At 31.8% G+C, this 72,089-nt stretch overlaps 6 protein-coding genes, 2 long non-coding RNA genes and 1 pseudogene across 9 annotated transcripts in view; 5 read left to right on the forward strand and 4 right to left on the reverse strand.

Annotated features, from left to right (window-relative positions):
- Positions 1–14,144: 14,144 nt before the first annotated feature.
- LOC107897343 (uncharacterized) lies at positions 14,145–15,370 on the forward strand (annotated as a pseudogene).
- Positions 15,371–20,854: 5,484 nt separating this feature from the next.
- Positions 20,855–22,000, forward strand: LOC121222012 (probable disease resistance protein At4g27220). Its single transcript, XM_041101894.1, has one exon. It carries the CDS (start codon positions 20,855–20,857, stop codon positions 21,998–22,000), a length of 1,146 nt encoding a protein of 381 aa, XP_040957828.1.
- A 42-nt stretch (positions 22,001–22,042) lies between these two features.
- LOC107929730 (probable disease resistance protein At4g27220) lies at positions 22,043–23,104 on the forward strand. The gene has a single exon (XM_016861241.2). It carries the CDS (start codon positions 22,043–22,045, stop codon positions 23,102–23,104), a length of 1,062 nt encoding a protein of 353 aa, XP_016716730.2.
- Positions 23,105–24,910: 1,806 nt separating this feature from the next.
- Positions 24,911–26,613, reverse strand: LOC107913890 (uncharacterized). Its single transcript, XR_001688655.2, has 2 exons — positions 26,531–26,613; positions 24,911–26,226 (listed from the first exon to the last, which is right to left on the reverse strand). It is a non-coding gene; the product is annotated as an uncharacterized lncRNA (long non-coding RNA).
- A 127-nt stretch (positions 26,614–26,740) lies between these two features.
- On the reverse strand, positions 26,741–28,446 carry LOC107913891 (uncharacterized). Its single transcript, XR_001688656.2, has 2 exons — positions 28,073–28,446; positions 26,741–27,365 (listed from the first exon to the last, which is right to left on the reverse strand). It is a non-coding gene; the product is annotated as an uncharacterized lncRNA (long non-coding RNA).
- An 11,246-nt stretch (positions 28,447–39,692) lies between these two features.
- LOC107914358 (GATA transcription factor 12) lies at positions 39,693–41,398 on the forward strand. The gene is made up of 2 exons (XM_016843258.2): positions 39,693–40,222; positions 40,355–41,398. Exons 1-2 carry the CDS (start codon positions 39,923–39,925, stop codon positions 41,021–41,023), a joined length of 969 nt encoding a protein of 322 aa, XP_016698747.1. The 5' UTR covers positions 39,693–39,922; the 3' UTR covers positions 41,024–41,398.
- Positions 41,399–47,805: 6,407 nt separating this feature from the next.
- LOC107913892 (nuclear pore complex protein NUP35) lies at positions 47,806–50,882 on the forward strand. 2 transcript variants are annotated; one of them, XM_041102987.1, is made up of 5 exons: positions 47,806–47,886; positions 48,083–48,126; positions 48,620–49,176; positions 49,734–49,845; positions 50,256–50,882. In XM_041102987.1, exons 3-5 carry the CDS (start codon positions 48,656–48,658, stop codon positions 50,556–50,558), a joined length of 936 nt encoding a protein of 311 aa, XP_040958921.1. In that variant the 5' UTR covers positions 47,806–47,886; positions 48,083–48,126; positions 48,620–48,655; the 3' UTR covers positions 50,559–50,882. The 2 variants fall into 2 exon arrangements, with proteins under 2 accessions (XP_040958921.1, XP_016698048.1); XM_016842559.2 differs by having other exon boundaries at positions 47,845–48,126.
- Positions 50,883–66,361: 15,479 nt separating this feature from the next.
- LOC107913894 (putative methylesterase 14, chloroplastic) lies at positions 66,362–69,421 on the reverse strand. The gene is made up of 5 exons (XM_016842560.2): positions 68,601–69,421; positions 67,827–68,066; positions 67,603–67,746; positions 67,380–67,514; positions 66,362–66,821 (listed from the first exon to the last, which is right to left on the reverse strand). The coding sequence occupies exons 1-5, from the start codon at positions 68,844–68,846 to the stop codon at positions 66,549–66,551; spliced, it is 1,038 nt and encodes a 345-aa protein (XP_016698049.1). The 5' UTR covers positions 68,847–69,421; the 3' UTR covers positions 66,362–66,548.
- Positions 69,422–71,017: 1,596 nt separating this feature from the next.
- LOC107913895 (tRNase Z TRZ3, mitochondrial) overlaps positions 71,018–72,089 on the reverse strand; it is a 5,870-nt gene continuing 4,798 nt past the window's right edge. The window contains exons 11-13 of the mRNA XM_016842561.2: positions 72,075–72,089; positions 71,431–71,735; positions 71,018–71,304 (exon numbers count right to left, since the gene is read on the reverse strand). The exon at positions 72,075–72,089 is cut by the window's right edge and continues 649 nt beyond it. Coding sequence (XP_016698050.1) covers positions 71,298–71,304; positions 71,431–71,735; positions 72,075–72,089 — 327 coding nt within the window. The 3' untranslated portion in view covers positions 71,018–71,297. The remainder of the gene's footprint in view (positions 71,305–71,430; positions 71,736–72,074) is intronic.

A 72,089-nucleotide genomic window follows, 5' to 3' on the forward strand; every position in this document is an offset into this window, starting at 1 on the left:
AATGATGGATTTTCTGTAATTTTCTTTTTTTTTCTATTCGATCATTATTGGCTATATAAGGCCATTGGAGAATTTGTAAGTTTTTTGGACACATTCAATATACAAAAAACCGAGAATACAAAAATAAAAAACAGAGAGAAAGGTGATTTTTTCTGGGTTTTTATTCCTTTCTATTTCGCTTGTTGCTGGATTCCTTTTTTTTTTCTTTCAAGTTTTATTTTCATCAATCGTTGTTCGAAAAAGAAAAAAAGAGAGAAGGGTGAGGAGCGTACTTGGTGACGAGATCTTGGCCCTCTCCGTCGTCATCGGAGCGTGGGCTAGGTTCAGAAACCGTTCAAATGCCCTCCGTACAAAGCGGCGCATGGGGGAGGGCCTCTCTGCCTTAGGTTTTCTTTCAAAATTAAAGAGGGCTGCTGATACTTTAGGTTTTTTCTGGTTTTTAAGCAACATAAGACGATGTCGTTTGATGCCAAGGCTATGGTTTCAAAACGGCGTCGATAAGGGCCTGCAACCCGCGTGTGTGACCCGACCCGAGGAAGGATCCGCGCGTTTTGCGACCATTGGGCATATTGCGCAAAAGGTCCTTCTGCTCTTGTAGGATCTTTAAATCGGTTCTCTTTTACTTTTTAATTTTTTCCCCACATTTTGAATTTGTCTCATTTTAGTCTGCGTCAATGCGTTGCGTTTTGGGGAATGGAATAATTTCCAATCTGGCCCCCTCGTAATTCGCGAATTGCAGCTTAGACCCTCCGTGTTTTTTAAATTATATTCGTGGCCCTTTAATTCCGTTTTGACTGTTGTTTACTCCCTCTTGCATTTTTTAACCATTTAATTATTTTTATTATTATTGCTATTATTATTTTTATCACTATTTATTATTGCTCTTATTATTATATTTGATTATATTTCTATTTACCTATATGTATATATGTTACTTTATTATTTATTATGATTTCTAGACCATTTTTATTATATATATGTACATAGGTAATATATTATTCAATTTTAAACGATATATATCTTTTTACATATATAACTTTCATTAAAATTATTTTTTACCTCACATGATGTTGTCGGTTTTATATTATTATTTTTATTTAGTACGTAATACTCTTTTAGGTTAAGTATATACTATTTCGTATGTTATATTTCATATGTTTTTTAACTCTATGTTTAGATTTCTTTTTTGAAACTTTCATACATATGTATTATTTGCTTTAGATTTATTTTCGCATACGGTTTATCAATGATTATTCTCATTCTTTCACGCTATTTATTTCTTAAGTTACTTTTAAATTTGTATGTTCTATTTATGTTTATGTAAATTTGCTTGGTTTCAATTAGTTTTCTATTGCTTGCCAATGTTGGTAGTATGATATGTGGTTGAGATAATTATTGCTATGCTTGTTTAAATTTATTTTATTCATTATTCATTAGTGTATTTTTTTTTAATTTCGAATTATCCTTTTGCATTATACGTTGTCACTATATCACACTTTATTCGTTTAAAAGGTCACGTCTAGTATCGTTTAAATATCAAATTTATTTTATTCAAAAACTTTCAAGATAATGCAAAGTTCGGTATTTGGAATCTTCGAAAGAATGGAGCCCTAACGTATTGGGTTTCAATTTTCCTCGTTGAATCTAAATAATCGGGAATATCCCTTTTAATGAAGACATAAATAAAAAGCTTATTCTCGGGAATTCGACACGTTGTGTCCTAGCGTATTGGATATGACATGTTGTTCTCTCGAGACGAGAATTTTTCTAAATAAAAATAAAGGCAATATTTGAGGTTTAAGAATTTCGAGAAATTGAACCCTAACTTATTGGATTTTGATTTCTCGATTGACTTAAACAATCAAGTAACCTTCTTTAAACTCATGATTTTCATAAAAAAAGGTACACATTTAATTTCGAAGATAGAATTGTAACACCCTAACTCACTGGGTGTGATAATTTATTTCTTCGAGATAAGTGCGTCTCATCATTCAATCTAGTTTGTTCAAGTTTTTTTATCAAGGAACGTATTTAAAATATTTTCAAGGTTTCGACATTAAGACATTAAACAATCAATTCGGTACCAATTTTGGGCGCCACGAGGGTGCTAACCCTTCCTCGTGCGTAATCGACTCCTGAATCTATTTTCTCAAAATTTCGCAAACCAAAAATTATTTTCAAGGTGATCCGATCACACCTTAATAAAAGATCGGTGGTGACTCCCATTTTTATTTTTAAAAGTCGATCCGTATTTTTCAAATAAAAAGTGGTTTCGACAAGGATTTTACTTTTTCTCCCTATAAATAGATGACACCAATAGGGTTAAATACAAAACTTAAAGATATTGTTACTCTACTCGAAAATAATAAGAGTTTATTCTCTAAGTATTAATCTATTTTCCATAATAACAATTCTACTAGTTTCTATTAATAAGAGATTTTGCTTTCATACTAAAAGTAAAGAAAACTATTTCTGGTTTTGTGTTTAATTCGAATTGTTCGAGCCCAAACTCAAAGTAGTTCGTGGTATGAGAATAGCGGATAAAGGATTGAAAGCTAGGAATGAAAAGGATCTGTCTAGCCAGAAAGACAAGTACGATTTTGGTAAAAGGTTTATTGTTATAAATATCACAACCCGGCTCGATTTTCAAAATTTGTATTTTCCACTTTGCAAGAAAACCATTTTCAAACCAATTTTTTTCCAACATTTAACACATTTAAAAGCTTCATGGCTCGTGTAGAAAATGAGAAAGGAAAAATCATTTAGGCTTTCCAAACTGATCGTGGTGATGAATATTTCTCTAAGGCGTTTGAAGATTTTTGTGGCATTTGTGGCATCTGAAGAGAGCTCGCAACTGCTTATAAACCACAACAAAATGGTGTATCAAAGAGGAAAAATAGAACCAATCTCAACATGGTTCAAAGCTTGCTAGCAAGAAGGAATATTTCAAAGGTGTTTTGGCCAGAAGCTGTAAATTGGGGCATCCACATATTTAATAGGAGTCCCACTCATGCTCTTCGAGATGTGACTCTGGAGGAGGCCTGGAGTGCAAGGAGACCAGTTGTAGATCACTTCATAATTTTTGGGTGCATTGCTTATACACATGTCTCAGAGGAGAAAAGGAAGAAGCTTGATGATAAATGTGAGAAGTGCGTCTTTCTTGGTATTAGCAAAACATTAAAGGCATACAAATTGTTCAATCCTGTGACAAAGAAGGTAGTGATTAGCCAAGATGTTGTATTTGATGAAGAGAACACTCGAGATTAGGATGAAGTGCAACCTACTCAAGTCTTTTGTGTTAATGAAGTAGAAGAAATGCCCGAGAATACTTATCCACCAGCCACTGAAGTGTATTGCCTACACATGGAGAAAAAATTAGTGCAGCAGCTAAAGCATTTGTTCGTGTTCGAAGAAGACTCGCATAGATACAATATTTTGAGGTAACTAAAAATGGACAAAATGATTAAGCAATTGCTCATTTTGCATTATTTGCATATTGTGGTCCAACAAGTTTTGAAAGTGTTGTTAACGAGGCAAAATGGAAAGAGGCAATGGATGATGAAATTGAAGTTATTGAAAGGAATGATACTTGGCTTCATCGACAGTGATTATGCTGGGATAGAATGAGCACTTTAGGCTATGTTTTTATGCTTGGTACAGGGGTTATTTCGTGGTCATTTAAAAAGCAACCCATTGTCACATTATCAACTACAGAAGTTGAATTTGTTGCTGCTACAACTTGTGCTTGTCAAGTTATTTAGCTTTGGAGAATCCTTGAACAACTACAATTCAAGTCAGAATGAGCCACGACAATTTTCTATAATAACAACTCAATCATCAAGTTGTCAAAGAATCCTGTATTGCATGGAAAAAGTAAGCATAATGAAGTAAAATATTACTTTCTGCGAGATCTTAGCAATGAATGAGCAATTGAGCTAGAATATTGCAGAAGTGAGGATCAAGTTGCTGATGTATTTACCAAGCCTCTCAAGTTGGCATTTGTCAAGTTCAGGAAAATACTTGGCCTCTAATGTTAAGTAGTATGTATTAAACTGAATGTGTACTTTCAATTTAAGGGAGAGATTGTTGAGATATTTTTATAGATGATAAATAAATCGTCCCTAAAAATTAGAGATTACAAAATATGGTTGACTATTTTTCTCATATTTACTTTTGCTATTTTTAGTTTTGAGCTTACTAATTTTAGCTATTGTAAAACCAATAAAATGACAGAACCATTTGGAGTTATTTATCAATTCAATAAAAACATCTTTTCGGTTTTGAGTTAAAATTCCGATTCTCTCTCTTTCTTAAAAGATTAAAATATTTTGCCCCATAATTACATGTTGTAATGCAATTGGTCATGAACGATGGTAAAATAGTAATCCCATAAATTGTAAAGCTCACATAATGAAGAAAAAGAAATAAGATGAGTAAATAGTAACTTCAAATTGTAAATAGTTACTTATCTAGAACAGTTAATATCTCATCATAAAAAAATATAATTTTTACAAATTAATCGTAAAAAGCTACATAAAATAATATTTATTTGAAAATTTCTTTCAAAATAATTTTTGTGGATCATCTTCGAATGTTAACATATTTTAGTAAATTAAACCTTGTGCAATTTGCCAAAAAGTAGATACCAATAATATTAATGATTGACCTAACTTTACATTAAAATAATTTTTTTTACTTAGAGACAATATACACTTTCCTCTTGAGAAAAATAGAGTTAATGATATGAGAAATAGATTAATTTAAAAATGAGGATAGAAATCAAAATAACTACTTGAGATATATTTCATATTTACAATAATGTCCAATTTCACCATAACAAAAATGAATATTATAAAATATAAATTCTATTATACCGATTTATTTGTTAGAAACTAAAAATATATATTAAAATAAACTAAAAAGTCATTTATACTCCTATAACTCTCTTAGGAGCTAATTTTGTATAATATATATTTTTATACAATATTAAAGGTGCTTTACCCACCGCTTTATACAATTGTATATATCATCGATATATTTATTTAATAACTGCATTCATAAATTTATAATTTTGTTTTAGGTTGTCATAAAATTATACATATATTGCCACAAAGAGAAAGTGTTGGCACATTAAAGTCCCATACTCAAATCTCTTTCACCATAAGTGAGTTTGGTTTACATTTATTTTAATCAACTATTTCATTAGATTAGATTATAAATTTGAATTGAAATAGTTATTGAAAAAAAATAACCTAATGATACAATTAACAAAAAGATGAAATAATTTCCTAAAATAACATGTTCTCATTTCTTCTTTTTCCTCATTGCAATCCAAGAACAATGATAGTAGGGGATGAGAGTGTTTCGTGTGTGTGAGATGCTTGATCTAATAATAGGGCTTTCACCCTGCCTTTAGTAGGTGGGGATTTTATGCGGCCTTCATGTTTTCAGAGCCCAGTTTCTTATTATCTTGGTCCTTAGAGGCTTTTCTATTTACTTTTATAACTATCCATTCTTACTAACAACTAAGTCTATACCTTCCTTTTATCAAGTGTGATTAAATAAAATTATTTATATTATTTTCAAATTATTTTTCTTTTTCAATCCACAATACGTATAATTTAAAAAAATTAATTTAAATAAATACATTATACTATGAAAACTAATTATTATTGTCACGCCTTAAAATACAGGGAGTTAATCGTAATAAATAAACCAGAAGTAAAACATAGGTTGAAAAGTTAAGTGATAATACATCTATCTTAGAAGTCTTGGGATCAAACTTCATTCCTCCCATTTTTTCCCCTTTTATTTCAGCAACTTAGAAAAAAAACCACACTAAAATAAATACTATTGGGGTAAAAATTAAATGAGAAATAGGTTTAAACCTAATGGTTAAAATGCTAGCTTCATTCCCTTAAGATCCCAACTTCAAGCCACACCTTTCCCTTTCTTCTTTTTAATTTCACCCAAATTTTGGGTAAATTACTCTCGCCGCTTTTAGAGTTTACCAACCCTAGTTATTTAGTCCTTTAGAATAATTATCTCTTTTAGAATTTATGTAAAATTCTTCTTCATCCTCTATTTATTTTCTTCCTCTTTTCTTTTCCTCCTCATTTCTCTCATAATTGCAACATATTTCTATCACTGAACTATTGATTATTTTCTTTCTCATGTCAAATCAATCCCATTTCTTAATTTCTTAATGGTGTAAGAATTATCATCACCTAACATCCTTAATTTTTGCCAAATTTTGGTAAGTACATCTCGACCCCTATGATTAAATCCCAAATTTTTGTAGTATTCCTATCTGGCGATAACCTTTCAATTCAATTATTCAATCCTTTATGGTTCTTGCCAAAATTTTTGATAATCTTGAAAAATCTTAAAATCAACCGTTAACTCGTGAATAAATGTCATTTGAAGGAACAAAATTAGGTGAATCAGATCAGATTTGATCGTGAGGAACATCGATTGGACCCCCGGTGAAAGGTGTGTTCTTTTACAAGTGAATCGGGGCAAACCGTGTCTGTAACAACCCATTTTAGTGTAATCAAAATAGTGGTTTCGGGACAACAAATCTGAAGTCAAAAAATTTATTTTGTTATTATTTTATTTCCTACAGCATGATAGCACTATCGTATAAAAATTTCGTTAAGAAATTTTACCATTTACATGCTCAATTTGATAAAAAAGACTAAATCGCGTAAAGTGCAAAAGTTGAGTTCTAGTAGAATCATAAAGTAAGAGTCCTTATATGGTAATTAGACCATAATTATGATAGTGGAATATGATAGGCTTGGCATTTTTGTAAATTTGATTAATTTTAAAGGTTAAATAAGTAAATAGGTAATTAAATGATAAAATAATAAAACAAAATTAAGCTTTCATCTTTCATTTCTATCTTCAACCGAAATTAGAAGAGAAAGAAGCCATTGTTGAAGCTTAAAATTCAGCCACCTTATTTGCTTGATTAGGTATGCGTTTTTGTCCCGTTTTTAATGATTTCTATGTTTTCGGGATCGTTGTAGCTTAATCTAGCTAGCCCGAGGACTAATTTGTGAAATTGTTAAACTATTAGGGTTTTACCATTAATTAATATACATGAGTTTTGATGTTTGATGATAGAAAATGGATGGTTGTTGTTAGATAAACAACTTTTGTAAAGAGATTTTTGATGAATTTGTCAAATAGGGACTAAATTAAAAAATAGAAATTATTACATGGTGAAATTGTGAAATAAATGAAATATAGGGCATGATAGGGACCTAATTGATATTTGGCCATGGTAGGTTATGGTAATTTTTATGAGCTAGGGACTAAATTACAAAAAATTAAAAGTATAGTGGCAAAATGGTAATTTTTCAAAATATGATTTTGGGCTAAATTGAATAAATTATATATTAAATTGAGTTAAATTTATCCGTATAGATCAAGATAGACCTCGTACAACTTTAGATCGAGGTAAAGAGAAAGTCTCAGATTAATCGCCTCCGTATCTACGTAAACTCGTCAAGGTAAGTTCGTGTGATTAAATTATGTTTATATGTTTTACATTGAATTATTCATGAATTTTGAATTATTATAAATATTCATGGTTGCATATCTAACGAAGTTCGACAAATACCGAGTCTCATTTGAACCTTAGGAATTTGTAAGATACAAATGTTTACATGATTTGCGTATTGGTCCTGAACATCCTACCGATGGCTGAGGTCCTGCATGTGTTGCCGATACTCCACAGCTCATGTGAGTAGCATCGTGTAGCTACGTTCCGACCCACAGAGCATACCGATTTATAGCTCGTAAGAGCATACTGATCTACAGCTCGAGTGAGCATACCGATTCACAGCTCGTATGAGCGTACATGTACATGAATTGATAGATTACTGTTATATGAGCTAGCACACTATGTGTGAGCTATCCCGGGTGTCCAATGGTGTTCTAAACGATTCAACAGGAAATATTCTGATACAAAATGGTAATAGTTTGATACGGATTATTACAGGAACACATATGATTTTACATGAAAAATGTGGTTACATGATATATAGAAAAATGAAATGGATGATACATGTATATAAAACTTGATCAATGATTATGTTCATCTATGTTTATTGGCTTATATATGTAATTACATGGCTAACATGGTTGGTGTATATGTGCTTAGGCATTTGGCCAAATTGTATTGGGATATACTTGTTTACTTACCTATTATATGACTAAATGGTAGGTTAAATTCTACATTATACGAACTTACTAAGCTTAAATGCTTACTCTGTGTTATTTTCTGTGTTTTATAGTGAATTGGAAGCTCGTTCAGGTTGGAAGTTTGTCGGAGCTATATCACACTATCCATCAGCTTTTTTGGCACATTCGGTCGTTTAATTTTGGTTATAATGACATGTATAGGTATTTTGGCTAATGTTGGTCTATATGTTTTGTTGTGAATATGACCATTTGATTTGGCTTGTGTTTTGACATATTTTGGTATGTATATAAGTAACATTAACATGGTTGATGTGTGGCTTGTTTTGTTATTGAATAATGAAAGGTAAAATGATAGTTAAATATGTTTTGTGATATGATGAATTTGTGGTGAATTGGTACTATAGTATACATGACTTATATGTGATTTGGTGCTATTCTATAATGGCATATTTGGTACCAATTGAGAAGTTTTGGTAAGTAAACTAAATGGCATGAATTGATGTAAATCTAGTTGAAAGTTAGTTGATCATTTTGACCAAAATGAGTACATGATTATACATGTTTGCATATTGTCATTTGAGGTGCCTAAGGGCATATTGGTTGTATGATATTATACCATATGTATATGACTTGTTTATGCTTGATTTGGATGCCTTATTGTGGCTTGTAAGTATGTGCAATATTGTATATAGATACATGCCAAATTGGGTGAGAAAAATGGCTTGTAAAATGACCTATTTTCGTCCACATGGGTAGAGACACGGGTGTGTGTCTCAGCCGTGTGTGAGAAGGGTTGCAAGTCAAGCTATTACACGGCCTAGCACACGGGCGTGTGAGGTTATTTCGAAGGGTACACAGCCTGGCACACAGGCGTGTGGCTTGGCTGTGTAACCCAATTCAGTAAGTTACATGGGCTGGAACACGGTCGTACGTCCCTACTTTGAATGTCCACACGGCCGTGTGACCCCTGCAATGTTGAAAATTTTTAATGTTTTCTGAAAAATTCTCTGAGTTTCTAATTTGGTCCTGACTTGTTTCTAACGCATATTAGGGTCTTGAGGGCTCGTATAAGGGACAATATGTATGATTTGACTTGGATTTAATATGTTTATTAATATGTTATGAAATGTTTGAAATTTTTGTCCATTTGAATTGTAAACTCTGGTAATGCTCCGTAACACTGTTCCGACGACGGATATGGCTTAGGGGTGTTACAGTGTCTATGAATAGGGCCACACGGTCTCTTACATGGGCGTGTGGACTGCATGACTATGTGAATGGCCCCTCACACGGCCATGTACCTTGGAAACCTTAGGTTAGTTTGTGAACCACATGATCGAGAACACTCTACACAGTTGTATCTCCCCTATAGGTTAACTTTTGCATTTGCCACATGGCCACAATCTATTACACGACCTGGCCACATTGTCGTGTGACCCCTGATTTATAGTTTTGCCCAAAATTTTGTGAATTGTTCAGTTTAGTCCCTGAATAGTCCTCAAACTATTTTTAGTGTTTTTCTCATTCAATTAAGTCCCTGATAATATGAATAATATTGGACTCTATGATCTGGTTGACTAAATTATTACTGTATATGTATGTTATGAAAATAATACAGGTTTACTGTCACTATAATTTTGATGATCTAACAATGTTTTCCATACCATGGTGTTGCTAATTGCATGACATACATGTCTACTATTACCATTAAATCAAATACATGTTAAGCAAGTTTATTGCAATTATCATGATTCGTTATAAGCATGATAATTACTACTATATATATTTGTTATAAGCATGTTATTGCTTTCATATTGACCTATTATAGCACGTCATGTTGCATTGTATAGGGTGAAACGATTTGAACGGAGGAAGTAGTCAACAATTTATCTGCTCGACTAGTAGTTATCCACAACGTATTTTAGTCGGCAGTCATCTACTCGACTAGTAGTTTATCCGCAATATATTTTAGTCGGTAGTCATCTGCTGACTAGTGGTTCATCCACAACATATTAGCAGTTGTTATCTGCACAAACAGATGGTTCATCCACCAATATTTTATCGTTACTGTCATTTGCGACGATCAGTGGTCTATCCACAACGTGGTGTCAAGGTAGAGGAGTTCTTACTGTGGTGTGTAGCGGCGAGGTAGGACATTTTTTGATAAATTAAAATTGCACTGCATTTATAAGCAATTGCATAGACGTGAATATTGAGATATCATGGTGATGAATTTATTCGAAATACCAAAATTTTGAATTGCTATTCAATTGTGATCATTCTATGAGTTGATATTTTGTACAATTTGTCTATTGTTTGCACTGGTTTTCTTGTGATTGAACTCACACTGAGCTCCATAAACGCACTCCCCCTCTTATTTCCATCTTTACAGATAACTCACTAGGTTAGGACGAGGACTCGGTATACAGAGGTGAATATTGAGATATTATGATGACGAGTTGATTTGAAATACCAAAATTTTGAATTTCTATTCAATTGTGATCATTCTATAAGTTGATATTTTGTATGATTTGTCTAATGTTTGCACTGGTTTTCTTGTGATTGAACTCATACTAAGCTCCATAAGTGCACTCCTCCTCTTATTTCCATCTTTACAGATAACCCATTAGGTTAGGATGCAGACTCAGTATACAGAGGACTCGACTCAAATTGATCTTTTTATTAAAAAGTATTTTAGATTTACTTTTTAAAATTTCAATTATTTTGAGAATTATATTATTTTATTTCAATTGTGGCATGGTACTTCGATTTTGGGCTTGTTTAGCATGTATGGTAGTTATTTTGAATTTAGGATATTGAAACATGAATCTACAATTAATTATGCATAAAATTATCCTGATTTTACTTAATTAAAACTAAGTTGAATATCACTATCCCGCTGCTAAATTATATAAAAAAAAGAGTATTGAATGAATTGAAAATTAACCAAAATTTCTTTTAAAATGATTGTTTTATAAACTCTGTTAGTTTACCGAACCATTTCAGTAGCTAATGTAGTCACCCAAATTCAAACCTAACATTTAAATCGAATTGGAGAGGTTACAATTATTCAATCTCATATATTAATATGACTCCTGTAGAATTGTATATCTAATGTTTTAATGTTGACCATAAAAAAAACCAATTTTTGTTGGTTTACTTTTCTAATAATTACATTCTTAGATATCTTAAACTCTCACAAATAGGGGTGAGCAAAACTCGATTCGACTCGAAAAAATAAAAAAAAATTCGAATTTCGAGTTAAACGAATCGAATTATTCGAGTTAATCGAGTTATTCGAATCAACTCAAATTTTTTTTTTGGAATTTCGAGTTCGAATCGAGTTGAGTTTTCGAATTCGAATAACTCGAATAATTCGAATAATTCGAATATCAAACTATAATATTTTACATTTTTACCCCCAACTCCCAAACCTTTTTACTTTTCCCTCAAAACTTTTACTCCTTCTCACTTTCCCCCCAAAACTTTTACTCCCCTCCCCTCCCAACCCCCCAATCTACCCAAAATTCGTTTCCCACCAAAATTTTACTCTCACATTTATTTTTTCTCAAAATCCCAAAAACCCTCAAAACCTTTTATTTTCCCCCAAAATTTTTACTCCCTCCCACTTTTCCCTTAAAACGTTTATTCCCTTCCCATCCCACCTCTCATCTATCCCAAACCCTCCCCCCTCCAATTTTTTTTTAATATTTTCTCTCCAAAATTTTACTCCCCCCTATTTACTTTCCCTCAAACTTTTATTCCCCAAAACTTTTTATTTTTCCCCTAAACTTTTACTTCTCACCCTTTACTCTCAAATAAAAAATCAAAATTATCCCCAAAAAAATCACTAAACATAAATAGTAATAATTTTATTTATATCTACTATTTATATTATTAAATTAAATTTCACATTTTATATTATTTATATTATTGAATTGTTTAGTCATATTGAATATTTATATTAAAATTGAATTATTAATTATGCCATAAAATATTCGTGTTAAAATTTTATATTGGTATCAATTTCACATTTTATTTTTAAAATAACTTTTATTAAAAAAATATATTTTTACATTTAATATATTTTTTAATTCTAAAATAAATAGTGACAAGAATCTGAAGATAATTGAAACAACTAAGCAAGCAAAGAAGCTAACCAATATATAAAAAATTAATAAATAAATTATGAAGTGATGAAAGTTAATAAAAAATTTGATTAATGTGGATAAATTTTATTACGATGGGTGACAATGGTTACAAGCACCCAAAATTATTTTTTAAAATCTAACTCGAACAAATATATTCGATTCGATTCGATTCGAATTTCATCTCACTCGACTCGATTCGAGAAAACTTCAAATAAAGTTAGGATGATAAAATGAGATTCGAAAACTCGATTAACTCGAAAATTTTCGATTTGATTCGATCGAATACTCACCCCTACTCACAAAGTTTTATCTATGAACATATCGGTACTAAAAAAACTCATCAAAAGATGTTAGAAATTAAATTTCAAACTTATTAAATAGCAAACAATTAAAGATACAGTTGGATCCAAAAGTAATTCAAAAGCCTGACGAAAAATAAGAAAAGTAGGGCAATGGCATGGAATGGAAGGGTTGGCTAAGCCCAATTGCTCTAATCTCCCGACTCACAAATCCAAAGCTAAATTAATGTCGTTTTTCCAGAACTCTTTTTCAAGATAAATGTGAATTTAATTAATTAATCATTTTACTTTTTTTTTTGCAAACACAACTCTCCATCATTCATGTGGCTGTTGTGGTTTTAGAGATTAATTCATTAGTAAAAGTTTAAAACCCAAACCTCCATTCCTTTTAAATCTACTTGCTTGTGTCTCCACGAAATAAAAGCTGCATGCATGGCTGGCTAAGCTATGCTGTATATGGCTCCTCTACACTCCCACGTGAATTCCTTAACTTTTAGTTATTTCTTTTTTACTTATTAAGTTATATTTTATTGTAGGTTTTATTCATGTTTTGACTTTCAAACTATGCTCTTTTTTTACATCAATACCTATTCCTTTTTGTCCGTCCCGGCACCTTAACTTTGTTTCTATTAATATTCTCATTCCAAAAAAATTTAGATATCAATATGAGAAAATGAGTATAATTTAGAGACTAAAACATGAATGAAGCCTTGATTGTAGACCGACCAAATGTGGTTCATACTTGCTCGATATAATATCTTTAGTAATAATTACCTATTTATTTGAACAAATTATTTCAATTTATAGCCAACTGAACTAATTTCAATCTTCATGTATGTTTTACTGTTTATGCTCAGAGTTCGTGGTTATCCTTCATAACAATGTCATTTCTCAAGTTTGAACCTTAATTCTTCCCTTAAAAGTGTAATATACCTTACTATCGCACCCATTCACTTAGTTATTTCAATTGTAATTATCTTAACAGATTAACTATATATTAATATATGATATTAATTTATTATAGGTTTTGTATGTGAATTACCAATTTTGAGTAGACTTTTTTTATGACAAAAACAACACCCTATATATGCGAGATGGGTTTCTTTTTTTCCTTCAAAAAACGAAAGGACATAAAAAATTTCATATTGATTGAATCAGATGACGATGAAGATGAACCAATAATCAAAAATGAGTAAGCAGTGATGAAAGTGAACATTAAATAAATATCCTAAAAACTTTTCCATGAAATGACAATGATGCTTCCTCTCTGGATTAAGATGATCAGTTTACCTTTAAACCCAAAAGTAAAAACAAGTTGGCATGCATGCATGCATTTCGAGAAAAATCCAGCAATGCCCTCACCCTAGATCATTCGGTTGCTGATAGCCCACATGTGAATCCACAAGACTCAGTACCACACATTATTTGATTCACTTGTCAGATAAGTCTCATGCACACAAACACACTTAACTAGTCTCTATATATAGATGTACCGCCATTTGAGTTTGAAATAGAATCTTCCAAGCTCTTCACTTCTATATGCTCAATTATCGCTTGTTTGCTTACATACTAGTGTGTTTCCCAATATCTAAAACTTTGGGTTTTTAAGTCTTCTTTTAACATGGCACCAGATGCAGACGCTTTCACCAGGAGCAACAACTTCCCCAAGCCACCACGACTCTCAAACGACAGCCTCCACCGTACCACATCCGATATCTCTTTTCAACTCAGCAAGGAAGCGCTTGATAATTATAAAGAAGCAGCACCGGTAGACGTAGATGAAAACCAGCTCCCGCCTATATCCGAAGTGGAAGATGCCAAGTGCGAATGTTGTGGGATGAGTGAAGAGTGCACCCCAGAGTACATCGACCGAGTCCGCAACAAGTACTTGGGGAAATGGATATGTGGGTTATGTGCTGAGGCAGTGAAAGAAGAAAAGGAGAAAACGGGAGGGAAGATAGAGGAAGCTTTGAGTGCACATATGAATAGGTGTGCTAAGTTCAACAAGTTTGGGAGGGAGCATCCAGCTTTGTTGACAGCTGAAGCCATGAGGGATATTTGAGGAAGGGTTCCAGATTGGAAGGCAAAAGTCTTAGGGCTAAAACTTTTAGCCATAGGGACAATAAAGGAGCTCAAAACAAAGGTGGGATTGCAAGGAGTTCCAGTTGCATTCCAGCAATCATAAGGGAGATGAATGATCTCACTGTTGCAAACTGAGATCATCATGTTTGCATATTTGCATTAAATATACTATTTTGAGCCTATAAAATTCCTACCTTAGCTTCAATATACTATTTTTTTTCCTCCTACATGGGTTCTCTCCTTGTATGGACCAAACCTTTTTACTCATCATAATGATTAGATCACAGCCTCAAAGCTTTTTAGGTTGGGTCCAAACTCTCTCTTATATACATAAATCTACTTAAGGAGTACATTATTTTTCTATCCTTGGTTGATTTGTATAATTTTCTCTCCAATCTTGCTTTAGAGTTTTTCCCTTTTTTTTGGTGGGCAGAAATTTCTGCCTGCTTTTCTCTCTTTCAGGGATATCAAGCTAGGGTCTTTTAGTTTGGTTCAAAACTTAGAACCCTTTGCTTCTTCATTGCTAATGCTAGCAAGAAATTGTAATTCATTTTCATGCAGTAAATCCATGTATCGAGATATATTGTAGCGTTATCAATAAATGGCTCCTATTATTTTGTGTATCAATACCTGCGTATTTGAAATCTTCTTCATTTGTGATCATATATATATATATAAAAGCACATTTCAAGGTAAAGCCAGTTAGGTTGATGTTGTATGATCAGAATGAAATTCCAAATTAAGAAAATAATGAAGCACTACTCCATATTTCTATTTCAAATAAAAATAAACCTCAGTTCTCAACCAATTAATATAATGCCCTTCTTATAAAAATAATATAAAAAATAATTAATTAATGAGAAAAAATTAATTACAGGATGGGTTATTTGTTATAGTGGATGACAATACTTCCTGACATCCCGACGGTATCACCCTCCTTTTTGGCTAATCATACGCAATTATTAGGCTTTTAAAACAAATAATTTTTATGTGTCACGGCTATATCAAGCAATATTCATATGTATTTTTAAAAATACTCGTAATAACTTAAGTATACACAACGAGAGAAAAAAATGAATTTTTTTATAAGTGCCACCGAACTATCAAGCAGCACACTACTTTAATTTTAAAAAAAAATTTAATTGACAGCCTCTTGGCTGCTGAGAGCTCTCTTGGCAAGCTCAACTTTCCTCCTAAGCTTCCCAAGAGCCTTGTTATCCATATTGATGTTCTTTCCATACTTTTTCTTAATTAATTTATTGAAGTGCTCTAAAACCTTCCCAAGAGTGTTATCCATATCGATGTCCTTTCCATGTTTTTTCTTAATTAATTTAATGAAGTCAAACTCTCTAATTAAAGTCATTACCTGTAAGAGAAATGACCATAAGCAAAATTCATAATGTAAAACAATTTCTCAAAAGCTTAAAAGTTAAAATAAAGAATTCTCAGCATCCAATACGCTATCAATTATTTAAAAAGAAAAAATTAAAGTGGTGCAACTTGACATCCCGACGGCACTCATAAAAAATATTATTTTTTTTGTTTTTCTCTCATCGTATATATCTGTATTTTTAAAAATATGAGTGTCGCCTGATACAGTAACAACATCAAAAAATATATTTTTTAAAAAGTCTAATAATTGCATGATGATTGATTGAAAAAGGAGAGTAGTGCTGCCAATGTTTTAGACGACACCGATAAATACGGTAGCAAATAACATATTTTTGTAAATAATTTATCTCAAAAGCACATTTTCGTAATTAATTAATTAATTTTTTATATTATTTTTATATAAAAAAAACCCTAATATAATGCAACACTATTTTAACAGGTTTCGTATGGATGAATTCAATATGAATATAAAATCATAAAATAAAATAAAAATCGAAAACATATCAAAATGGCATCACTTAAGCTTGTGAACTTAACTATGGTTTAAATTTTAGGATTTGTTTGATAAATATTTGAACAAAATTAATCGATTTAAAATTAATATTTTTATGTTATGTTTGGTTTTTAGTGTAATAATAAAAGGAAAAAAAATGTATTTAACACATATGTTTTAAAAGAGTTAGACATAAAATAAAAAAAATAGTATAAATTTAAACATGCAATTAGAAAGATGAGTAAAAACTTTTGTAAAAATAAAATAAAATAAAATCTCTTCAAAATTAGTGAAAATTTTTCCTTCTCTTTGCCATAAACAAGTCATGTAATTGGCTAAAAAATACCAATTGTAATTAGTTTATAGTCAGCCAATAACTAAACTATGTGGAAAATATAATACTCCAACCAAGCGTAACATTAATGATTTGTTTTCTTTTACATAGTTTGATGATTCAGAATAAAAGCAAACGGGTAGAATTTTTACTATAGAAAAGTGTGGAAAATGATAAGTAGATAAGAGCTAATTATCACTTAAGAAGAATATTTCCAATTAATCCAATTTTATTTATATTGACATTATATTATCATATAAAGACTTTAGCCTTTAAAATTTGATTTTGTTTATCAAATAATCTAATTATATTTCATACTTATTTTTAACTAATATATCTGAAAGAAACAATAATTGCAAGTAAATTAAGTAGTACCAGATGCAGTGGTACGGCAATGCCAACTGTTTCAAGCATTGGTAAAGAACAAAGATGAACACAACGTTATAGTTAAACAGTTCGGTTTCCCAACGTCTGCGGGGCTTTGCCTATAGAGAGAATCTACTATCGTAACACCTTGTACAACAAGTGATTACAAACACTAACACTCCTCATATTAGCAACCTCATTTTTGCACCTAAGATCTGCATCACTCTTTTCTAAGTTTTCCCCTTGAAAACTTAGGATGTAAACCAAATGACTCACTTGATTACTTACAAAATACGCTCTAAAAAATAAGTTCTAAATAACAAAATAAGTGCTAAAATTCTCTGCACCTTTTACCTACATGAGCCTTGCAAGACTTTAAGGCTTGTTAAAATAACAATCAATTACAATCAATCTTCCCATCAAAATAACAATATAATCAATATGGATAATATCTTCAATATGACCAAGATAAGTCTTCAAATTTTCAATATATTATACCAATTTACTCAATCTAATCTAATCTCTTCACAGTAGGAAAGTTGATTTCCTTGATCTAATCCAAACCATTCTTTAAGATATGTTCTCATAACAGGTTTGGAGGTCATAGATGGAGCTACACATATCCACATAATCATCAAAGACGACAACATAAAGATTTTGTTAACAAAAATTGTCAACTCAATATAAAGCAAGTTATGAGGCTGAGCAATGTTAGACAACAGTGGGCATTGCTCGTGGCACTACTCTAGGCACTCCTCATAACAGCCTCAACAATAAAACATTTATCAAGGTTGAGCAAGCCTTCCATATTTAAAGCACAAATTCAACTTCAATAAGTAAACTTCAGACCACATAATCTGCCCAAATCTCATGAAATCAATTACCTTTTATATAGGGACACAAAGAATCACAAAGTCAGCTCATTTCTTGAATTGCATATCTTAGTAAATAATATTAGTAGGTTAAATAAGAATCCTTGAAAAATAACCTTACTTGATTTAATCTTTTCTCCAATAATAAACCCAAGATTGCCTGCACAAAATCCCCCCAAAAAAATATGCAAGCAAATAACCAAGATATTTTGGTCAAACATGCCAACAAATAAGACAAGTTATGAGTTTAAGTAGTGCCACACATCGGTGGACATTGCTAGTTGACAGTCCTCATAAATTGCCTCAACAATATCAAAAATATTTTAAAACTTCAATTCAATATTTAAATTTTTAACACTTAATTATTTTAATTGATCAAACAACATCTTATAAATATGTACGCGATATAATCCCAAATAACATATTATTAACCTAATTCTTTTTACATAAGTTAAATTTTCTTTACGTGATCATATAATAAACATCATTTTTTCTCAGATTATTATCTTATACACTGCCAGTGAAGTAAAAAAAACACTTTACATGACATTTGATATCATTTTAAACCCGCTCCTAGAGCTTTTTTTAATCCACTAACCTTGGACAAGATAATTACCTATATTTAATATCTATATTATGTTTTATTAACGAGTTATTATATACAAGGTTAATTAACAAATTAATACCTAAAGAATACATGTTTTTATCATATTAGTACCCAACGTTAACCGGGTTTGGCCTCATTGTGAATTAAGACTTGTTTCTAAGAACAAAATCAATGTTGAACAGTATTAATTTGATGATTATGAAGGTGTCAAAATGGTTGACTCACCAACCGAATTACATTGAGATAAATGAATTATTATTCTTTTTTAAGTTTCCTAATTTACTCCCTTAACCTTCCATCAGCAACTAATTAAAGATAACATTATGCACCCAAGTCCTGGCAATCTTGTCAACAACATGGGTGCAAAAAAGAAATCCGAGAATGGAACACCCATTAATGCAATGCAAAGAAAAAGGATGTTTCATGCAGGTTTCAAGCCACCCAAACATTAGACAAAAGGTACACCCACAATAATCCAAATTCTCCATTATATTTTCGGTGTTTTGAGTATTATGCAACAGTTGTGAATAATGCGTGCAGGGTAACCTGAATCACTGTTGAGAGATCATAATTTCAGGCTTTAATGACAATCAGAATGATTGGGCCCGGAGTGACGACCATTAAGGCATCTATTTTTTTTAATTCGACAGGTATTCAACTAGTACTTGGTTTGGCTGCATCTCACGTGTGCTTTCTGTATCATGCAAGAAGAGTCCACACTTTATAACTGCAGTTAGTCAAAATCAGTGAAATCCCAATACAAGAGGACCCCCACAGCCTTCGTATCCAAGGGAGAGAACCGCTGTAAAGGAATCAGAAACCCAGCCTAATCGACTCAAGCAAGCTCTGATCACCAACCCAATCCAATCCCTACAGAAACTAATCGGGAGAAGGCGACCCGAAGGAGGAGTAGGAGGTAAATTAAACAAAACAAAGACATTGAATCGATTTCTATTCTGCGAGTCAAAGGCTGGCATAGAAAAGAAAACCCATTTTGATTAACTCTTTCCTCTAGCTACCGTCATTCATCAGCAAGCAAGGAAAGGTACTTAATTTGGTGGGTTTTCTTTGGTACTCGCCATATAAGCTAACAAGTTATTTAGGGACAGATAATTTATATTATATCTCTAATTCTGTTCTTCGTAACTTGTTTACCACATCTTCCTTTTATGCCGGCTTCTTCCTCATAAACTATGGTGCTCCATTTCCAGATGAATTTACGCATCCCATATATTCATTCTTAAGTTTTTTTCCCTGGTACCCATATTGAGTATGCATATTTAAGATAAACCAAGGATTCTAGATAACATAGCTCACTGAGATGTCGCTACAGATTATTTAGGATTTGTGTTTACTACACTTCACATGCTTCCTTGGTCTCACTAAGTACATGCTATTTTAGATAGAGTAAATTAAACAAGATTATCCTATCGTTTGGACTCTAAACTAAGGTTTGCATATAATTTAAAATTTTTGAGGTGACAGGAGCTATTAACAATATGGAAAGATGCAAATTTTTTATGGCAAAATCCAAAAATGAACACAGCATGGTGCTATTGCATAGAAAAATCAAATGATAACATATTGAAACCATGAAATCTATCTCAATTTATTGTGACAGGAAAATGTAATTCAAGTTTAATAACTAGGATTTTACACTTCTGTAATTAATCTAATTCATTCTTTAATGAAATAAGGGACCGAATTCTAGATATCTATGTATACAATTAATTTCATTTCATTATTAGTGGGAGGGGAAATTTTCTTGATGCACATCTATCCAACTTGTTTAAAAACCACTTAAAAATTTGTGGAATATGTTCAATAAATGTTCTTTTCATGCCTGTATAGATATAGACCTTAAATGCATTTCTTAGTTTCTAACATATTGCTCGTTTTGGAGCACTCCGGACTTACAACCATGGAATTCTTTCTGAATAAGACTGATAAACACTTGGCCAACCAGAGAAGCCTTGATCAGAATATGAATGACCTTAAAAGGGAATTGAAGGAATTGAATGGTCTGAAGGAAGACATATAATCTAGAATGAGCACGGAGCTGAGGTCTAGAAAGAAACTTAAGAGAGACGTCCAGATATGGTTGGAAGATGTTCAAAGAATCGACGGTGAAATTCAAAGCCTTGATGGAATAATTGGAAAAAGCAGTGCTATTACACGTGGATTTCGTGCAGAAGATGTTTTAAAGATGCTAAAGGAACTGGAAGAACATATTCAAAAAGGTAAGTTTCATGAAGGTTTGGTTGTTGACAATCCCCAATGGATTGGACAAGTTTTATCTGTAACAGCTTTATCAGGTGAAGCTGCACAGGCCTATATAGAAGAAATTTGGCTGTACTTGATGGATGATGAGGTTCAAAAGATAGGGTTTTGCGGGATGGGAGGAGTGGGGAAAACAAGCATTATGAAGCTTATAAACAATCAGATATTAAAGGAGACGTGGAACTTCAATAGTGTGATTTGGATCACTGTATCAAAGGAAATGAGTACTGCCAAATTACAAAAAGACATTGCAATTAAAATTGGAGTAACTTTTTCTGGTGATGAAGATGAAACAACAAAGGCAGGGATGTTGTTTGAAACATTGTCTCGAAAAAGTAGGTTTTTGATGATCTTGGATGACCTATGGGACAGGATTTTCCTTGACAAGGTAGGAATCCCTGAGCCATCTGCTGGGAGTAAAATAGTGCTAACAACACGATCATTTGATGTGTGTCGACAAGTGGGTTGTTGTAGAGTAGTTAAAATAAATCCCTTAGCGGAAGAAGAGGCATGGAACTTGTTCTTGGAGAAAGTGGGTCGAGTTGTTCTAAATATTCCAAATTTGGAACCCATTGCAAAATCAATTGCTAAGCATTGTGCAGGTTTGCCCTTCGCAATAATTACCGTAGCTTCTTGTATGAAGGGCATTGATGACCTTTACAAATGGAGGAATGCACTAAAGGAATTAAGTTTATACGTTAAAAGTGTTAATGGATTGGAAGATGATGTTTTCCAGCAGTTGCGATTTAGTTATGATCGTTTGAAGGATCTAAAACTCCAACATTGTTTCCTCAGTTGCGCATTATATCCCGAGGATTTCAGAATCAAGGAGGAGGATCTTATTCAACTTTGGATTGCTTTGTGGAGGAAATGGATGGTAGGCAGGCAGAGTTTGACAGGGGTAGTACGATAATGAATAGACTCAAATAATTTTTTGTTAGAAGTCGTTACTGAAATGGGAAATGAGAGATGTGTTAAAATGCATGATCTTGTAAGGGATATGGCATTACGCATAACAACTGGAACACCTCGAGTCTTGGTAGAAGCTGGTGTGAGATTAATGGAGCCACCAAATGTGCAGGAATGGAACAAGGACCTGGAGAAGGTTTCATTGATGGAGAATTGGGGGTTACAACTTCCTTATCCTTTGCAAATGTCACCACCAAAGTGTCCGATCCTTACAACATTTTTATTGTCTAATTGTCGTATAACGAGTATTCCAGAAGGCTTCTTCAAGCATATGCATGCACTTAAGATTCTTGATCTTTCTAAAAATCCTATCATGAGCCTCCCAATTTCCATAGCAAATTTGAAGAATCTCACTGCATTGTTACTTGGTGAATGTCAAAATTTAGAGAAGGAGCCATCGTTGTCAAAACTTAAGTTTTTAAAGGAGTTGGATCTTCACGCAACAAATATCAAACAAGTACCTAATGGGATGGAAAACTTGTCAAGACTAAAATACCTAAATCTGAATCATGTTGAGCTAGATGAGATCCCTATTGGAATAGTATCAAACCTCTCTTTGCTTCAAAACTTGATTATTGGTGAAATGTTGATAAGGGGAGAAGAGTTGCATGGATTGAAGAAGCTGGAAATCCTTAAAGTTACATTTTACGATTTGCAAAGCTTCAATATATATGTGCAATCTTTACACTATCAAGAAGAGCCTCGTGAATATGTGATCCATGTGGGTAAAATGGGATGTCGAAATGCAATTTATTCGAGAAAATATATCGAGTTATGTGGTTGTGATTTCTATATCAATCAGATTATGCTTCCACCTAACATTGAGGAATTGTGTATTGAAGAGTGTTATCTCCATTGCAGAGAAGAAGACTTGCTTTTTTCCAAGTTGATTAAGGTCCCACTTCCCACTTTTGCTTCTCTTAAATTTCTTTATATTCACCGTTGTAAAAATATAAAAAAGTTGTTCTCTGCAAACTGCGTGCCGGCAAATCTACAAGGGCTTTGGGTTACAGAGTGTGATGAACTAGAGGAAATAATAGCATCATGAGGAGTAGAAGTGGAGAAAAGAGCAATGGTTCCCGTAGAGTTTTGTTTTTTACAATTAAAAGGATTGGTTTTGAAGAAACTACCAGAATTAAAGAGTATTTGCAGCGCCGACAGAGTAGTGGTTTGCGATTCTCTTGATTATATATCTGTGGCCAATTGTCTGAAACTAAAAAGGATGCCTCTTTATCTTTCCCATCTTCATAATTTCCAACCATCTCCAGCTCTCTCACTCTCTGTTTATATTGAGCCAAAGGAGTGGTGGGAATCAGTAGAATGGTATCATCCTGATACCAAGTCTCTTTTGAAGCCCTTCTTGAGTTTACTGTAGGATCAATTTGATTTAACTCTTTGTTGAAAGTCAAACCTATGTACACTAGCTGATGTAATTCAATCAAAGCCCTTTCATTTATCATGTATAAATAAAATTTTCTTCTTTTTAACTGTCACCTCTCTTTCCTTTCTAACTTGTATGTTCATTTTGAAGCTTTTTCACTCATCTTTTCCACCTTTCTTGGAGATCTTAGCATACCAATAATTATTTATTGGACAATATGTTTTAACATGAACATATAATGGATCCAGTAGAGCTTCATTGGTTCATTCCAACCTTGTTAAACTCCATTGATGGTATAGGGAAGAAGAGTCACTACACCAAAACAGGCTTTTAGCGGCCTTTTTTAGGCTTTTAGCAGCGTTTTTTAGCGCCACTAAAAGTATTTGCGGCACTCTCACTAGCGCCGCAAAAAACGCCGCTATTGATAGCGTTGCTAACTTTAGCAGCGTTTATGTAAAAAGACGCCGCTAAAGATCGTGGGCGGTGGCCTTTAGCGGCGCTTTTACACAAACGCCGCTAAAGATCGTGGCCTTTAGCGACGCTTCTACTACAAACGCTGCTAAAGATCATGGTCTTTAGCGACGCTTTTATTAAAAACGCCGCTAAAGATCATAACCTTTAGCGGCGCTTTTGTCACAAATGCCGCTAAAAATTATGACCTTTAGCGGCGCTTTTTGCCGCAAACGCCGCTAAAATCCATGACCTTTAACGACGCTTTTACACAAACGCCGCTAAAAACATGCTTTTAAAAAATTTTAATTAAATGATATTTATTTCTATGATAAATATTATATTTTATTTTATTTTTAAACTTTAAACTATATATTTTTAAAGATAAAAAATTAAATTAAATTAAATTAAATTTTCTATTAAAATTTTAATTTTAAAGCTAAATATAAAAATTAATGACGTGTTTAATGTTAAATAACATTAACATGATAGAAATACATGAATACATCAAAATCTTCATAAAATTCAAATGACTGCCCTGTAAAATGACAAAACTAACCTCTCCAGTTTTGGTTAAACCTATCCATTGCAATGAAATGAAGTAAAGACTGACCACAATAAATGGAGAAATGTAATTACAAGAAAAAATATAAATAAAATCTCACTAGAAACCTTGATGCCATCCACATTAGTAGGGCTTAATGCAGTAAATGGGAACAAAGGTAGAAATGGCGTCATTAAAAAATGCATGACTCCTTAAGGCTACTTAGTTTGGTCTTGCGGCCTGCTCTGCTGTTTTCTGCAACATAAGATTCAGGACATATCGTGAGAAAGATATATGATAGATAATGAAGACAAACTCCATGTTTCAATTCTCAGTGAAGCCATAAATTAAGCATAGAAAAAGAGCCGCGCCAGGGCCCAAGTTTTACAAGAATTAGGCATGAATGTGGCTCTCTTGGAGCTAAAGTTGCTAAGCTTATCTGGAAAATACATTCATGAAAGCTTGGATGTTCTAATAACCGAGTTTTGACTTGCAAATGCTTTACATTAAAGGAACAGAGAGAAAGAATAAGGAGAATAGGGGGAATTGTAGCAGGCTACAAATCAATGCCTGGACAGCTATCAAGTAAACAAACACTCAGATTTCAGAACCATCTCACCTGCAAAACAAAACTTAAAAGGCAACAATCTGCAAAATAAATGAATGTAAATGCAACAAAGGCAACTTAATTGTTTGTTACACCCTTAAATCAAGTAATCTTCTTTGATGATGTATATTTCGCATCTAAGTAATGGAACATGCACCAGAAATTGCCCTATCAGTGATTGCATCCCATTCACAAGTCAAAATTGAGGATATGGGAGTCAACATATTAGCTATGCCCTATTTCTAAGAGCAATTCACACAAGGAGCAAGAACAGGCCAAGAAAGACAAACAAAGACACCTGTTATTTCAAAAGTTGGTATGCTCATGCCCTTTCTCATTTACTTCCCAAATATCATTCTTTAAGCATTAGTGACAAGACTGTTAGTCATTAAACATGAAATTGGCATGTCTGAGTGTACTCAGAAACAAGAACATCATCAACACTGCCAAAAGAAAGAAATAGAACATTAAAATTGGCAGATCCGAAAGGACAATTATTTCACATACAAAGGCCAATTACTAATTAGTAATTTGAACTTTAGACAGTTTACAATCGCCATTTATGGGCTGAATCAGTTTCCAAACAAGGTCTGCTAATTTTAGCTTTGGCTACTACAAGTTTCTAATATATCATCACCTAATAAAACGGAGCCACTAAGAAAAACTTTAAATTGCAGAAAAGCATGATATAATAATTGTCTGGTTAATGCTCAAAATTTCTCTCTATTAACATATTAAGAGATGGATGTCAAATTAAGAAGAGAATGAAAAAGGTACTTGACTATAACAAGCATGTGAGAATTAACCTGATCCCTTCCAACATGTATAAGGCATTACAAACTTTCATAAACAAGGACAACTACAAAATGCATTTCATCACATCTCTTATATTTTTAAAGTAATAAATCAAATAAAAAATGAGAAAATCCAAGAAGTGGAAGAATAGAATGCAAAAATAGATATTTGTGATCACATGTTAGGCTTCAAAGGCGAAAATAGCACACCAGATCAATAGAATGCTCAGCTAGATATTTTTATTTCACATAGATATTTCTTCTTCTTCTTCTTCTTCTTTTTATACAGTTGAAATAATTCCTTTCCATCATACTCTAGCCGCGCCAGAACTTCTAGTGCTATATATGCTGGAGTTCCAACTGTTGATTTGGGTCTTGAATGCAACAGAGATGACTACACCAAGTGTTAAAAAAAAACTTAATGATTGGAAAATCATAAAGCAACTGACATTTAAGATGGACTATATATAATTATTCCCAAACAATAACCGAAATCACAAATTTTCAAACGAGGTGCAGGGCTTCCATCTAAAAAGGTATTTTCTAATTTCAAATCTCTATGGCATATTTGCTGCAAACAAGAATAGGAACATGGAAACAATAAGTAGATTTAGTTCTTGCATTTGGCATACACTAATTGCATTTTAATAGCTTAAATAATAATAAAAATTAATAAAAGTGATAAAGAAGAGATGAACCTGAAATCCGAAAGGCTAACTTGAAGGATTTTAATAGCTTGTGACCTCATCACATATCTCGCAGCATTTCCTTCCTTTTTCTTTCCCTGTAAAATTTCACCATAAATTCTGAGAAAAAAATCCTTACAATAAGTCAAATTTGAAAATTTAAATCGCCAATTTGAAAATTTAAATCGCCAATTTGAAAGCAATAAAGTTTGAAAGAACTTGCCAGAGGTCAGTACATGCTGAATGGTGAGCCAATAGGTGGGTGACTTCACCAGATGGTAGATTGTCCCACACTGCAGCATGAGTAATGAATACCCAGTGCCGAATGTCCATTGCCAAGTGTATATTAACAAGAATAACAACTGCTATAGTCCACAAACTGCCCATGCTCTATATATCGATTGTGCTCTCCTTATATGTGAATAGAGGTATATGGAACAGAACAAGGCTTTGCCATAGTGTGTCAATCATTGTGATCCAGAAGAGTTGCAAATTATACGCCTCATGTCTATGCCCCACGCCATAAAGTTCAGGATACTCTAGGAGTGTTTTATGACTTAAATCCTTGTCAAGAATGCCAATAACAATAGTAGGGATAGAGGTATATATGACAGAATAAAATACACTACTCCAGTCTGTTAATGCAGAGGTATATATGATGAAGTCTACAATCTATAAGCACAAAGTAAATTCAACTATAAAATACATATAACTTTGCATGTAAATTTTAGCACATCAGTCCTTCATAATATAATCACCAAAACAATCCGTACTTGGACAGACATACATGGTTCTAAGGAGCAGGCACATTCTTCAACGATACTTCAAAAGGCAAGAAAAGTGCTATCTGTAAGTGCAATGAACTATTTGATTATTTACACATTGCAAAAACAAACAGAAAAAAGTATATTAACATTATTGATGATTATAGAACATCTCATATTAACTTTTTGAAATGCTTACTTAAATACTTAATTCAGAAATTCTGAGGCAATAATGTTGTTTTAAACCAAAAGCCAGTTGTTGGTAAATGTGGAAGAATAACAGATCAGCCATGCAAGATTTCCACATATCTTATAACGCTTATTTGAGCATAAAAACCAATTCTTTCAAACTTCAAATTGTCCAAAATCAGAAATTTCAAAATATCAAGTTTCTTTCCTTTTCCCATTTCCTCTAAGTTAAGAACCCATGGAAAGGAACAATTGTAGCATATGATTCTTTAAAAAAGACAAAAATCGACTTCACCATTAAACGGAAATGGCGAAATCCATTTCATCGATAGCTGTACTCTGCATTTACTCTAAACGACAATGAAATATCAAAATAAATATCAACTGAAACCCAAATAAAAAGAAAGAAAATTAACATAAAACAACTGAAAATAACAATAAAACGGGGGGAAATAGATAAAACAGATTGGCTTCCTACAAATTGCATTTCCCTCTTAAAAAAATAAAAAAGTTCCTGAAAACACTAGCATGAACAGTTGTTAACAGAAACTGAAGAACATGAAATATGGGTTTGGCTTATTCTTAAATTAAAAGATGGTACCAGGATCAGGAAGAGGGGGCGCAGTGAAATTAAAAGACGGCATCACCTTCCGGCATCAACGTCAGCCGCTTTTAAGAACGTAATCAAAGCATCCAACGCCTTCTCCTGCACCGGAGCATTCGAATCCGCCACTGTCTTTTTGAAAAATGGAGCTGTACATTTGAAAAGTTCTTCGGATCCGTGATGGAATCGCATAGCGCAGCTAAAGCTTGTGGATTAAGAAAAATTCTGCAGAGAAAAATCTAGGGTTCCAAATTTGGGCGCTTAAGAATTGGGATTGAGGAAGAAAAAATAGCAATGGGCATAGAGTTAAAAGTTTTAAAGGACGGTGTGTTTGTAAAGTGGGGTGTTTCAAGGGGGGAAGTTAGGGAGGGATTTCAGGGCGAAAATTTATAAAATGGCGCTATATTTTTTTTAAAGTAAAATTATTTTTGTGGCGCTATTGCTTATTTTTTGCGGTATTTTTAGGAAAAACGCGGTAAAAATTTATTTTATTTTGCACAAAACGACACTATTTTACTCTGCTAAAAATCTTTTATTTTATCTGTTAAAAATTATTAGTTAAGTGCTTTTATAAAACATTTATTTCTTTTATAAATTGAATTTTTTAAAAAAAAATTAAGTACTCTCAAAATAAATATCATATATTTTAATAAGAAAAAAATAATTAAATTGCTGTAATTAATTATTAATTTAGAATTATCCAATGTAAGCAATTAATCTCTGACATATCAAATTTCAATTAAAGATTGAGACGTTAATCATGATTTTATATTATTCATTTCCGACCTAATCTCCATTTTATTAGAGATATTTCTTTCTAACTAAAATATAACTATTTTGCTAGATGTTCGATGTGGAATGATTTTAGTTTTTGTCTTTTATTTTTATTTGTTATAATTTGGTCCTATATATCCAAAATAGATAGTTACTTATCCGTATCAATTTGTTACATTTTTTATTAATTTTTTTAAATCTAATATTTAAATATATCAAATGGTTTAGATTAAATATTTTTTAGTCATAAACACCGCTAATGTTACCTTTTCTGGCGTTTACAGAAGAAACGCCACTAATAAATTAAATTCTTGTAATGAAACGACACCGTTTTGAAAAATTCTAATACATATTAGCGGCGTTTTTGCTATAAACGCCGCCAAAGCTCGCATATTTTATAATTTTTTATATTCAATTATTGTATATTGCATATCAATTTTAAATTAATAATCTTTACAATTTATTATTTTCTCTTTTACAATTATATAAGAACTTATTTAGTATATAAATTAAAAAATACTAATTAATCTAAACCTTAAACTCTAACTCGACCCTGAATCTCTAAACCCTAAATTGTTAACTCTTAACCCCAAACCCTAAACCTTATTTAATATATAAATTAAAAAACACTAATTAATCTAAATCCTAAACCCTAACCCGACCCTAAATCCCTAATCCTCAAACCCTAACTGACCCCAAATCCCTAACCTCTAAACATTATTTAATATATAAATTAAAACACACTAATTGATCTAAACCTAACCCCTAACCCCTAAATCCATAAACATTAAATCCCTAACTGATATTAACCTCTAACCCCTAACCGGCCCCTAACCCCTAACCCCTAACCCATAAACCTTAAATCACAACCCTTAAATTAGAATCTCTAATCCATAATCCCTAATTCCATAATATATAAACCTTAAAATTGTAACTTTTAAACTGACCCTAAATCCTAAATTAACCATATATATACTCTAAACCATATATATTAAACCCTAAACTATAATGATAATTAAATTAAATATTTTAAAATTAATACTATTGTATCTTTTACAATTATATTTGAAATTATTTAATATATAAATTAAAAATCAAATAATTACGTACCCAAAAAATTTTAAAATTGTTTTAAATAATAGTATTTTAATTTCTCCATTTTACATTCGCCACTCACCACTCATCCATCGTAACGAAGTACCCAACGTAATTCGATTAATGATTCCAAATATAAGATATTTAAGTTTTATGATATTTTATTTTACTCATAATTTAATATATTTTTCTAGTAAAGTAGTTTAAATAAATTGTGATTGAAAAATAATAATAAATAGTTAGGAGTTAGGACTTCTCTTTAATAAAAACATTTTGTATTAAACAATATTATTTGTTATCATTTAAATGTAAATTTGACCAATATATAATAAATACAACGAAATATCAATTTTTTCAACTTATAATAAAAAAATATAATTGAAACATTACTTGAGAATATATCAAAGAATGAGATAATTGAAAATTTATTATTATTAGCGGCGCATTTTCAAAAACGCCGCTAAAGGCCTGAGCATTAGCGGCGCTTTTTCAAAAACGCCGCTAAAGGCCGGAGCATTAGCGGCGCTTCTTCAAAAACGCCGCTAAAGGCCTGAGCATTAGCGGCGCTACATAAAAAACGCCGCTAAAGGCCTGAGCATTAGCGGCGCTTCTCCAAAAATGCCGCTGAAGGCCTGAGCATTAGGGGCGCTTCTTCAAAAACGCCGCTAAAGGCCCAAGCATTAGCGACGCTTTTTCAAAAAGCCGCTAAAGGCCCCCAAAACTCAGAAAACGGTGTCGTTGGGCTTAGGCTTTTTATGGCGCTTTTTGAAAAACGCCGCTAATGCTTATTTTTAGCGGCGTTTTCCAAAAAGCGCCGCTAATGCTCGACCTTTATCGGCGTTTTTATAAAAGTGCCGCTAATACTTGATTTTTAGTGGCGTTTTTTATCCAAGCGCCACTAAAAACGCCGCTAAAAGCCTGTTTTGGTGTAGTGAGTTCCCTTTTGTTTCATTCATAATTCCTCAATCAAGACAACCACATGAACAATTGTAGGTATAGGGAAGAAGATATATGATTGATAAATAATAAAGATGCTATAATAATATAGGAATAAATTATTGACTATATACATATAATTTATAGTATCAAAATGTACTTATACATTTAAATTTTAATATGATATTTAAATATTCCTTAAAATTACATATATATATACAGTTATGAGTTTTTGCACTTGATATAATATGATAATATATTGAAAACACTTACTACCGGCAAGAAAATAAAAAAATTAAGGAAGTTTTCAGACAAATAATTCTTACAAATGTCTTAAATGTCACGTGCGAAAGTTGGCATTCATGACACTAAGTTGCACGTGCTGCCATGTTAGTCTTGACTCTTCAATAAATGGAAAGGGAAGGAAGAAGAAGCATGAAGGAAAGTAGTGTGGGTGACAATTAATTAAAGCCACGTGGGATTGAGCCCTCGAACCCCATTGGTGATTAAGGTTCCTTAAAAACCCCGCACCCTCACATGATGTCTGACAAACTCTACCTCTTTTGTCACGTGGGAATGGACCCCACCACTTAATCACATAATTAACAGACTTCCTTTCATTAGTTAGGACCATAAACGAGTATTATTGAGTGCTTGATTTGATATTTCAGTTGAAAATAGGAAATAAATAAATTCAACAACAAACAAACCTTATCCATTCATATTTTTAACAGTGGATAAAAATGGGGATTAGTGAGGAGGGTGAATGGGGCCCATCCCACTTGTAAAAATGAATGACTTAGGTGTGGGTTTTACTCTACTTTCTTCAGGACTTAAATTGAAGCTCTCAACTTTGCTGTCACACCCAAATTTTATTAATGAACTTATTTGGTTTACTCCCATAATGAGGGTATCATACTATCATACACCTGCTTTATAATTATGACCTTAAAAAAAGATTTATAGGTTAAAATTTATATAACACAAATTGCACAATTAAAAAAATATTAATTTTTCATTTTTTTTCAAAACATAACTTTTATCCACATCCTTTTCATCCTGCCGCACAATGCTAAAAAGGTTTAATACCTGTTTTGGCTCCCGTATTATAGCTAAATTATCATTTTTACCCTTATACTATCATTTTGTATACCCATTATCCAATCTGAATTTCTATTACAAAAACTGTTAAAAGTTTCCATTAGTACCATTTTTTGTAACCAAATTACATGATGACACGTGTCAAGAAAAAGTAAAAAAAAATTAAAACTTAGAAAGCTAAAAAATTCATAGTCTACTTTTTTGAAAATTATACAAAAATTATTTTTGAAGTGTCTTGGAAGGCCTTAACCTTGAAATCATACGACGGTGTAGCCATCAAAAATTAAAAATTTTAAGTATGCGGAAATTTTTTAAAAAATTTAGACTTTTATGGGCTTTTTTTTTGAAATTTTAGGTTTTTTTTTGCAGTTTTTAATGAAATTTTATATTTTTTAAGAAATTTTTACATTAATTTTTTTACTAATTTAATTTTTTAATAATTTCATAATAGATTATGAATTTGTTAGTTGTTATAATTTTTTAAGTTTTATGATTTTTTGAAGGATTTGGATTTTTAATGATTTTTTTTTAATTTTTAATGTTTTTAATTTTTCTAATATTTTAAAAATTTATAATTTCTTTTTTACTTTCGTTTGACACATGGCAATATGTCATTAGTTAAGCTAACCTTTTTTAATGAAAAATATAGGTATTGTAACATGGATTACAAATGAAACTACATGGGACAAATTGATAAAAAAAATAGTACAAGTGCAGAAATGATAGTTTAACTATAGTACAAGAGCCAAAAAAATAATATTAAGCCTATTGAAAATCAAGGAGAGGGCTTGTTTTCTATAATATAAAAGTTTTTACCTTTTTATCAAACCTATTTTCCAATCATAATATTTAGCTCCTTTTAAATATCAAATAACCTTAGATTAATAAATTAATTCCTTAATAGATCTAACTTAAATATATAAATACACTATTATTGAATTAAATGTTAGGACTTTGTGAACACTTGGATTGTAAACTGCTTTTTTTTTTATTTCTCAAGGTATCTACCGGAGCGAGCTCAGTAACTAGTCCTCCGTATTCTGTAGGCCCATTAAGGGGTAGATGCTAGCCACGAGTTTTAAAGCTGCTCCATACCCAAGGATATTCAATAAGGTTATGGCAATTCAAGACATTTCACTCAAAGGGTGGGGAGTTGTAAAAAGACCAAGATAATCAAAATATGGATGACAAGAGATGATTGAAGAGGAGAATAAAGTAGAAATGCGTTGAGAGTTTCCTAAGAAAGGGAAAATGTCTTGGTCTCTTTTCTTAGTTCTCGAGCTACCACGTTTCACCCACACTTTGGTTTGGTTTCCCTAGAAGTTAATTGATCAATGAGTATGTTGTCATCATAGGTTGTCATGGGCAAGTCTTCAATATGGGCTATCATGTTTGGAAAAGAATATATGTAATGTTTGAATGGCAAACCTCTCATCTATGTCAAGTAAGTGGTTTTGATTGTTCAAGCTTGTAAGATCTTAGGCTCTCAAGTGTCTTAGCTCATAGCGTGATCTTGGTCAAAAAAGCTAACTAGCAAGGCATGAGCTTGCAAGGTGGCTCACAATTGTAACAACTCAATTTTTAGTAGTACTGAAAAAGGATATTTTTGAACCTTATTTCTGTAACCGAGTCCGTAAATATTAAATATGAATATTTACGAGGTTAATATAAAGATCTCTCACCTATGTCAAGTAAGTGGTTTTGATCGTTCAAGCTTGTAAGATCTCGGGCTCTCAAGTGTCTTAGCTTACAACATAATCTTGGTAAAAGAGCTAACCAACAAGGTATGAGCTCGCAAGGTGGCTCACAATTGTAACAGCTCGATTTTTAGTAGTACCTAAAAAGGCGGTTTTGGAACCTCATTTTTGTAACCGAGTCCATAAATATTAAATATGAATATTTATGGGGTTAATATAAATGTATATAGATGTTTGGTCCATCAATCTTGTCAATTAAATAGTTAATTTAGGTGTAAGAACTAAATTGTAAAAGACCATCCGTTATAGGTTTTCAATTGGCCAAAGGCTTAGGGATTTAAATTGCAATTAGCCAAAGGTCCTAAGTAGAAATTGAACCATTTATCAATAAAAGATAGTTAAAAGTAATGGTAAAATCCACTTTGTGTAGTTAGATTAAGTTTAATTATGTTTAAATTAATTAAACTAACTTAATTCATTTTTAATCTAAGTATAAATAAGTTAAGATAGTGGAACGGTGTCATCGCTTTCATTTGTTTGTTTCATTGTTGTCCAAGGGAGTAGAAAAACCTAGCAAAATTTCACCAACATTCGGCCATGATTTGGTAGTTAATTTCAAGTCCTTTTCTTTTAATTTTATGAATTTGAGGTTATGGGGGCTTGATTTAGCTAGCCTATGTACCAATTTGTAAAATTGCTAAAGTTTTAAAAAGTTGCCATTGTTGATTTCTTGAAGAATTAGGCTTGAAATTGATATATTTTAAGCTTAGATTATGAACAAGATTGTAAAGTTTAATTGTTAGTTTTGTACATATAGACTAAAGTGACTAAAACACAAAACTGCTATGAAATTTTGATAGGAATAAAAAGTAGATGATCCCTAATGAATGTATGTGAAATTAGATTTGAAATCAAGGTTCAAATTGGAAGTTATAGCTATTTCGAATTTAAGGACTAAATTGAATAAAATGTTAAATTTTAAGGGTATCAAAAAATGAGTTTATATAGATTCATTCATGTCATGACATAATATGAAAATTTTTAGTATTGATTGATCGTATAAAATAATTGTATAGATCAAGAATCGAACCAAAGTGGAGTTAACCGAGGAAATGCTAAAATTGTTGATTAGTCCTTGAAGAATTAACTTGTTTGGTATTTTGAACAGGTAAGTTCATATAGTATTTATTATTTTATATTTTCATGTACTTGATTTTTTATATGTATGTTTGATATGGATTTGATTATTTTTGAATTGGTATGAAAGGCTAGAATTGGACAGAATTGAAATGTGACGTTTATTTGTGTAAAAGATACCCATGTGAACTTAGTAAAGAGTTAAGATGCGATTGACATGACAATAGGGTCTTGTGCGGGCTTGTACAGGATTTATTACAAATGTTAACGAGATCTAACAATTTTTACAGATTTTCGATATTTATGTGATCCAAGTTTTGCTTGGACGAGTAACCTGATGTGTCATGATATTGGTTTAGGTCGGACGGGTAACCATATATGCAAGAACACTCATCTCGGATGAGCAACTGCTATGGTGTAGTTACCTGTGTATTTGAGTTCATTTACTAGGTTTCATTAGGTGAAACGGTATAAATGAACTTGATATCCAATATGAAATTCATTGAATTGATTGAATTGAGAATGATACATCTTTATGATTGATAATTAGCACCAGTGATTGATTCGAATTATGAATACTTGTTAATTACCTTATGATTGTTGATTGAATGTACCATTGAGATAAGTAACATGAAAGTAACATGAATTGTATGTTAAGCGCTTGTAGTATTGAATAATTTTGGTTATAAATCAATGCTCACTATGTTGATGTTTGAATGCCATGTCTAGCCAAAGTTATGCCAAGTTAAGGAAGCTTAAATGTTTAGGTAAAAATAAGGTAAGCCTTGTATTTGACATATTAACTTACTAAGCATTCTATATGCTTATCATTGTTGTTTTCTTTCTCTTGTAGATTGTTACCTTGTGGAACTCGTCAAGCCAAATCGTTTCGAAGCTCACACTATCACTGAATCTGTAGTTATGTGAACATTTTGAGTCTTCTGTTGTGATATGTATATAAGTGTCTTGGTGTGTACCTTAGTACTTGAAAGTGTTTACTACTTGGCAAGTATGACATAGACATTTTTTATAATGCCTTTGTGATTTGGTACATACATGGCATTGGTTATATTTTATGCTAGTATAAGTGATGATCTATAATCATATGTTTGGCTTGTGGAATGGCCTGGATTGAGGTAGAAAAGGTAACTTGGCTAATGAATGATTAAGATTCTTATATATATTTGGACTTGATACCTAGAAGCATGATTGTAATGTGTGTTTTATAGTTGATTGTTGATGTTCATGCCAAAGGCCTATGAGCTATTGATGTGTATAATGTGCAAAATTGTATGGATTAAAGTTGAATGGCATGTCTTAATATGTTTTGACATAGGTAATTTTGGTGTTTGAGGCATGTAATGTCATGAATTGGTTTTGAATAGATTGAGATTGTGTTTGAGTTGGATTTAGTTGAAATTGGTTAGGTGATTTGTTTAACATGAAATGGTATGGTTTTGAATTAGTTTTGATGGTATAAGATGGTATGAATCAAATAGGTAACATTACATATATTAAAATGGAACCAAAATTATATTTTTGCCAAAAATAGGGACCTTGTCACGACCACAAACGTCCTACATCGCAACATGATGGCGATAGTGAGTGATGTCACGATGCTAGGGTGTTCAAAGCCACGATGTGGCTTACTGAGTTGGTGACATCACAACGTGGAGATTGTGAAGTCATGATATTGGTTCTGAATTTTTAAAACTTTACAATTTGATCCTAATTTAAGCTCAGGTTAACAAAATAGCTTTCGTAAGCTTCTGTAAGACCCAAAAATGATTGTGTAATATATTATGTACTTAAATGTTATTTATTCATGTATTTAAAAGATGATATGTTCCATGATGTTTTGAATTATTAAATCGATGATCGTAGCATTTCGTAGCTCGGACCCAACAACTGAGTCTAGTATGGGGTGTTACACATAATGTATGGGTATAACAATCTCCCCTTAGTTGAGGAGGAGGTTATAAAGTGACCTTCTTTGAGACATTGGGTTTTTGCAACCTGTCCTTTGGAATGGTAAGGATTTCTTTGAATATAGTAAGGTGACTTGTAATGTTGTGAGGTGTAGTTTCCTTAGAGAATGTAGGTATTTGGACTTAGAAAGAAAATTTGAGTACATTTCAAGAGTTTGAAAGTTTGAAAACATTTGAAACTTGAAATAAATTTTAATTTGATGGGAGTGTAGTTTAACACGAGACATGAGCTATAGTTGGTGTAATTTATGTGAGAGGTAATCATTATTGAGTGATGGGCCACATGTCACTCTTTTATTGGTTTAAGGGTCAACTTACATGGGAATGTGTTATAATGTGTTAGGGGTTAATGTGTGATTGTGAAACTTTCACAATTCAACACTTCAACAAATTTCCTATTATCTTCAAGATCTTATTGTTCTCATTTCAATATTTTCTCGCATTCAACTTTTTGAGTTTAAAATTTCCCAATGATAAGGAGTTGACTAAAGAAAAGTTTGAACGATGGTGTCGCATTCAACTTTTGGGTAAGTTTTAGATTATTTTTTTCTTCTTTGCTACTTATGACATTTATCGATGATAATGGTTGGTCAAAACAAAGGCATCAATGGGAGGAGGGGTATGAGTTTGTCAACTTTGAGCTCATGGGGTTCCAAGTAGAAGAGGTTGGAAGATGTCATGGTAACCAGTCTGACTGTAAGGTGCATTATTGAGGAGGTGGAGCTCAGGAGGTTTATTATGATGTTGCAATTTGTATGTCAACAATTATGAATTCGAGTTCATTCATCCTTAGGGTACATGCTGCTTAAAGTGACCTATCTCACAGTCCTGATAGGAGTCCTACCTTCATTATGTCGTATGTCTTTGAGATGGGGTTTTACTTGCCTCTACATCCTTTTTTTTGCAAGGTGCTCCAATCATATCATGTAGCTCTTGGGCAACTTAAAGGCATGTCCTGGTGGAATTTGACTACTTTCTTCATGGATTGTTGTGCTCATAGGGAGCCTTCATGTGTAGTTGACTTTTAGAACCTTTTCAAACTTATGTTAGCAGGTTAAAAGGACAAAGGGCATGCAAGGGATGCTATACCTCATGAAGTGATTAGGTAAAACTGGGATGGTGGTCAAGCTTATCTTAAATAATCATGTGACCAACCTTCTTTTGGAAAAGGAAAAGTATGTTTTGATTTGCCATCGATTTGGGATAAGCCATATTTTGTGACTGATTTTGAAGGTCAAGAGTGAGTCCACACTTGTCGCACCAGTTGTTGATACAATGAGGAGGTTCTGTCAATTAAGATGGTTCACCCAGAGGACAAAAAGTCGTAGAAAGGCTAGGGTGACCAAGTATGGATGTTGGGAGAGAGCTTCGTTAGAGAGGGAAAGTGTCTTGATCCCTTTTCTTGGTTTCTATAAGCCTTTAAAGGATTCTCTTAGATAGTTCTTGATGTTCCACAAGTTGTCCACAAGTTGCTCTCGGGCTTCATACAACTTAATTAGTTTATAAGTATCTTATTATCATAGGTTATCCTAGATAGGTCTTCAGTTCGGATTGTCATGTTTAGAAATGAATAACTCTGATGCGTAACCACAAACGCACTGTGGTAATTGGTTTTGATAATTCGGATTTGCAAAATCTCATAATCTTAGATATGTGTGTTGGGAAAGCAAAATTGATCAAAAGTGCTAACCAACAAAAGATGAGCTCATGAGGTATGAAAATAACTGAAACCATTTGCAGTAATGAATATAGATTGTTATTAACAATTGGGAATTAATTAAATTAAGAAACAATGTTGGCAATTAATGAAGTGATTAACTAAATTCAACCCCCATAAAGTATAGGATTAAGAATGGATTATTTTGCAGGTTTTGTCGCTGTGATTCCCCTTCGTCATTATTGTCCAAGTTTACAGCCCGATTCCTCTGTCCCTATTATTTTTGCTCTTGGGAACTCAACCCACTGCTTCTGCCTGTTTTATTTTATTCTTCATTCTTCATTTTCCTTATAACATATTTGTTTTTTAGCTTAAATAATTGACATTTTCTACCTCCAAAGCACGATGATTACAGATCAACTACGGCCATGATCTCATCCACCTTCCTACCATTTTTTTTACTCATTCCCAGTCAACAACCCTCCCAAAATAATCACCTTTAAAATAAGGGATAATTCTAATATATATCATGGTTTTGTAATAAGCCTATTTTTTTTAACTTATGTTTTTATAAATATCCAATCACATTTCCAGTACATATGTTTGTTACAAAAACCAAATATTTAATTATTTATATAATACTCGATTAAGTATAGACTCGATTGGAATGGTCATTGTTGTCAATATAGAAATACGCGGGTTCAAGTGCATTGAAACGCATTATCCTCCTATTTATGGGTTAGGAAAAAACTATGGATAGTTCTAAGTATTGTGTCAAAAAGAATATATAATAATGAGATTATTCAAAAAAAAAACTTTTTATATTAAATCAAGAAAATTTAAAATACTAAAATTGAAAACTTAAAAAAAAAATACTAGTAATATATATATAGGTAGTAAGTTATAAAAATATTTTGAGTAATAAAAAGGTTTAATTAACCAATTATTCAAAAATTGTTTACCTTTGTTTAAAGCAATGATACCTTTACTTTATAAGACGAAAGCTTACCATTTGCCAACTCATAACTTCACCAAATCATAACAAAAAACCAAAGCAACCCATAAAAAAAGAAGTTACTACTAAATCCCGTATAAATATAAATAAATAAACAAACCCTAAAGTGATATTCTTTTATAATTTTTCAAACTCACTTACTATTGAATTAACTCTTTAGCTCAGTTAGAAACTTTAATAATAATAATATTATAGTGTAAATTAAATTAAATAATAGAGTGCATGTAAAAACTAAAAAGATGCTACAATTTGCTCATATTTGCAGTTCTGCCCTTCCCTTCACTCCTCAAAACCCACCCTTTCTCCTCACTCTTTCCTACACCAAACCTTTCTCTTCAAACTCTCATTCCATTTCTTCATCTTCTCTCTCTCTCTCTACACAAGTAGAGATCTTTCACTATAACTATTCGTATATAGGAAGCTGCATATTGTAGTTTCTAAGGTTGAATGGAGGTGGGGGACTTCTTCGTCGGAGGTTTTTATGGCGGTGCTGCAGGCAATGATTTCTCGCCTGTGAAGATGATGTCCACAGAGCGAAAGCTCCCAGAGAATTTCACCGTCGACGATCTCCTCGACTTTTCTAATGAAGACGCCATTATAAATGACGTCTTTTTAGAAAATGTCGCCGGCAATTCCACCGACTCCTCCACTGTCACCTGCAATTCCTCCGTTTCCGGAGGCGATAACCACCTCTCTCCCGTTAATCTCCCTCACTCTTCTCAGTTCTCCGGGGAACTTTGCGTCCCGGTAATTAACAAAACAAAATCTTCTGTTTTATTTTTTTTTCTTATTTTTGCATGGAAAAGAATTATTATTTACGTAGTTAAATAACAATATTGTAGACGATAAATGTTTTTTTTTTATATAAATTTTTTGCAGTATGATGAATTGGCTGAGCTTGAATGGCTCTCAAATTTTGTGGAGGACTCGTTCTCAACGGACCAGAATTTACAAAGCAGCCTCCAGATTTTCGCAACGTCAAAATCACTCATACCCGAATCCTCATCTTCCTCAACCCGACCCGATTCCTTAATCCAGAGCCCATCCAATTCCAACCCAATTTTCCAACACGAAACTCCGCTCCCGGGGAAGGCACGATCCAAGCGTTCAAGGGTGGCCCCATGCGATTGGTCCACCCGACTCCTCCACCTCAATCCGAAATCGGCGGCCCAGAAGAAAAGGGAGAACCCGAACGCCAATTCGGAGTTGCCAGTCCGGAAATGTTTACATTGTGCGGCGGAAAAGACGCCGCAATGGAGGACTGGGCCGTTGGGTCCGAAAACATTGTGTAATGCATGTGGGGTGAGGTACAAGTCGGGCCGATTGGTGCCGGAATACCGTCCCGCAGCGAGTCCGACATTTGTTTCGGCGAAGCATTCGAATTCTCATAGGAAAGTTTTGGAGCTTAGGAGACAAAAGGAGTTCCAAAGAGCACAGCATCAACAGCTGATGAGTCAAACTTCGGTTTTCGGCATATCCAACGGTGGTTGTGCTGATGATTTCTTGATCCACCATCATGGTGGGCCCAATTTTAGCCACATGATTTAGCAATATATAATCTTTTTTTTTTTAAAGGTAGTTCTTTTCCTAAAATTTGATCTTCAAAGAAAAAGAAAATTCTGTAGTTTTTTTACCTGGAACCCAAGAAAGCCAAAAAACAGAGGAAGTTAGTCATAATTGAATTTTGCCCAATTGGCAGATTTTAGAATTAATTTTATTTTCATAAATGCAACTAGATTTTTTGTTTTAATTTCTTTCTCTTAAATGGACAAAAAAAAAAGAGTGGAAACACATTTCCAGAGTTGGCTAATGGGTGAGGGGGGATGTCCGCACCTAATTGCATTTGCACATGCAAATGGGAATGGGAATGCATTTTCAAAGCAAGCCGAGTTTTGAATAAAAATCATAATTTATAAAAATATGTATATCTCGTTATTTGACTGTCCATAAACCAACTTTTACTAAGATTGATGTTTATATGTGATTTATTTACTTAACTTGTGGAGTGGTTCAAGGATCCAAACTACTGGCCATGGATTTCAGTGATTCTTTTTTTAATAATATCATCATCAAATGGGAATAAAATCATATTAGACTTCGTCTTTGGCACGTACCATTTTTATTGTGAAGAGGTCAAAAGATTTTGAGAGAACCAACGAATTTTATAAAAACAATACCATTATTATTTTATACAAAAGAATATCACCTATTTTATTTATTTATTCTTAAATTTGACACAATATTCAACTTGCAAAAATGGTTTGAGACGAGCCATTACGAGCTCACATTGAATATTTAAGCCAATTCTGCTAAATAGTTAACACATCGACCATTTAGGGTGGATTTGGATGGATAATTGAGTGCGGTGTAGTGCGTTTAGTTTACTTTTTGTCTCACGTTACAGTATCGCTATAATATCTAATCTTACCACTACTGCTGTTTTTACACTAACCGTAAGTAAACGCACTGTTCATTCAAACTCACCCTTAGTCTTCATGAATCAACGTCAAATAGTCATCAATAAATGCGTGGAACGAATGACACTCCTCAATTATCTTATTTTTTAATTTAAAAAAAAAAAAGAGTCATCCTACTCGATTAACTTAAATTTTAAATCTATTTGAAGGGCAAACTATATGTTTGCCTACTGCAGTCTTTTGTTCATTACGACCTGGGTGATACGTAACTGTCCTCCCCGTCCGGCACATTTGCTCTTCCAAGGGGTTCCACTCTACTTCGTTTAAATATTTTGATGATATTTAGATTTTAACTTCATTTATTCTATAAATTAATTAAAATTCTAAATATATAATATTATTAAGTTTAAGTTGACAAATATCTATTATAATCATTTCAAATTCATAATTAAATATACAAATTCCAAAAAAATAATAAATATTATTGTTGTATATGTGTTTGATAACACAAATTCAGTTCATCTTAAATCTAAATTTAGTCTTTGGTATATCTCGTTATAAATTTTAATCATATCTGTTCTTTTTGACGATATACTTAGAACTACTCATAGCTCCTCTCCAATCCATAAATAAGAGAATAATAGACTTCAACGCACTCGAATCCGCGTCTTCCTGTAAAATGGTCATGTAATGGTTAACTTAGTTAAAATTTGTAAATATAAGGTTGAATAGTATTTTCTAATAAGCAAAACTAATTATCACGAAACATATGTAATTCCAAGTTAATTTCTTTCATAAAAAAAACCTATATAGACAAGTTAATTCTTAATATTGGAACCAATCTAGTTAACTAGGCACAGAGTATCTTCATATTAAATACCAAAAAAGAAAAGATATGGTTTGTTGTCAACTTGACTGGGCTCATGGGCAAATTGCTACAACAAAACTCAATTGATGTCATTGTGCTTGCCTTGACTAAATGCTTTAGCATTTTAATTTTTATTTTAAATATGGAAGCCCCCAAACCCAAATTATTTTATAAAATGAAAAATCAATTACAAATGTTAAAATATTTTAATATTTTATTTTATATATATATTTGTTGATTAAATGCCTAAAACCATCACTTTATAAAAAGAAGACAATAAATATAAATAGGAAATAGGAAATAGTAAATGGATAGTACAGGTAAAAGTACATGGTATTTGTACAATAGGCAATTAATATGGGATGGGTAGAGAAGGAAGGCAAAGGCATGTGGGATATAAGAAAAGGAAAAGAAAGCACCAAGAACATGCATGTGAGTTTCAAAGAAGAGCACATGTGGTGCTGTAGGTGACTGAGACGTGCATCAATAATAATATATATCCAATATTTCAGAATGGCTTGTCTTAGCTTTGCCGCCCTTTGTCTAGGGATCTTTCCATGTTATATTCTGTATCAGATGATAGGGTTTGTCCCCTAAACCCTTCTCTCCACTGTGGGCTCTCTTTTTATTTATTAATTATCCCAGCTTAGAAGTGAATGTATGATAGGAGTATATATATTTGATATTTTAGGGGGAAATAGTTTATAAATATAGTTTTGGGGAGTTTGAGTGAAGGGTAAGGAGATATTTTGGAAAAAATAAATTGAGTACATTTTATTAGGATTATAAATTAGGAAGGGTCAGAATTGGTAGGTAAAATGTAATGACAGATGATAGTTTAAACATTGCTTGGCTCAAAGGAAACTTATTATTGGAAAGGTGCATGCTACTCTTCATTTTTTCAGTGATTTGCTCCAAATCCCTTTACAATATCACGATATTCATTGCACCCATACATAAATTTAATTTCATCTTTCCATTTTCTCTGAATGACAATTATTTTCAAAAATATATATAAAATATTTAACATTTTAAATATGGTAAATTAAAATATAAAGTTGTAAAGTAAAAATAAAATTATTTAAATAATGAGAGAATATTTAATGTCCTGTCGGTGCATAAGTCTCATGCTTTATCAGTGAATAATAATATGACACTTCATCATTAAACAAAATAAAAATTATTGGAGAACTTATCAATACATACTAATAACTTTATTTAAACATAATTAAATAATAATTAATTATACACAAGTGCTAAAACCCAACTCTAAACTTTAAACCCTAAACCTATGATCCTAAACCCTCAATCCGAGAAGTATTAATATTTATTTATAATAGTAATGATTGATGTTTAATTATATTTAAATAAAATTGTTAGTATTTATTTACAAGTCTTTCATATTTTTTTGTTTAATTTAATTATGATGTGTCATATTATTATTCATTAATGATGCATGGAACTTATACACCAACGGTGCATCAAATATTATTTCTCAAATAATATTTAAATTTATAAATATTATGATACATGAAATATTAATCTTAAATTCATTTTAAGTAATTAATATGAATTTAATAAATAAACTCAAATTTGGTAAAGCTTACATTTTTATGGTTTTTATTTTGTCATCGTTATTTTTTTTTTGAAAGTAGTGTTGGTTTTTTAATTTTTAATTTTTAGTCATGTTTTAGCGTATAATAGTACATATATGAGATTTGTCAATATAAGAACATTTCATTAAGAGTTTGTTGATTTACGATCACAACTATCATTTTTAAAACTCGTTGATTTACTATCACAAATTCAGTTCATTAATTTACGATCATGAACACTTCTTGTTCACAAGAAATGTAAATTTGCTGAACTAGTTCTAAGCAAGGCCAGAGATGATTTTCAACTAGCTAATTCTGACCTCTTTGCCATTCAGAGCAAGTTAGATTCTAGAGATAATGAATATAGGCGTGTTGAGGAAGAACTCAAAACTGACCTAGAAAGTAGGAGCATAGGTTTTTTTACATTGCCTTTGCGAGGCTGAAACTACTTCTCGTCACCGTACATCTGAAATAATGCTTGAAATGGATCCATCTGCTCAAAAAAACAAGGAACATTCTAAAAAGCTTCAGTTGATTTCCAATCACGGTCTTCTTCTTATAGGATTTTACAAATCTCACAGTTCGCTGATTTACGATCACAATTGTCATTTTTTAAGCTCGCCGATTTACGAACACGGCTTAAGTTCATTGATTTACGATCATAAACAGTACATTAAGAGTTTGTCGATTTACGGTCGCAACTCCACTTAAACAGGTCGCTGATTTACGATCACAATTGTCATTTTTAAATCTTGCTAATTTACGATCAAGGCTTCAGTTAATTGATTTACGATCATAAAAACTTCATTAAGAGTTCGCCAATTTACGATTGCAACTCCACTTAAATAATTCACTGATTTACTACCACAACTATCATTTTCAAAGCTCGCTAATTTACAATCACGGCTTCAGTTCTTTGATTTACGATCATAAACACTTCATTAAGAGTTCACCAATTTACGAGCACAACTCCGATTAGATAGTTCGTTGATTTACGATCACAACTGTCATTTGTAAAACTCGTTGATTTCCAATCACGACTTTAGTTCATTGATTTATGATCTTGAACACTTCTTAGTTCATAAGGAACGTAAACTTGTTGAACTAGTTCTAAGCATGGCCAAAGATGATTTTCAACTAGCTAATTCTGATCTCTTTGCCCGTCAGAGCAAGTTAGATGCTAGAGATGATGAATATAGACATGTTGATGAAGAACTCAAAACTGACCTTGAAAGAAAGAGGGTTGAGGAATCAATTTTGTTACATTGTCTTTGTAAGGATCAAGCTATTTATTTTCACCGTACATCTGAAACGAGGCTTGAAATATATCGATCTGCTAAAAAATGAACATTTTGAAAAGCTTCAATTGATTTACAATCACTACCTTCTACTTAAAAGATTTTATGAATCTCACGTTTCGCTAATTTACGATCACAACTATCATTTTTAAAGCTCGCTGATTTACGATTACAGCTTCAGTTCATTGATTTACGATAAAAAAACACTTCATTAAGAGTTCACAAATTTACAATCACAGCTCCACTTAAATAGTTCGATGATTTACGATCACAACTGTCATTTTCAAAGTTCGTTTAATTACTATCACAACTTCAGTTCATTAATTTACGATCACGAACACTTCTTATTTACAATGAATGTAAATTTGTTGAACTAGTTCTAAGGAAGGCCAAAGATTATTTTTCAACTAGCTAATTCTGACCTCTCTTCTCCTCAGATCAAGTAAGATGCTAGAGATTATGAATATAGGCATGTTGAGGTAGAACTTAAAACTGACCTTGAAAGAAGGAGAATGGAGGAATCAATTTTATTACATTGTCTTTATGAAGCTAAAGCTACTACTCTTCATCGTACGTTGGAAACGAAGCTTGAAATGAATCGATCTGCTAAATAATATAAGAAAACTTCTGTTCATTTTGTTACATTTTTAAAGCCCGCTGACTTATAATCAAAGATTTAGTTCATTGATTTACAATCATGAAAACTTTATTATGAGTTCACTGATTTACGATCACAACTCCATTTAAACACTTCGTTGATTTACGATCACAACTTTCATTTTCAAAGCTCGATAATTTACAATAACGGCTTCAATTCTTTGATTTACGATCATGAATATTTTATTAAGAGTTCGTCGATTTACAATCGCAACGCCGATTAAACAATTCACTGATTTACAATCACAATTGTCATCTTTAAAGCTTACTGATTTCCAATCATGACTTTAGTTCATTGATTTACGATCTTGAACACTTCTTGTTTCACAAGGAATGTAAATTTGCTAAACTCGTTCTAAGCATGGCCAGAGATAATTTATGCTAAAATGTTTTTTAAAAAATATATTATAATTAAAAAATATAAAAATTTAAAATAAATATGTAAAAATTTATAAAAAAAATTTTTGATTTTAATTGAAGGAAAAAAAATTCTTCCATAAAAGCTTTTGGGGTGTTTTAAATTTAAGAAAGGAAACCCAACAATAGTATGGCAGCTGGAGTCAACAACATGGCAAAATATCTTTGTTCAAATATTCACACAAATTTCCTTCTTCAACGATACAGTTATAATAAAATAATGATTCATTTTGACAATTCACAGATGATTAAAGGTATGCAAAATAGTTCATTGGCAGTTTCAAGTTTTACTTTGATTAGACGGATTTATTAGATTTTGATACATGAAAATCATTAAATTTTAAAATATGTCTCAAGAAAATAATCGAGTTGCTAATTGTCTAGTTAAAATATCATTTAATGAGAAGAAAGATTTACAGATTTATGATAGTCCGTCAAAAGAAGTTTTAAAAGTATTCCATTTAGATATAGTAAATGGTATTTGTGTTCATTTCAATGTAATGTAATTTAGTGCACTCATTGATGTATTATGTCAAATGAAAACCATAAAAATTAAACTTAATCACCATGTTGAGCTGGTCCATCAAAAAAGTCCTTTACGAAGAGCTCCAAGAAAATTAATACTCTAAAACCCCTCATTTGATTCTTGATGGGTTTTCTACTTCTCTTCCAAGATGTTACCCTTCCCATTTGGTTGTTCCACTACTATATATATATATTTGGGGGGTTTTCTAGAATAAGGAAAAAAAATCATGTAAAAAAAACATGGTGTCTGGTTTCGATTGGAAAGTTTGATATTAAATTTTTTTAATTTCTTTTTAGATTTTTACATATGTATTTTAAATTTTTAGAATTTTTTATTTATAAAAGTGTTTTAATATAATTTTTAATATTTTAATAATTTATATATTTTTAAAGATTTTTTATTTTTTAGAATTACTATTAAGAAAATATTAAAAATTAAAATAATATTTTAATTATAGCTCAGGTATCAAATTGATAATTAATTATTTAAATTGATGTTCTACATTATCATTTAACAGATAAAATTTAACGAAAGAGCTAATTTTCATGTTTTGAAATGTATAAGGGCTAATTTGCCCATTTATTCCGTGGAGAAGCCGAAATGCAATCCGCCACAAGTACAGGGACTTCTCCGGTACGTTTACCCGAAATTGTCTGGTCTTAGGGGAAAAAAACTGTAATGCGAAAACAAGCGAAAAATAAAGTTTTTTTTTTCTTTTACGTGATTTAAGCTGAATCAAAACAGTAATCAAAACACAAATTCTGAAGAGGATCTAAGATTTAGTGTTTCAAAAATTAGAATTGTTGCTGAGAAGATTTTTGTTCTTCAGCTTTCCAATTTGGAAGGGTAATCCAAACGGAGCTCAACTCAAAGGTTCTATCTCTTTTCTTTGTTTAATTCTGTTTATATATACATCTATAATGTCAATGAAATGGTTTGTTAAGGGAATTGAGCTACGAAAGTGGTTCATTGGCTAATATCTGGAGAAAAATTTGTAAGGTTAAGCTATTGATTGATCTGATAATCTGTTTGGATAATTTAATAGAAACAATCCAAGAGAAGAAAACAAGGTACAAAAGAATCAGCTTTAGTTAACTAAACTATTGAAGTTATTATTGTTGAATGTTAAACATTCTATTGATCATCTTAAAATTGGGGGTTTTAGATCTTATTGAAAATTGATGTTGTATAAGTTGGTACATCAGGTTTTTATAAAGCTGATGATATGATTTGTATATAGGACTCTTTATTAAGTGTTCATACTTTGGAAATAAATGAGCACTGTGGTTTTGATACATCAAGTTTTTGTGAACATGGTTCATCAGGTTTTGATAAAGCTACTGACATTGTTTGTAACTTTGTGTAGATGAATCTTTATTCAGAGTTCATAATCTAGAAAGAAATGAGCACTGTGGTTCATAGAACTCCAAAATCAGGAAGGCAGTCATTGTTTTTCCAAGACTTGGCATCACCAATCTCTGCCCGGAAAGGGAATTTCTCTAGTCCAGGTCAAGCAGCAGCCGTCTCGGCTTTATGGCGAGACAATTTCAGAGGCTCAGATCTTCCGCCTCCTCCTATGTACACCTTGGAGGACCGTGTGGATTTTTCACCTGAATCTGGAGCATTGGATTATCCTATATCTTCTGAAATCAAGTCAGATCCAAGAACTCCAGTCCGAAGTTCTGGACGTGACTTCTCTACTCCAGCAACGAACAAGTCAAGGGCTAGCACTTCATTTGCAGTACCCAAGGCAAGTAGTAGTGAGCAAGATGACAAGGGAAAGGGCTCTCCCGTTGAGGGCATGGCTCAGCCTGGTGCATTGATCACACTTCCACCTCCGAGGGCAGTTGCTAGGCCAGAGATACAGAGGAACTCCGTACCTACAGCAAATCTAGATGAGGAAGAATGGGTTACTGTTTATGGGTATGCTCCATAGTCCATACTTTCATGTTCTACTTAATAGTTGATATATTGTCATGTTGTCTTCTAGCAAGCAGTAGTGTTTTTTCCTGTAATGTGGCCTCATTTTTCTGACGTAACTTTTGCTTTTATTATTTCACTGGACATTTATCTACATTCCTATTTTATCCTTACTCAGTTTTCTAAAATTTCATACCTTTATGTGTCAGGTTAAAAACATAATTATTTTGATGCTATCCGCTTAATGTTTTGAATAATTGCTGGCGTTGTTTTGTCTACTTGTTGAAAAATGGAAACTTCTTGCTAGATTTCTCAATGTTCAATAGTGCAGCCTGAAATCTTCTATCTGTTTGTTTGATCCACTCTCCACAATATAGAACCTTCTGATAAAGCAGCCTTAAATTTTAACATTTTCCTTCTTGGTGATGACATTTATCATAGCATGTTTGTCTAGTAAAACAAAGTGTCGAACCTAAACATTTGGGGTTAAACTGATGGTGTTGTTTTAATGTTATATGTATGCAAGATCCCATTGGCTTTAACATTTGCTTTCTTTCCAGATTTTCTCCTGCTGATACAAATTTAGTTTTGCGAGAGTTTGAAAAGTGTGGTGTGATATTGAAACATGTTCCTGGGCCAAGAGATGCTAACTGGATCCACATTCTTTATTCGGTGAATCTTCTCTCTCCGTCTTCCTATTTCCTTCCTCTTAATGTTGTTTAGTGATATTTGTTAAGTTCTTTTGTGAGAAGTATTATGTACCCTGGTTATCTCTCTTTTTAATTCCCTTATACCAATCTGTTTTGTTCGTGCCATTTTCTTTATTTGTATAAGAAACAAAAAAGAGTCGGAGATTAATTTAAAAAGTAGTTGATTGGAATGATATGTTTGTTAACAATTAGGCTGTGTTCTTTTTATCCCATCTTTATGTTTAGTCTTGTGTCATCTGTTCTGAAATATGCGCAGTGTTGTATGTGAAAGTCTTTTGACTCTTGTGGATTAACAGAATTGGAAGGAGATGAAATCATACATGCTAATGTTGAAACCAATACATGGCAATGATTGCTTTCTATTTGGTGTAGAAACGATCCGAGGCTCAACGGGCTCTTGGCAGGAATGGAATGCAAATTAATGGAGTACTAATGGTTGGTGTGAAGCCAGTGGATCAAATGCAACGCGAGGCATTAAATGAAAGATTGAATCATCAGGGCTTCATGACTTTGACTCCGGCATCAAGTAGAACATCAGAGTGTAACAATTTCAGGCCACCTCGACCGTACTATCTTCAAAACGGCAATGCCAATGCACGACAGTCGGAAGGTGTTATGGCAAGCCCTACAAAATCACTAGGGAACAAAGTCATGGAGTACTTGTTTGGATCTTAGGAATCTACGTATCAGCACAAGACGGGACGTATAATTTCAATAGAGTGAATTTATGATTCCACTTGAAGTAGCAATTTTCCTTGCAATGAAAATTGTTGCAGATTTTTTTGTAATTGTTTTTGTTGAAAATTTTATTGTAAGTTCCTTTTTTTCTTTGAAGGAATTTTATTTGTAATTTTCAATTGCATAAAGCCAGAGTTAAAACGAGCAATGCCAGTGAATATCTTTCTTTCGGGCTCAAAAAGTATGTCAGCCATTATATATTACAATGTCTTAGGTCGTAGGTGACATGTGGTACACTTTTGCGACAACACATGGTAATTGTGTTATTTACTCCTATTTTTTATTATTTTAAAAATAAAATATATGTTTTTAATATTATAATACATCAATAATTTATAAATTAAAATATTTAAAATTTATGTTTTCTTTTCACAAACAATTATCACTAAGCCTAAAAAGAAATAATTCTCAATTCAACATGCCATTATATTTTCTCTAGTATATGTTATTTCGTATAACTTACCATTTATGTTCTCCGCTCAATATTTGCCATCAAAGGTTAGTTCTACAGCATTTATTGCTGCGGCTTGTCTTGTTTTACTAGTTCAAACAAAATATTTCAAAATTCAAATTATCTAAATTAATAAAAAATTACCGTACGTAATTAATTTCTACCTTGCGTTTCTTACCATTATTTAGTACCTTTGCCTTTCCTTATTTTTGAATAAAATATAAATGCAATATAGGTAAAAGTATTAAAAAAAAATTTGTATTTAGAGACGTATTGCATTTTAGTTCTGAGTAAATTAGTCTTTATATATTTTGAAACGTGTAAATTAGTTTCTTCGTTAAAATTTTCTATTAAATAATGTGGAACATGGTGAAAATTATTTTTTTATGAGTAAACTATGAAAATGATCATTCAACTAAGTCTTTCGTTTTATTTTTATCACTTAACTATTAATTTTTTTATTTAGTCACTCTAAATTGATGTGGGTTTTTTTATTGGTTTTGTAACAAAATTAGCCTCCTAATGTTTACATATTCTATCAATTTAATCCTAAATATAAAAAAAATCAACAAACTTAGCTCTCAATGTTTACAAATTTTGTGTTTTTAGCTCTAATTCTAAAAAATTAATAAATTTGGCCTTTAACATTTACAAAATTTGTCAATTTAGTCCTAACTCTAAAAAATTTTAAAATATTATTTAAAAAAAAAATCATTTTTAGCCCTTTATAACCCATCGACTAACCCATGTGATATATTCAAATAATAAAAAGAACATCCTCTTTCAAGTCACTTGCAATAATTTTTTTACTATAGTTTAGGCTTACACTAGACCAACAAATTAATTTGGAATCTATCTGGAATAATTGGTTGCATTACTACCCAAACAGATAATGTTTTTAACATCTTTATTTTCTTTTGGATCTTAATTTTTTTGTGTTTTATCCCAACTTTTTAGAGTTCATTTGCAAATGACTTGAAAGAGGTATTTTTTTCTTATTTGAATATCTCATATGGATTAGCCGTAAGGATGACAAAAAAACCCAAATTCGAAAGGTTCTTGTAACACCCCTAACCCGAATCTGTCACCAGAACAGGGTTACGGAGCATTACCGAAGTTTACAATTTAAATAGACAAAAATGCAAACATTTCATATCATATAGCATTCATGTCAAAAAACCAATCAAATTCATGCATATTGTCCCTTATACGAGCTCTCGAGGCCCAAAAGCATCAGAAACAAATCGGGACTAAATCGAAAACTCAGAAAATTTTTCAAAAATATTTAAAATTTTCAACACTGCAGGGGTCACGGCTGTGTGGCCAAGACACGATCAGGAGACACGCCCGTGCCTCAGGCCGTGTGGACATTTGAAATAGGGACACACGGTCGTATCTCAGCCCGTGTCTGTACCTGTGTGGGTATACTGACTTGGGTCACACGGCCAAGTCACACGCTTATGTGCTAGGCCGTGTGAGCATACTGACTTACATTCTTAAAAGATACAGGGGACACACGGCCATGTCACCTGGTCGTGTGTCATACACGATTGAGACACACACCCGTGTCTCTACCCGTGTGGACAAAAATAGGCCACTTTACAAGCCATATTTCTTACTCAGTTTTGTGTCAACCTACAATCAATTTTATACATATCAACAAGTCATAATTAGGCATCCAAAACAAGTCAAAATAAGTGTCAAATCTCAACAAATTACATATATAGCCAACTTTAAATAAAATACCTATACATGCCATTATAACCAAAATCAAAACATTCGAAAGTACCGATAGAACAGATGGATAATGTAATATAACTTCGACAAGCTTTCAACCCAATCGAGCTTCCGGTCATCTGAAAAGTAAAGAAAAACAAATACGTAAGCAATGAATGCTTAGTAAGCTCATATAAACTTTAATTCTATCAATCCATTTCATTATGAAATTTACACTTATCAAGAATAAACATTACTAATGTCACACAATTCAAGAAACCATATTCAACAACTCAAAAAATGAGTAAATCCATAACATCTCTTATACATATTATCCCAAGTATAGTAGAGTTTTAAATAACTTCATACTCTTCCAAATTTCTTTATTCTCATTTGTATTTTTTTTACTTACCACACTCATTCCATATGCATAATACACAAGACATAAGCATATCATACCACCATAGTCATAAGTTAGTGCATGCAAACATAGTCTTTTTCAAATTAATCACATAATAAACCATTTCATAAGAAATTGTATCACTTAAAACTTACCACTCTTTCATAAGCACAAGTATATTTTCATTTGAGCATTTACCATTTCAATGCATCTTATAATTAAACATGTAACACCCCTTACCCGTATTCGTCGCCAGAATAGGGTACGAGGCATTACCTGAGTTTACCGAATTAATTTTTCGTTATTACGAGTTAATTACTATTCATTTACCAAAACATGTCATGACGTCTTTTAGATGGGTCTCCAAAGCCCAAAACATGCTTCGGGACCAAACCGGGATTAAATTGAAACTATAGGAAATTTTTCACAAAATCCCAAAAAAAAATTAATGAACTCAATATAATCCTTTTATAAATGTCCAACCTTCCTTGCAAATTTTAAAACCAAGACCAATCCAAACCAACCAATCCATTTCAATCAATTTAATACCAAATCATACTTCTATTATAATTATACCATTTAGCATATTCATCACTCTTTACTTTAATACATATTCATTAAACAAGTTTTGACATTTATGTAATTATCAAACCATATACATGCCATGTAAATCAAAAAGAAATTTACAAAAGCTACCGGAGATAATCTGGATAGTGTGATCCTTAGTGTTGATCCGATCCTCCGTATATTTTCACATTAATCTACAAGAGGCATTGAATACTGTAACAACCCTATACCTAGTCTAATCGTACTGACCCAGTATAAGGCTATTACATTTGGTGCCAAACGGTTATAGCTAGATATTGTTTAATTAAAACATTTATACATAGCATTTTAACTTACCAACCATATTTGCAAACATACATATAGTTTTACTAATTCATTTCATATATATACCAAAATACGAAAAGTACTTAAAAATAGATAAGAGTTTACATTTTAGTTCCTAACACATGGAAGCATAACTGACTGTCTATGTACATGCCATTTTAATTCAAAATATGGTACCTACTTTTGAAGCTCTTGAGGATGTGATGAGATGAGAGATTTTCTATCCTGACTTTACCTCTTCGAGACAAACTGTACCTACACGTTAAAATTAAACGCGTTAAGCCGGTGAAGGCTTAGTAAGCACTACAAGAAATAAACAGATAAACAAATATAAACAAAATATGTCAAACTCTTTCTGTTATTACGTATTTATGTACGTATAAGCTTCATAAAACTTACCTTAGCATTTTAATGATTCGCTTTTATCCACAAATCATAATCTTAGCCCAAAGTAGATTTTATAGAACACACCGGATATACGGAACAAATACAGAGGTGCATTGGTATGCACTAATGAACAGAGAGCACTAAAGTGCTATACAGAGAGCACAGATGTGCTAAACAGAGAGCACTGACGTGCTAAAATCAGAGAGCACCAACGTGCTAGTAGTCAGAGAGCACTAACGTGCTAATAATCAGAGAGCGCGCTAAAGTTCCTTAATGGCATGCCACTAATATCCTGGTAGTTCTAAATTCCATCTACTTGGGCATTAAAACTGAATCTCATTCAATTAAATACTTTATAGAATTATTTCGAAAAAGATTTCTCATTTCTCCATCATTACAATTTAGGGCACATTTCACAATTCACAATTATCACACCATTTTCACATATATATACTTTTGTCACAATATTTTCTTAATGTTCAATCAATATACCACTATATACTTTCCATCTATAATTTTCTTTACAAATTTCATAGTTCCATAATCCTTTATTTTACTTTATTTTATTTTATTTCTAAATAATTCTATACTATAATATAGGCATTTAAATAAAATAATTTAAAATAAAAATAACCTTGTAGTACTTACAACAAAAAGGTTGAGATGATATCTTCCTTCACTCCTTAGCCTTCTCTTTTCCTTTTTCTTCAATTAGGTCCTTTCCTTTCTTTTCTTTCTCTTCAATTTCATATAAAACACATAACATTTATATATTAGAAAAACAATCAAATAACATTCCTATATGATTTAATAAGAATAAACATATATGATATAATAATTTCATAATTTCTTACCTTAGCTAATATTTCAATTTAATTCATAACTAAAATTATTTCTATTTCTATCACAATCTATACCTTATTTTTACTTAAATTCTACTTACAACTTGACTTAACTCTCAAATTTTCACTAATAAACCTTAATTTCGAATTTCTTACAATTTTACATTAAATTTATAACCTATTTCTCAATTTAATCTTTTTCCCAATTCTAGTTTGAATTTCCATCAATTCAATCTCTAATTCATCCACTAATTCAATATAAACTACATAAAAAAATTCTACTAACTTTCAAAATTTCAACATATACCTACTAATATTTTAATCTAGAATCATAAAAACTCAAAAATTTCAAGAAAAGGACTTAATTTAACTTACCAATTTGAAATTGAACCTTAAAAACCCAAATTTTCTTCTTTACTTTTTTCTTTCTTTCTTTCTCCCCTGTTCCGTTTCGAATTCTATTCTGTTTCTTTCTTTTCATTTCTTTTTCTTTTGTTTTATATATATATAATAATAATATAATATAATAACTTACTTATTAATTAAATAACATAATATATAATATATATAACTTAAATTAAAAAATATCTTAGATATTTCATTTGTTATGCCGCCTCAATTTTAGAAAAAGGCATAATTGCCTATTTGGTCCTTTTAACTTTCTTTAATTTATAATTAAACTTTCACACTTATTTCAATCTAATCCCTTTTTCCTAATTACTTCTAATTGCATCAAATTCTCCTAGTCAAAACATAATTAGACACACAACTAACTTAGTAAATATTTATAATAAATATTTACAAATCTGATTTACCGGAACAAAGTCCCGGTAATGCATTTTTTTATTTAATCTATTTAAATAAATCTTACCATATAATCAATAAAGTTTTATTATCAAAATTTTCATGCAACCTTCCTATCATAATATAGACCATACCACAATATTAAAATAAATTTTCTTTCTAGCTCGGATTTGTGGTTACGAAACCACTATTCCGATTTACTGAAAATGGGTCATTACAAATACACTCAAGTAAGCTTATAGAAACTTAGCAAGTTCATAGGCATAAAACATAAATCTTACAAACATTCATACACTTATACATTAGATACCATTACTAAGTTCACTTGTCAACCACAATCATTGGTGAGTTCCCTTGTATAAACTCACTATCACTTATCCATTTACTATAATTCTTTTGGGCCCATTTGTCACTTATCATACTTAATCAAATTAGGGAACGGTTACGGAAAATTGAGTACTTCACTTCCACTTTGCCATAATTTAACTATGGTCTTGCGTATGATCACTTATCACTTTCCGAAGCCATATCCCTGCCACGGTCTTACACGGATCACATTTATCACTTGTCACTGATCAGATAAGTGTAGCTAAAGCTACCACTTATCACTTATCACTGATCAGAAGTACTCAAATCCTACGTTTCGCTCAATTTGATCATTTATTCGGTTTTCGCATTTTCATTTTATTCTCATTTCATCAACAAATATATGTCATCATACATTATATAATTCATGAAATTAACATTTAATCATTAAATTTCAGCCACATGAACTTACCTAGGTCGATTTGCAGAATTTGTGAAAGTTTAGGGACTAATCAGCTACTTTTTCTTTTCCTCAACTTGCTTCGGGTTCTCGATCTATCATTCTAAAATCATTCACTTATTAGTATTGACTTCACCTTCACTCTATTTCACATCCTTAATGTTTATAACCCGCTTATAAGTAACATTATCTATAATTTCACTATTTACTTATGTATATACAATGTTGTCCATCTGTGTCATAGTCACTAAATTATTTTTATATTGAGCTACATACCTCAAAATTAGGATCCGCTAATTTTCCCTGAAACTAGACTCACATATCTTCTTACCATAAAATTTTCAAATTTTTTCGTTTAGCCAATAAGTACATTTTATTCTTTAAAGTCACCTATGTTCTGCTATCTAACAGTTCCAACCCTTCTTCACTAAAAATTAATTATCTCATCGTACGAGATTTGGATGATGTTCCCGTTTGTTTCTCTTAAAAATAGACTTATTCAGGATTTTAAAATATAAATTTAAGCCCCTAATTATTTTTCTTCAATTTTTGATGATTTTCTAAAGTCAGAACAGGGGAACCCAAAATCATTCTGATCTTATCTCACAAAATTTATTATATCTCATGATTTACAATTTCATTGCTTACACCGTTTCTTCTATGAGAAACTAGACTTAATAAGCTTTAATTTCATATTTTATTCATCCTCTAATTAAATTTTTTGTGATGTTTCAAATTTAGACTACTGCTGTTATCCAAAACTGTTTTAGTGCAAAATGTTGATTTCCATTTTGCCCCAAATTTCACAGTTCATACAATTTAGTCCTTGCTCAATTAACCCCTCAGTTAAGCTAATTTTTTTCTCAATTAGTAATTTAACTAGACATTATAAGTTTCACAACTATTGAAATTCAGAATTTCCACATAAAACCCTAACTTCAAACTCTTTTACTATTAGGTCTCAAACATTCACTTTCTATTCAATTCTTTCAATAAAATCGACATATAAACAATTTAAAGCTCTAATTCCATGCTAAATCATCATATACTTCCAGCACATATTCATAGGAACTCTCAATTTCTTTCATAAAATCAAAAACTAATGAATTCAACAAGTGGACCTAGTTGTAAAAGTCACAAAATCATAAAAATTACAAGAAATAATCAAGAATTGAACTTACATGATTCAAATATATGAAAAAGCATCTTGGAGGGACTCTTAAATGGCATTTTAGGCTGAGAAATATGAAGAATTTCCTAGAAACTCTCTTAACTAAGATTTTTATTTGTTAATTTTCCAAAATTTCCAATTTTGCCCTTATTACATCAATTTTCCAGAATTTTTTTTCTTTCTTATGCCGCCTCAACTATCCCCTATTGGTATATTTATGCCTTAAGTCCCTCCTTATTCATCACTTAATCTATTTAATCACTTTAGCAAGTTTTGCACCATTTTCAATTTAGTCTTTATCATTCAATTGACTACCAAAATGTTAAAATTTCCTAACGAAACTTTAATACTAACTTATTTACACTCCTTTAATATTCATAAAAATATTTATGACTCGATTTTTAATTCTGAGGTCTTGATACCTCGTTTTTATCTTAATTTATCTAATAATTTCCTTTAATATGCAAAATTCACTAATCCGAAAATATTTCTAAAATCACACCTAACTTTTACTTATTAATATCTAAACTCACATGTCGGATTTAGCGATCTCAAATCACTATTCCGACACCACTGAAATTTGGGCCATTACAAAACATATTACCATTCAACCAATAGCTTGGCACTTGCCTAAGCATCAAACAACAACATTTGTTAGCGTACTTGAACATATTTCATATAATTTCAACATCGATAATCTTATTATCTCAATATGTCACACTTGGGTTTATTACTCATCTCAACTTACATAATTTCCATGTATCAACATATCAAGATATTGATATATATACATATCATAATACATATCATTCTCTTATCATTTCTTCATATACATATATCATACAAGACAAGTCCTGACATTTTACCTTTCGAAGAACGACTTACGGATTTAAGTACATCGTTAACAAAAGCTCGAAAGCTGAACAGAAGCTCATGAGAGCTAAACAGAAACCTATAAAGGTTGAACAGAAGCTCTTAAGAGCTTAACGGAAACCCATAAGGGCTAAACAGAAGCTCAAAAGAGCTGAACGGAAATTCATATGAGTTAAACAGAAGCTCATAAGAGATGAACAGAAACTCATAAGAGTTGAACAGAAGCTCATGAGAGCTAAACAGAAACCTATAAAGGTTGAACAGAAGCTCTTAAGAGCTTAACGGAAACCCATAAGGGCTAAACAGAAGCTCAAAAGAGCTGAACGGAAACTCATATGAGTTAAACAGAAGCTCATAAGAGATGAACAGAAACTCATAAGAGTTGAACAGAAGCTCAAAAGAGCTGAATGGAAACTCATATGAGTTAAACAGAAGCTCGTAAGAGCTAAACGGAAAGTAAAACACGAGAGTTCGCAACAAATGCTGAACCTCGGTTTACTTCGGTAATTTGTTGTTATTTTCCTCCAATCCCGTCAATTTTCCAAATCATGAATGTACTCAAATCCCGCGTTCAATCCAAACTGAGCATTAATTTCAATAATAATTTTTCCAACAATAATTCAATTCCAACAACAGAACATATATATATTACCAATCACCAATTAGTATTCACTTTAATCAAAATTATATAGAATACAATTCATACGAACTTACCTGGTTAAATTGCAGAAATACTAAGATTCAGGGGCATTTTGGTAATTTTCTATTTTTCTCGATTTTCCACTCGATCTTGATCTAAATTAATAATTTCATTCAATATACTAATTTAGACAATAAAAAAATTCATTTCATGCAATTTGGTCATTTTTGACATTTTTACAAAATTGCCCCTAAAATTTTACTTTTATTCAATTTAGTCCGAGCCCAAAACATGCAAATTAATCATTTTCTATGCAAACCCATACTAGCTGAATATTCATGGCATTCAATACAACCCATTTTGCAATAATTTCACAACAAACCCTTGTATTTTTATTATTTCAACAATTTAATCTTAAAATCAATATTTAACAAAATCGCTTTATAAAATCATCATACAACATAATCAAAACTCTAAATCCATGTTATTCATCAAAAATATCTAATATTCATCAATGGGAACTTCCAAAATTTTTAATAAAATCAAAAACTAAGGTAAGGTTTAATTAGACCCAATTATAACAATTTCAAAAACATAAAAATTACAAGAAACGGGTAAAAATTGAACTCACATGAAGAAAATATGCAAAACCAGCTCAAGGAGCTCTCCTAGAGTGTGTTTGAACCAAAATTGAAGAAGAAATGTCTAGAAATCCTTTTAAAATTTAATTTGGGTGTTTTAATTTCATTTTATTTATCATTTTGCCATTAAATGTCTTTATTTTATTATTTTCTTCTCTTATGCCGCCTCATCCTTTAAATTTAGGTTTATTTATTTCTTCAGTCTTTCCTCATTTATTAATCAAGCGATTTAGTCACTTTATTATTATAATTAACAAGTTTTGCACCTTTTTAATTTAGTCTTTTTTAATTAATTAACTATCAGAAGGTTAAATTTTTTCAATGAAACTTTAATACCTCCTTAATGACACTCCGTAAATATTTATAAAAATATTTACGGCTTGTTTTATAGAAACAAGGTCCCGATACCTTATTTTTCAAAACCTCTTGAACTAGGGTTTTATCACTCAAACCTAATAATTCATTATAAGATATAAATTACTAATTCAAATTTTTTTTAAAAAAAATCATATTTGACTTGTTAATATTAAATAATAAAATTTTTGAGCTTACTCGCTGGATTTGGTGGTCCCGAACTACTGTTTTCTGACACCACTGAAAATTTGGCTGTTACAGTACTGGGCCAATTTGACCTGTTGAGGTTTTTTTTTTTTTTTGAAGTTGGGGGTTGGGACGGGGTAGGTTAATTTTTAAAAGTAGTCAAATTGGTCGAGTTTAGAATGAAATCACCCACCTTGCCTTGAGATATTTACGAAATTACCCTCTATAAATATTTAATATTAATTAAAATTTTACAATCCCTAAAATTTATCACTACTAGTCTCATTCTACTTCCTCAAGACTAGTCCCCCTTTTCACCCTTGTAAGGTCATTTCCCCTATTTTTTATCTTTTTAATTTAATAATTTATTAAAGGAATATTTTTGTTCCTTTTAAATTTTCGGGTCTGGAGCAGGTTAAATTTTTTTAAAGTCGAGGTCAAGTCAAGGTTGGAGCATGGCAATAAAGCATCAAGTTAGGGTGGGGTGGGCAAAAAACCGCCTCACCCCGCTGTCATCACTAGTTAGTCGATTGGTTATAAAGGGTTAAAAATGAATTTTTTTTAAATATTTTTTAAAATTTTAGAGTTAGGACTAAATTGAAAAATTTTATAAATATTGAGGGTCAAATTTATTAATTTTTTTAGAATTAGAACTAAAATGAAAAAAATTGTAAACTTTGAGAACTAAATTTGTTGAATTTTTTATATTCAGGATCAAATTGATAGAATGTATAAATATTATAAGATTAATTTTGTTACTAGACCAAAAAAAATTCACATTAGCTTAGAGTGTCTAAAATATTTAATTTAGAAAAGTTTAGTGACTAAATCGAATTTGGGTGATCAAAATAAAATGAAAGACATAGTTGAGTGTAGACCTGTCCATGGGCCGGGCGGCCCGGCCCGGCCTGGCCCGACGGCCCGCCCGAAATATGGGAGGGTTTGGGTAAAAATATAGGCCTGAAATATGGGCTTGGGCAAAATTTTAGGCCCGTTTAAAAATGGGCCGGGCCTCGAGCAAGATTTTTTGGCCCGGCCCGGCCCGAAAAATATTAAATATATATTTTTTATTTTTAAAATATAATAGTTTTTTATTTTAAGTTTATTTACTTTCATTTCCTTGACTAGTGTTACAAAATAATAATAATAAAACATCAAGTTTGTTTTACTAATCAAATGTTAGATTTTGTTACAACAATTAATACAATTAATAATTTGATAAATTTACTAATCAAATGTTAGATTTTATTACAACAATTAATACAATTATTAATTTGATAAATTTACTAATCAAATGTTAGATTTTATTACAACAATTAATACAATTAACAATTAATAATTTGATAATTTTACTAACAATTAATTTTAATAACAATTAGTTTTAATTTTATTAAAAAAACTAATTTTAATTTTAATTTTAATTAAAAACGAGCCGGGCCCCATATTTTTTCTTCGGGCCAGGCCTGGGCAAAATTTCAGGCCATATTTCAGGCCGAGCCGGGCCCGGGCCTAGTAAACGGGCTGAAAATTTTTTGTGGGCCCGGCCCGAACCCGGCCCGGCTCGGCCCATGAACAGGTCTAAGTTGAGTGACCATTTTCATAATTTACCCATAAAAAAATAATTTTCAACATGACCCACGTCATTATTTAACAAAAAAATTTAACAAAGAAGCTAATTTGCACATTTCAAAGTGCATATAAGTTAATTTACTTTTTTTTCAATAAACCCTTATACTTTTACCCTATATAACATAAATATTTATCACTAATATATAAATCTTATATTTTTAAGATAAATATTTTTATACCATAATGATTTAGGCAGCCTTTGGATTCCACCGAACCTGCGTTCCGGTGAGATTTGCTCGGTTAATCGTGCAATCGCAGCTTTTTTCATTGTTTGGATAACAACGGTGAAAAAATCTCGTCACGACGCAATTCATTTTTCCCACTGCTACTTTAAGGGCTAGTGGAGATTTAAAGCTGCGTTTAACAATTCAATTTTCATTCTTGCCCTTTACTTTTCTTTCTTTTTAATCAACGCTCTTTCCTATTTTTTTATACGATTAGATTATCATTTTTTTTAAATTTGACAATAAAATAAATAATTTTACATGAGTAACTATATGAATAAATATATAATTAAAAACTTATAGATTTTAAGAAATTTATTTAAAAGATAAAGATTTTTCCTGAAATATATATAAAGATTGTTAATTTATTTATTCAAATTTTGACACAATAAATAATTAAAATTATTATACAATAAAAATAATAAAAATATTTATATGAATACATAAAATAATGAGAAAATTAGTTAGAATTTAAATCGATTTAAACGAGTAACTATATGAATTGATTTTGTCTTTGTACTTCGACTCTGACATGCACACTTCATGCAAGGAGAACCCAACATGTTTTTTTCTGATTATACCACCGTGTTACAGACAGATAAAATGTAAATTTGCTTGTAGTAATGTAATGTATCTTTAAGCTTTAACTTATTCAATCCCATACATAGATACATACGTGTGTACATATATATATATATTTGTAAACAAACGTGTGGATGTATATATACCATGATATCTTAAGATATATGTTTGCTTGTATTTGTTATAATGGTGATCTTTAAATGATGCTTATTATGATATATATATATGGTTTTATGTCGGTTGACATTTAAAAAAATGGCCAATATACCCAACTTGTCAGTTTCTTCAGGCCATTTTGATAGAAGTGAATCGAGTTCTTCTAACAATGAAGGTGACCTTAAAACCATGATGTTAAGGGAAATCATTGTGACTAGTTTAATGAATTCATCTATGTAAAGAAATTTTGTATTATAACCTAATTTCTAATATTAATGAAACTTGTTATGTCATTATATTTTTTTGTATTAAAAATTATTAGGTACTTCAAAATTTGATCCAAGTGTAATGTTATTATTTGTGAAAATAATATTTATCATTGTTATAAAATAATAACTAACTATAAAAAATAATTATCATTTTATCTAATAAATGATTTAAATTTATTAGATAATTAATTAAAATATTTATAATAAGATATCGGAAGATACATTTTAATATTTTATTAAATAAATTTAGAAATTAACATATTTTTAATAATTTTGTAAAAGTAAAATAATTTTAAAAACTTCTATTATATATATTTCTAATCTAATTTTCTTAATAATTATTTTCTATTCTCACCTCACTTTTACAATTGCATTTGAATTCAAATACACACTCTATCACTACAGTAATTAATTTCACTGAAGATAAATGCACTGCTCATCCAAACTAAGCCTAAAACTACTTTTTCACAAATACATATGCTATATATAAACACCGCATTTGGTACTTCTCCTTTCAAAGTGGTTTATGGTCCAGATCCACCGCGCTTATTGTCTTATGAAGTTGGCTCTTCTAAAGTTGATGCAGTAAAAGTTATCGTGAGATTGATTATGAATCTAGATCCTTGGTTTGGGTACGTTTACACCCTCATTGACAGAAATCACTTTCAAAGAAGCATAGAGACTAGTTTTAACAAATAGAAAACGTAGAAAAGCTACTTTAAAATAGATGAGGAAAAGAGAAAAACAGAGAGAGAAGCAAAAGAGAATAAAAAGAAAAAAAGAAAAAAAAGTTAAAAGAATATAAAAGAAAAATTTTAAATTGTTCAAAACGAAAAAATATGAGGATCAATTGTATAATTTAACCTAAATTTTTTATTTAAAATAATGATTTAACGTGTCAGATCAGCTTACCGTTACACCGTTAAAATATAACTTGAGATAAACAAAAGTGACTATTTTAATAGTTTGTCCGTTTAACTTATCTTTTTCATTTGTTTACCCGCGTATTTTTGCTTAGGTAGTTGAATTGCAGTCCGTGGCATTGATGGTCTTGTAACTGGAATCACTTTTTCTGCTGATTCTGGAAGAAAAAGATCCTTCTAAAACCCAAAGATCGACCTGCTCCTCATGAAAGATGTTTTGCCTTTTGTTTGTCTCCTTTCCACTCACTCATCCATTGTTAACTATATTCAAGTTTTATTCTACTTCATTGATATGTGTTTTATATGTGCTTGGGCAGCTGGTTTTTGAATTGCACCCCCTCCCCTTTCAAATTACTGAATGCAAATTATGATTCTTGTTTTATATTTCCTAGGTCTCAGAGGGTGAATCTGAACAGCAAGGTGCATCATCTTCTGTAGCAAATTCACGTGGTTCAACTGCTGCGAGACAACGTCAACAACAGGAGGCTGGTGGAAAGTTAATTAGAAGCATACTTTTGAGTAATGAAACGAGCCAAAATCAAATCTTCAGCAGCTGTCCAGGCCGGCAGAAAACTGAAACTATTCTGGACAATGTCAAGAGACCTCTGCGACCTACGAATTCATGATTGGGTATGATTGGTCATGTCTCTAATGATATTGCTGCACTGGAATGTGATGTTGATACAAAAAGTGTTTCAGATAACAAGTTCATAAAAAAGGCACTGCATGGTTCAGGTTACAAGAAATAAGGATAGACCTGATCATGGAGTATGAGCCCCTCTTCATCGTTCTGACGTTCCACAAGCTAGTGAGGAGCGCTTGACTCCCTCTGTGTTACAATCTGCACAGGCCTCCCGTAATCCCAGCGAAGGTATTAATGCTTCTGCACATGAATATCCTGTACTTGGAAGTATCTATAGGTTTGGGATATAGTTGTTTTATCAAGTTGTTATGATTGAATTTGCAAGAACTAAGGAAGCTAATGTATGTCACTTCTGCATATGGTCTTTTAGTTAACCCAAGGAGAAATGAAAAGCAATGTACCTAGTGGAAGCAGTGGTCATAAAATTCCATCAGAAAACGGTTAGTCTATCTGTAATGGATTGATTCAGTATTGATGTCACGTGCAGTATTCCTAGAATGTCATATCGATGATACCATTCAGCAGGTTCCAATAGACATTTTGATCAGCATCCAGCAGCTCATAATATGAAGAATGATGGGTCTGTTACATAACATGTTCTTGAATAGTCCTTACCTGGTGCTAGATTAATTACCTTATTAGACTGGAAAGAGCATGCATCAGCAAGCAATCGTGTGTGGTCTACATTTGGAAAGAAGTGTGGATCAAAGAATAATGATGATAAATTATCGGTGGTGGTGTTGTTGTATGATCCAAGGTGCTTAGAAGTTTACTTTTGCCATGAACCATGCTGACCTTAGCTATGGGCTGGAGCTGGATCTTCCATAAGTGGATATTTCTTATTTTCATATGTTGTATTATCTTATGTTCTAAAATGCAAGTCTATTTGACAATATTATCAGAAAAAAGTTGATCTCGAAATTGAAAATTCATATTTCGAAAAGCAGAGGATTAGAAATATCAAATTATAGTAATGGCCTAAATTCGTAAATATTGCATAGTACAAGGTCCTTCAATACCTTAATAACTTTTTTGGTACATTTCCTAAACCCCTCCAAGTCTTATGATATTATAGGCTGAAGCATAACCTACAACTTCCAACTTACAGCAACTAAGGTAGTACTTAATTGGTTCTTAATAAAAAAGAAGCCAATGCATTGCTAGAAGAAAATGTAAATTACAAGGATGCAAGTGTATAACAGCTTTTCTCTTTACTGCAAGAAAAAAAATAATTACAGAAAGGTAGTTGTACATACAAGAACGGCATATGACAGTTTAAGAGCCGTACAATGAACCAACAGTTGTGTTCTGTGAGACAAATAGAAATAAAGGTTAAAGAATATGGTCCCTTTTCTTTTCTCTTCTTTATTGAAATTAAGCTAAGGAATCTGAACAATTTCTACTAAAATTTTGTGAAGCGACTGAGGCTTTGAGAAGAATGGGCAGTGATCACTCCCTTTAATCTTGTAAACTCCTTCTGGTGGGTTCTCTCTTACTAGTTTCTCTTGCACATCCGGTGAAAGAGCTCGGTCATCCAATGTCTGAATGTAGAACCGCTGTCCGCTTCCGTACTTCTCGGGGGACAGTGACAGTTTCTCCATTATAGGACCCAGTGGAGTAGGTCTCATGGTAACCATGGCCAAAGCTACATCCTGGAATAGAAACCAAATATCATGTTAGAATAATATGATTCTATAAATGCACACAACATTTAGACTCGAGCATGGTATTAACATGTTAAAATGCAATATAATATTCACCAATAACCAACACGAATCATCAGAAACTACGGTATCTTGAGTTTTGACATACATCATATTCGTAGCCTCTTGTTCAAAAAGTCTAATGATATAACTCCTTTCATGTTACGTTGTCCATGCAAACGATTGCAGCACTTGATTTCATTAACCATAATGCAAGACTACACCAAATAACAGAAGTGACGTATACAACATTGATTGGCCCAAAAATGGCCATAATATGCATACTTCATAGCTAAAGCTTCAAACATTTAATTTTATGGTGCTCTTATTTCCAATACAACTTCGATCACTGTTGTTCTGTTGCCACAAATGAATAAACAGGACAATAAATCCTAAACATCTAGCTTACAGAATGGTGGAGATCCTGTAAAGGGAAAAAAAATGGATATTCAAAATTTACGAGGTTCACTGATATGATGTTCTTGACCTGTAAGGCTGTAAAAGTACCTTTGTTGGCGATTGGTTGAAATATAACCCTTTCATTAGCTGTTTCTCGAACATGAACCCTGTAGGTGGCTCATCTTTTCCGTTTCCATAAATCAAAAACTCTGACTCTTGCATGAAACGTTCAGCAGAACCAAGCTGCAACAAAATGAAGAGTTGAAGTAACATAGACTTAATGTAATTACTTGATGTACAAGAAACGGCAACAAGGCATCGATAAAAATACCTCTTCTGCAAACACATCGAAAGGTCTCTGACCATTAGACACCATTGTAGCACAAAGGAAGATTGCTTTGGAGATCTTTTCTGGGAAATTTTCCAATGCATAAGAAAGGCAAGCACCTCCACTGCTATGACCCACCAAAATAACCTTCATATAGTTCATGAAATCAAAATTATTAACATAACAGATGAATAAAATGCATGAGAATATCAAATATGCTCACTTACCTTCTCGTCTTCGGGAAGGGCCTCTAGATATTGAATCAATGGTTTTGAATATTCAGCTAATGTAGTGACAGTGTTTGTATCTGTCAGATCAATACCGGAACCGGTCAGATCCATCGCAGTAGGTAAAAGACCCACTTCCTCCAACTGAGCAATTGTTTTATACCAACACCATGCTCCAAACCCTTCTCCATGTATCAGAACAACTCTTCTAAACTTGATATTTTCAAGAGATTCCACCACCTGCAAATAACATGAAAATAGTATCACAAATCACTTAGCTTTCATTAAGTTTATCACTGACCTTTTTCACAAGCTTTCAAGGAGAGCATGTTCCACAAATAGAAATAAAGAATGGTTTCCAGATTGCCTTTAAATTGACCATAACAAAAGACCTCTTTTTTAAACTTTGAATTTGGATTAAAATAAAATAAAGCAGAAAAAAAAAGAAGAAGCTATCTTTATCTTCTCAAACTAAATTGTATTAGAGACTTGGAATCTACTTTGAAGATATAAAGCTCAAAGCACAGTGAATCGGTTAAATATTTTCCCTTTTTCAATGAAAAAGCAAAAGAAGTGGACCATGATTAGCATCTTTTTTTTCTCTCAAAATTTTACTCTTGTTCTACAATCAATCATTAAAACCTCACTTTTTCAGCATAGATCCAGTCAACTAAAACAGTAATTAACACAATGATTAGAGATGAAAAGCTGGAAACACACCAAGTAACTTAATATCGGTATTCAATAATAATTAATAGTAAAAAAAAGAACTACCTTATTTTCATTATTAGCTAATGGATCAGTGTGTCTTCTAGAGCTGGTAGAGCCAATTCTCCTGGACATGGATCCATCAAATCTCTGAGACAATTGGTGCTGATGAAGAGCCATAGACAAAGCTTGTCTATGCAAAAGCTCTTCTTCTGCAGCCATTTTCCTCTGAGACCTTCCCCCAATTCTCCTACTTCTTGATCCATTATTTTCTTTGCTATCCTTCTTTCTCCTGTAAATGATATTACCCATTCTTCACAACACCTCAAAACAAGTTTGTTTTTAACACAACCCAGAAAGCTAAAGGATCATTTCTGCTAGGAAAGTTGAAGAAAGTCAAGAGATTTCCCAGGAAAGATGGGTTTTTTTTCAGTGAGCAAAAATTTGTATACGGCAAAAACCTTTCAGCTTCAAGATTTCATTATTTACATTTAGAATTCGTTGGAAAAAGAGATAAGAAGAAAGAGGAGAAAAATAAAGAGTTAGAAGAAGTAGGTTATAAATGCATATAAAAAAAACATTAAACAAATGTGTTGAGAGCTGCTTAATTCAGATTCAGAGGCAGCCAACTAAAATTAAGTGACATTTATTGTGGCTTGGATACAAATTCTATCAACGGTAAAGACAGAGACTTTGAATGCTTTGCTCTCTTTGTCTACAAAATGAAGAAATGTTATTTATACTGTTTGTTGACCGTTGATTTGGGGTTATTCCAGTTTTACTGCTAAATGGTGTTCAATACAAAATGAAGAAGAGTTTGGTTGGGGTAAGTAGGAGAGACATTTGTCTTATTTTTGGACACCAATGTTGTTGTTTTTATCAATCACCCCCATGGTAGATGATTATTATAATTATTTATGTGGTTTGAGTTGAAGGAGCAGTCACTGTTTTGTCTTGTATTTTATTCATTGATTTTGCGTTCTAACAATATTAATATAAATATACTCTGGTCATCTATTTACTTAAAGTTGAAGGACTAAAATAGTAAAGAGGTTTGTTTAACTTGTGGGGCACGCTTAGCTTTAAGTTCGTGTATGAAAGGAGAGGAAGGTTTAGTATATAGAAGAGTTAATATGTTATTTGGTATTTGAGTTTTTTAAATTTAAATTAGTCTTTGAGTTTGGTTTTAATATTTAATTTGGTACTTAAATTAAACAACTCAATGAATGTTTGACATGTATGCATTGACGAAGCCTAAAATTTTGGGGGTGGGGTAGAATAAAATTATATATTTTTATTATAGTAAAAATATAATTTCATCATTTTAATAGTTTATATTTTTTATGATGTCCAAAGTATAATTTTACCATTACTAATTTAAAATTTTATAAATTATAAAAGGCCTAAATTACATTTACCTAATTAGAACACGCACAAAACACAAAAGAAAAGAAAAACCTCAAATACCAAACTCAACATTAAAATTAAACTTGAGCTATTTAAAATATAATTTGCACAATTTGAAAACAGCCATGTATCATTGTTATCTTCTGATGTGGATTTGATCATCAATGATATCTCTTGAATTTGAATATGTGATATTTTAATATTTAAAAATAAAAATTTAATTGATAAAGCATATCTAATTTTAACAGAAGTTAATTTATAGTGTTATTAATTAGAATTTAATTTTTAAATTAGGCGAGATTAAATGTTTTGGGAAGTCGAATTAAGTTGTCAATTTTTATGAGAGTTAAAATGCAATTTTACCATTTTAATAATCTATATCTTTATAATATTTTAAAAGATTAAATCAAAACCTTGTCAATTTTTATGGGCCCAAATATAATTTTATCATATATTAACTTAAAATTTTATAAATTATGAAGAGCCAAAATTTAAAAATTTCATTTTTAAAAATTTAAAATTAAAGCGAAAAAAGTATTGATTACAGAAAATCTTAACCTACCTTCTCGTAACAAACTTATTTTTTCATTCCCTTTTCAATAAAACCCCCTTCGTACAAGCAATTCCAACAGTGTGGCCTCTTTCTTTAATTAGATTGCTTTGTAGTTGTCCTCTCCTACCCACCAAACTGAGTCTGCTCTTTTTACCCTCTTTTTCTCCATATATGAACTGAAAATTGAAACTATAAATGGGAAATTAGGGGTTTATGACCATCCTTACAATCACCAAAGTGCTGATTCTGATATTTAAACTTCTAAACCATGGATCTAATCTCTTTAAATTTATAGATTTTATTGCTGGTCCTGGTGAGAAAGAGGATTGGGATTCAACAACCAATTTAAATAGTGGAATAAACAGAGCGTTTTCCATATTTTATTTGGTCTAATTTTGTCCAAACGGGTGAAGTTAAATGTACCGCTATTAATTTTATCTGTTTTAGGTCCCTGTCTCAATCCTCAATTAGTTTATGAGCCTAATTTAATGATGATCTTAGAACCAATAATAATATGGTGGTGTTTGACCAAACCATATGGCTATTGTATTTCTATTTAATTATTAGTGTAAGATAGAAACCCCAAGAGAGACAAAAGACAATTCATGATTCATCCATTAGAAGCTTAAACTTTACTCAACTACTCAGATTTTTCAGTGTTGGAATATTACCAATTTGATTATGTAATATTCTCCTTCTATAGTTTCTTCCTTCAGTACTAACCAATCACTAAAAGATCATTGGCACAATCTTTTACACTTGCTACTATTTGTTTCCCAGGCAGCTCCTCTTTGACACCAGGGTTACAAACTGAGATGGACAAGCTTAAAACAATTAAAAACTGGTAGTGGTATGAACAATGTAAGGTCTTCTTAAATTATGAGAGAAATATGGAAATGGTAAAACAATTAATTCATTATATGTCAAGAAGCTTACACCAAAGCATCTAGGATATCATCCGACTCATCAACTGCTACCTCATTTCTGAAAAGCAATTTAAGATATGGAAGAACTTTGGGAAGCACTGGCAAATCTGCTATGTTAATACTCATCATGTCGAAAGCAATGCATGTCTTGTGCATGTGTGTCTCATCAAATACAGGAATTTTCGGGTATCTTTGGCTGAAATGGGTTAGGACGATGCGATAAGCACCAGCGGAGTTCCCCACTTCAATGGCTTCCTTGGTTGTGCTGTGGTTTCTAGCGATGGCCTCATCAACCAAACCATCCTCAAAAGTTGCCTGTAATATGATCAAGTGTAAGCCGGTCAATCAAATTAGCTTTGAGAATGTGACGGTGATGGCTAATGCAAGTACAAAAGAGATCCAGTTTCAAATTAAACTCAAAGCTGAATAACCACTAAAGAACCCTAAATAGTTGGATTATACACCAAATAGACATGGAGAATACGAATGCATCTGAATGCACCAATCAAATATCTTTATGTCATGTCCTCCATGAAAGTATGTTTAAATTTACAAACTTGCATTGTATTATCTAAGGAAGGTGATGGCAGAACTATTAGTTACGATGATGATCAATTAAACATGCTATTAATATCTAATGCAATAAAAACTTGCCTCGTGTATGAGAAC

The sequence above is a fragment of the Gossypium hirsutum genome, chromosome D10, assembly GCF_007990345.1.
Source record: "Gossypium hirsutum isolate 1008001.06 chromosome D10, Gossypium_hirsutum_v2.1, whole genome shotgun sequence".
NCBI lineage: Eukaryota > Viridiplantae > Streptophyta > Magnoliopsida > Malvales > Malvaceae > Gossypium > Gossypium hirsutum.

Bases quoted from the DNA above. Each gene is read 5' to 3' on its own strand.
- LOC121222012 (XM_041101894.1), top strand. From the start codon at position 20,855: ATGAGCACGGAGCTGAGGTCTAGAAAGAAACTTAAGAGAGACGTCCAG.
- LOC107929730 (XM_016861241.2), top strand. From the start codon at position 22,043: ATGGGAAATGAGAGATGTGTTAAAATGCATGATCTTGTAAGGGATATG.
- LOC107914358 (XM_016843258.2), top strand. From the start codon at position 39,923: ATGGAGGTGGGGGACTTCTTCGTCGGAGGTTTTTATGGCGGTGCTGCA. The intron at 40,223-40,354 runs GTAATTAACAAA...AATTTTTTGCAG, and splicing joins CCGGGGAACTTTGCGTCCCG to TATGATGAATTGGCTGAGCT.
- LOC107913892 (XM_041102987.1), top strand. From the start codon at position 48,656: ATGAGCACTGTGGTTCATAGAACTCCAAAATCAGGAAGGCAGTCATTG. The intron at 49,177-49,733 runs GTATGCTCCATA...CTTTCTTTCCAG, and splicing joins GAATGGGTTACTGTTTATGG to ATTTTCTCCTGCTGATACAA. The intron at 49,846-50,255 runs GTGAATCTTCTC...TATTTGGTGTAG, and splicing joins GGATCCACATTCTTTATTCG to AAACGATCCGAGGCTCAACG.
- LOC107913894 (XM_016842560.2), bottom strand. From the start codon at position 68,846: ATGGGTAATATCATTTACAGGAGAAAGAAGGATAGCAAAGAAAATAAT. The intron at 67,515-67,602 runs GTATTTTTATCG...ATTTTGTTGCAG, and splicing joins TCGATGTGTTTGCAGAAGAG to CTTGGTTCTGCTGAACGTTT. The intron at 66,822-67,379 runs GTACTTTTACAG...TTTCTATTCCAG, and splicing joins TCAACCAATCGCCAACAAAG to GATGTAGCTTTGGCCATGGT.